Here is a 67,479-nt window from a genome sequence, read left to right as displayed (position 1 = left end):
ACACCCACACACCCCATCTGGACAGACTTCCTCCTTCCCTTCTTGTTCTAGCCAGGGCAGTGACCCACAGTCTTCTCTGGGTCAAAGGTATGAACCTCAATGTCCAGCAAAATCCTTAGATTAGGCCTGGGGCTGGCAGGGCGGATTGGGGGAAAGTTGGTTATGGGGAGATAATGCCATAGGCAGTCTAGGTTTCCCCTTCATTCTGCCTCAAGGCAGATCTGGTGGGCAGAAGGAATGAGGGCAGGGCCTCCAAGAGTGAGGGGCCAGGGGCTGCCTCTGTGTGGAACTGGGTCAGGCAGCTTCCTCAGCAGGAGGCTTGGGCCTGGAGGAGGGGTATGGCTTGCCTGGAGTTACACCTGGACAGTGGATTTGGAGGGTCATCCAAAGTTTCTGCACAGGGTTTGTGTGTGCTCATGGATCTCATGCAGTTTGCTGTCACCCAGAGTTACAGTGAGACCCGCCACCGACACCCCTGCAGCCCCACCACCGGCACCCCTGCAGCCTTGCCAAGGACAAAGGTATCCCTTCTGTGTTCTGCCCTCCCAGTGCTCGGGTGTCCTCACACATAAGCAGCTTGTGAGAGAACCCTTAAGTCATCATTACCCCCAGTGCAAGGGCACCTGTGGGATATCACAGGCATGTAGGCTCAGGAATCTAGTGTCTGGGTCAGTGTGTATGAAAGAATGTCTGACCAACAGAGCAGCCATCGGCAGGACCTAGCCAGACACCCGGATATGGCCAACCATGGAGAGCTCTAAGACCAGGATGTAGGCCTCCCTGGCTGCCCTCAGAAATACCTCCCCCTCCCTGCCTCTCACAGCCCATACCCTGACGCTCCCTGGCAGTTAGGTCTGGGCCTGTGGGCTGGCTCCGTGTGTCTAGTGTTTCCTATTGTTACCAAATTCCTTGGGGTTGGGAATATGCACTTTGTTCTTTTTATTTCCCCATGATGGCTGCAGCTCTGAAAAACAAAGCAACCAGCGAGCTTGTAGGAACACCCAGACAGTGACTTGGGAGAGCGGTGCCTTTCCACAGGGGCTCAAGTTCCACAGAGTACTATGGGCACGGTCTAGCTTCCGCTGGTCTTTGCTGGCAAATGCCCCTGTGAGAGGCTGTGGCAGTCTCCGCAGGGCCTCAGGGTCCCGGCCCGCCCTTTTCTGTACTAGTTACTGTCAGGTGACCCTGCAGAAAGGCCCTTGTGGACTCTTCTTTAGGGTTGACACCAGCGACTCCATCTTGGTTTTCACACCTTGGCCTTCCTGGCATAACCTCCCTCTCAGAGCTAGGCTCTGCTCACAGCACCCCCTAGAGGTGGGTCCCTAGGAGCCAGACTGCAGCATCCAGCTCTTGTCTTTGCAGCCCTAACAACCCATCCCCTGCAACAGCAAGGATCCACTTTGGGGGTTGAACTCTGCAAAGAGGATTCAGGTCTTGCTCAGAGCAGCACGGGAGACAGGTTAAGTGCTTTGCAGTTTCTGTCCCAGTACTTTAAGGATATGTTAGGGGCGGTCCATGCTCAGAATAACTCTGGTGTATCAAACCAGAAACTCCTTCCTATCCCGCTAAACACACACACACACACACACACACACACACACAGAGAGAGAGAGAGAGAGAGAGAGAGAGAGAGAGAGAGAGAGAGAGAGAGAGAGAGAGAGAATAACTCTGGTGTATCAAACCAGAAACTCCTTCCTATCCCGCTAAACACACACACACACACACACACACACACACACACACAGAGAGAGAGAGAGAGAGAGAGAGAGAGAGAGAGAGAGAGAGAGAGAGAGAGAGAGAGAATGAAGGGGAAACATCACGGTGTCTGGGTTAGAGATGCTTTAGCTGTACCAACTCCAGCCCACAGGGATGACGTGAAGTCTCAGGGTCGCTTGCCACCATGCTCCCTGGGAATATCTGTGCACGCAAGCTTCTCTGCCCAGCTTTAAGTTCTTGCCTGGATCTCCCATCACAGGGACGAGAAGGCTCAGACCCAGCTCCCACCTGGATAAGGACAAGGCCTGCCACCCAGCCTGCTTTTCTGGGTGTCCTCTGATACCTGTTCTGCTGAAGCTGGTGTGGACAAGGACTCTGGGCACAGCTGGTTAGTAACTAACTAGCTATAGATGCTGGTTCTGAACATGAGTGTGTGTGCTAGACTAGTCTCCCACTGGATGCTCTAGATAGGGATGTATCTTTCTCCCTCTTGACTGTACCGGCTTTTATGGCTGTTTCTGTTTCTCATTTTGCTAGATCCAGAGAGAAGACCTGGGTTCACCGGGTTCAGCAATCGTTCGGCTCAACCTTGACACCAAACTGAAATGCAGACACCCAAGCAGGGCTTGAGCAGCCTTGGAGGAGGAAGCCCGCACCACTCCACTCTTAGGACTCTTTCCCAGTCCATGCAGGTTAAAAGCCCAACCTGGAGCCAAGCCTGGGCACCAGTGGCTACAATTACTGCCATTCAGATCTTGTGTAATGGGGACCAGGGATTCCAGCCCCAAGGTTCTCAGTCTGATCCATTCACCACAGCTCCATCGCCCAAGTAGCACATGGACCTCTCTCTTGTCCACCCGAGGCCTTAGCCCAGTGTTGAGTTACCATGGTTACCAACGTGCTTGCTTTAGCTGTTCGGGTGGCAATTTCTTCTATTCTAAAAAGAATATTTATAAATGTTTCTAGAGAAGTACAATGCAGAATACGATCTCCTGTCACATGCCTCTGTCCCCTCTCATGGCCACTTACAGTTTCTGCACCACAGAGAGACCCTGAGCTAAGATTTCCTGACCCTTTGCTCAGCCATGCCTAGTCTGGGTTGGGACAATGCTCTCACCCAGCAGGGAAACCAGAGCCGGAGACAGAGCTATGCTGGACCCACAGCCAGGTCCCATCTCTCTGGGAAGCTGGCATACACAGCCACACCTCTGAGCCCTGGGATGGAGAGCCAGCTCCCTGTCCTTGATGTAGCAAAGCTGACAGAAGGGTGAGGGCCACACAGACCCTATATGAGGCTTAAGCTTCTAGAATGTCTCACTGTAGCTGTTCTGGCAGGGAGAGACACACTAACAAGAAGATACAGAGAGGAGACACACACTGTCAAACTGTTTGAGACACTGGATCTCAGAGAACTAGAATTTCCCCAAGAGTCTTGTCTCCCAGGAAGAGATTTTACCCAGTTCCTGTAACTTATAGGAGCCCAGACGATGATGGGTCCATGGTGGGCGGGACTACACCTTGAACAAGACTGCTTAGCTATGCATACTGCCTTCCCTTGTTTTAAACCTGAACCTCATGTGTGTACCCCAGAGACAGGCTTGGGGGATCACTGGATCCTTTATTTGTACTTCCCAGTGTGGCCACACTGAACACGCCTCAGTTTTCAGCTGCTCGTTACTGTCTGTCTTCGATCGACATAGTAAGGACAAATGGCCAAAACTAATTTATCATGGCTGCCAGGTCCCAGGCCTAGATACCAGTCACCACGGCCACATCACCGCATGGCAAGCATTTGTCCACCTGTGCCTGGGTGACGCCACTGGCAGTAGTATCACCGGTTCACCTGGTTCTACATGCATGCGGCTCTGCATCAGGCTGTGTGTTTTTGACCTTTGGGACCTGGGGTCTGAGAAGCCGAGGGTGGACGACATTTAGGTACCCTGTGCCCGCACGACTGATTCCCAGCAATAACCCCGGATGTCAAGGCTTGAGTGGGTTTTACTGAGGGATCCATCCCTCTCCCCAGTATTATCACATACAGAGGCCAGGCCCACTGCTACTCATGGACAGCCAGGCCAGCGTCTTCCTCTCTGCCCAGTGCCACAGACAGTTAGGGTCCCTTCAGAGTGTGGGTAGAGTAAATGTACATCATGTGTAAATGTGGTTCCTCCTGGCACATGGCAGAAGATCAAAAGATGTCAGCGTGGAAAGCCCTGCCTGTGGGGCTGAGAGATGGCTCAGTCAGTAAAGAGATTGTCATACAAACTTGAGGACCCAAGACATCCCCAGGACCCATGTAAAAAGCTGGGTCCAGAGGGGAGGGGACTGGCTGCAGACCACTGGTACTGGGAAGCTGGTTCCATGCAGGAGCTGCCAAGCGGGCAAGGCAAATGGAGATGTTCCTTGTAGGAGTCACGGCCCTCCTATGGGAGGATCTTGGGGAGGATTCGGAGAGGAGATGGGTAAGAAGAGAGCGGGCTGTACCCAGGAGATGCCGGGCAAGTGAGAAGGAAGGGTGGACTGATATGCAGGAGTCTGAACAGGTCCTGGGAGTCTGGCTCCTCTGTGGATGTGCAAGCCTGGGGCAGCGCAAGGTAGGCTTGTCAGGAGTACAGTGAGGTACCCTGAGAAGTCACCCACACTTTGAGAGGGAAGCCAGCCCTTGTGGTTATGGAGGCAGAGGTGCTCTCTGAACTTGAGAAACATCTGCCATGGAGCCAAGGGACACCACGCCACGCAGTGGATTCTGTGTTTAAAGTCTTTGTGATGTCTGCGAGCACCGGGGACAGCAGGGCTCCCCGCACAGTGCCTCTGGCTCCTGCCTGCCCCACATGGTTGATTCTAGCTTATGCTGAGCTCCTCCTTGAGCTCCTCCTTGTGGTTCAGTGATGCTGAGTCAAAAGGGACCAGGAAGAGCAAAGAGATCTCGTAAACAGAACTGGGATGTTTACTGTGGCCTGGGAGCCACCTGTGTGCAGAGAAATCATGGGCTCAGGCACTCGCCTAGGGGTCAGAGGGCCCTTAAGTTCCATCCCTGAACCCATATGCACACCAACAAAACCAGCAGAAAACAACAGACTCATTAACTCTCCGCAGCAGCCCTTCTGTGTCTGAGTGGGGCAGCAGAGGCGCTTCACAAAACAAATGGAATAAATTAAATTTGTAAACTCAGTTTAAAATGTCGGAGGGCAATTTAATTAGCAGGATTGATGATGAGGTTTCCATGGCTGGAGTTGGTCAAACATGAATCAAGGGCCCCTTCAAACATGATTTGAAAATTCCCAGATGTGTGCCAAATAAATAAATATGATTCTTAGGTTGAATATGCTTAAGAAATTACCTTTGAAAATTAATATTGACAGAGTCTATGTTATATATTCTTGTCAGAGGAAGTTAGTTATTTTTGTGGGTATGTTATGTGCGTGCGTGCGTGCGTGCGTGTGTGTGTGTGTGTGTGTGTGTGTGTGTGTGTGTGTGTTCTCAGCAGCTTCCTAGGAGAAATAAATGTGCTTGAATAGCTAAGTCAGCACCAGGGGACCAAACGCCAAGTAGAAGTGGGATGGTGACTTTGATCCTGCAATCCCTCCTTTCCAGGCTCCATCTCCTACCCTCTGCACCAGCGAGAGTTAATTCAGCTACAGGCGTGAGGTGAGAAGGCACCTGGCAGAGAGGACCTGCAGGCTTGGAGGGCGTGGTTCAGCTTTGTGGAAGGCCCACACCCGCCTGTGAACCTTCCAGAAAGGAACTGAAATCTCTGTGACAGCCCAAAGCATGCTGGTCATTGCTCCAAGGAGGACCCACGTGGTAAGCGCACATCTGTGACCCTGAGAAGGGATGGGGCGGGTCCAATGTACCTGCATGGCGGGGAGCCCATAGCTGCTCTTGAGAAACTAAGTTAGTAACGGTGCCCATTCTGGAGGGAGAGAATTACGAACCATTCCCTGGACCTGACTTTTGCAACAGTGGTTCAGCTCCTTAGGGAAGCTGGATGCCATTAGAAATAGGACTCAAAGCCAAGAAACGCCATGGGGATCGATGGCAAGCGGTTAGATGGCAGTCAATAGACAGCAGGGGAAAGGGTTCAGAAAAGAGCACCCCCAGCCAGGCCCTGTGAGGTTAACTTGTTTATGGGTACCCGGAGAAAGGCAAGTGGCCACTTCCTCCCCAGAAGCAGCTCCAGAACGCAGCATGGGTCATTGTGAGCCAGAGGTTACTCCAGCTGCCGTGGTGACATGCCCAGCTGACCACGTGCCCATCCAAGCTTGCCAGGACAGCACCTGGAGGTCCTGGAGGTGGAAACCCCAGCAAGGGTAGACTCTTATGGTTTGCTCAGAGACACCCCAGGGTGTGCTGGGTAGGACAGTCCACTTATCTGCCCCAGCCTGATTCATGACTGGTGGTATCCACCTTCTGTTCCCTCTAGGCTCCTAGAAGGGAGGGGGTCAGGGAGAATGGGGGGTCCCAGGGCAGCTACCCACTCTGCTCATCTCCTCGGTATGTGAGGTATTGCCAGTCCAGCCATTGCACTGGGATGCCGTGATGTCACGTTGCACATGGCAACCAAGAGCCATTGTGGGCAGGGCTGGACTGGAGGTCCCACGGTGCCCCTAACACACGGGGGAGTCCCAGTAATCACACCCAATCGTCTTTTCCTCCTAGAAATGGAAAAGGAGGAAAGGAGGGGACTTTTCCCCAGGAAGCCTACTGAGTAAAGTGGAAATCAGTGCTCCCTCCCCACAGGTCCCATTCCCCACTTCCTGTAACTCGGTGTGCAGAAGAGAACCACAGGGTCCTGAGCTCAGTGACTACTGTCATCTCTAAGGACCCGTGCCAACAGACACAGACCTGCAGAAAAACTCCAGATTCATCTTCGCTTAAAGGCAGGGAGTATAAATCCAGCAAACAAGAGAAGTCAGAGTTGTGCTTGCAGCAGAAACACAAGGGTTTGCAATGCCCTGGGTGCAGGCTTGGCTCAGGACTCCACCTAGTGGTGGTCATGGAGAGCTGCAGCTTGGGCAAAGCTCAGAGGTTCTCCATTAGTTCACCAGACCCTCCTCCATCAGACCCTACACCTCCATCAGACCCTCCTCCATCAGACACCCCTCCTCCATCAGAATCAGCCTGCCCCAGACCCCCCACTTCCATCAGATCTTTACTTCCATCAGACCCTCCTCCATACGTCCTTCACCTCCATAAAATCTTCCTCTGTCAGACCTTTCTTTCACCTGCAACCGACTCCCCACCTCCATCAGACCCTCCTCCATCAGACCTTCCACCTCCATCAGACTTTCTCCTCCCATAGCTCTTCCTCTACCACACCCTCCACCACAGACTTCCTTTCCTTAATCTTCGACCTCCACAGGGTCTCAGGAAGTGTATTCTATGTCTCAAGGTCAGGATGCCCAGGGACCCAGACAGAACTACAGCAAACAAAGGTTGAGCTCTTTGGGGAGCCCCACCCCATCTGAACAGCTCAGGTATATCCAGAAACCCACAAGGCCTTCCCTCCCTATTCTCAAGGAGGAACTCGACAAGATCAGTTAGTTCCAATGAATTTGATTCCAATTCTGTGTTCCCAACACACTCTATAAACTCGTCTAACTGATGCCCATGTCCTCATCTGTGAGTGAGAGCCTCAACCCTGGAGGCCCCGGTGAGTGCTGAGTGAGAAACACCTGCCATCTCCCGCCACCAACAGAGACCTCACTGCTCAACTGTGGACCAGAGTCTCCAGAGCCCCGAAGATCGGCCTCAAAAGCTGGAAGTGACATCTGTATCAGGAACATCCTATTTCAATATTATTTGTCTTGAGTTCCTTTAGTGGGGCAAACCAAAAGGAATGTGTTAGAAGGGTGCATTTATAAGGAACATGAGCACACATGAGCCTCCCTCCTCCTGAGGGTCCCCTGGCTTGATTGAATGCACTGTTCAGATGGGCTGTGAATATGCACAGCAGGGATTCTGTCCTTGTCTTCCTGACATCCACTAAGAACAGAGATGCAAACAAAACTCCTAGGTTATAGGGATGGATGGATGGATGGATGGATGGATGGATGGATGGATGGGGACGGATGGACGGGGGCGTGGATCATAGATGAGTAGGTAGGTGGAAAAGTGGGGAAGGAGTGGGTGGGCAGGTAGGTAGATAGATCTGTGAGCGTGTAGATAGATCAATAGGTAATGAATTGATAAGTGGGTGAGTAGATAAATCAATGGATTGATGGCTAGGTTAGCAGGTGAGTATGTGGGACAAAAAGATTGATAGATGGGTGGGTGGATGGATGGATGGATGGATGGATGGATGGATGGATGGATGGATAGATGGATGGGTGGGTGGAATGGCTTGGGATATGGTGGTTGAGGATATGGGTGGATTGTGAAAAGTGGATGAAACGATGGATTTGTGGATGGATCAGTAGATGGATGGATAGATGGACTGACTGGTAGTAGGGTTGGTGGATGGACAATATCAGGGATAACTTGATATATCAGTGTGTCTGTCTGATCACTTGCAATTGGCCCCATTTTCTATTGATCTAAGTATCTCCATCCCCAACACAAGTGTGCACTCCGCGAAGGCTGGGTACTTCTGCCCTCTTACCATCTTGTCTAAAGCACTGAGCTCAGGGTCTGGTACTCCATGACTGCTCAGACAGGAATAGACCAAGGAGTGACAATGAGAAGAGGGAGACTGAATTTCCCCCATTGCAGGAAGTACAGACAGCAGGACACAGCCTGCTGATTGTAGGAGAACTGAAGGTGGAATGTGAAAGCGAGAACTTTAAACTCCAAACTGGTTTTCTTCTGAGGTTCTTAGGTGCTCTCTCTTTTCTCAAGAGCAGCCAGTGGTAGGTGATGAGTTGAGGTCAAACTGATGGGTGAGACTTGGGGAGCCCCAGCATCTCCCTGGAGTGTCTGGTACGGAACTAACTGGCCCTTGGGGGTACCGAGGGAGGACTGTCACATGAACTGTGCCACATGGGAAGCAACACAACCAGCCACGCTTCAGTGCATGAGAAATTTATTGCTTGAAATCAGCTAGCCACGGGTTTCTGGCCATCATTCTTACTCCAAGACTATGGAATCAAATAAAAAGACCCATTCCTCTAAGTGTTCTGCACAGGTGACAATAACATAAAACAGAAGTGAGTGTTACTGACAACAGTGTATCAATGGAAAGCTAAGACCCCATTGCAATTCTAATCTCATTATTGCCTTAGGTGTTAATTATCTAACAAATTCTGGTCTTTCAAAACACCAAAGTAGAGAGCCTGTTAGCATGGCACACACACCCCATCACCCCTTCCCTGCTTTCTTTCTTGTGGTGTAGTGGGTAAATCACCCCTTCCCCTTCATGGGGTTACATGGAAAATGGCCATGGATGTGCTTGGAAAATGGAAGAGCGATGCATACACACCACGCGACTATCACTTAGTAGAAAGCTTCCCATATTGGTCTAGGATGTCTTGAGTCACGGCATAAGTGATAAGGACAGCTGAGTCAGGGTCTTAGTGTGTAGACAATGACACAGTGGAGAATTTATCAGACGGATCCTTCACAGACACTGTCAAATGTCTGTGCAGAGGTGATGTGCCATATAATTGTTGGGGAACAAGAGGCATCACGTGGGCAGCTTGAGTGTCAAAGCTGGGAAGGCTGTGCCAGCAGCTTGGGTGATGGAGAGACTGTGTTCATGCTGGGCTTGAGGGTGAAGGCCACTCCAGCATTCTGCACACATATCCAGCAGACCTGTCACTGCCCTGGTGGGTGTTGCTCTGCCTCTTCAGCCTTTTGGGGGCAGACTGAGGTTGCCATCATCTGAGGGGGAAGGGGCGTTCATCCCCAAGGTCTAACACAGCACTGCCCAGAGTAGAGTCCTGCCAATGACTGATGAATTAATTGCTGGACCTCATTTACAGCGTGCCCTGTGTGGGGAAGGGGGTCACAGGGTCAGCCGACCGGTGGGAAAGGAGAAGTTCAGAGAGGGGCCCTCCACCCTCAGGCTACACAGCCACAGATCCACCAACCATGGGTCAGCATCCTTAAAAAAATGTGTCCCTGAGTCCAGTGAGATGGTTCAATGGGGGAAAGGAACTTGGCACCAAAAGCCTGAAGACAGGAGTTCAATCTCTGGGGCCCACATGGAAGGAGAAAACCAACTCCTGTAGTTGTCCTAAGACCCCCTCTCCTACACACCACTCAAATAAATGAAAACTTTAAGTTGTCTGCTCCAAACATGAACAGACTCTTCTGGCCATCATTAAACAACACAGTGCGGTGACCGTGTGCATTTGCACTGTGTAAGCCATCATAGTTTATCAAGAGGTGGCTTGAAGCCATAGGAAGATGTGTGTGGACTACAGGCAGTCACTGCTCTCTGTGGGAGCAAACTGTACTCCCCCGCAAAGCCCAATTTGACTAACAGGCTGGACATCCTCACACTGGAAGGCCTTCGAGTTTAATGCTGGCCAGAGCCCTGTGGTGACACAGTGGATCCTAGCTGTACTCCCAGGACACGAAGGACAAGACCCGGTGAACACAAGGCCTCTGTGGATGAGGCTGGGAACCATCCCTGGCCAAGATTTCAGTTGGGTACCAGGATCACTGCCTCTGGTTTCCTGAGACCATGATGCAAATGGCAGAACTCTTTGCTGATCTACAAATGGTCCCTGCAGCCTCTCTGATTACTCTCAGCCACTTTTGGGAGGGAGAGGTATAAGTTAGGGATCACGCAGGCCTACCCCTTGCCAAGCCCACTCTGCCATCTCCACAGGTGACGGAAGCAGAGTGTAGCATCAGCCATGCTCGCTCTTACCCGCTCAGCTGGGTCTCCTACTGAGAGAACACCTGGTAGCTGAAGTCATCGGTCTGGATTCTGAGGTTGTATTTCCCCCTCATTCTCTGGAAATGCCAGACCAGAAGGGCTGTAGCCCCTGCCACCACAGTAAGCGCAGCGACTGCAATGATCACGATGTAACCAGTCCCCAGAACGGGCTTTGTACGTGCAGGTTCACCTGTGGGTGAAGACAGGCACAGGGTAAGAGGGTGCCTATGTCGGGGGAAGCATGTGTCTGTGACTGGCACCCGGTCCAGCCACTGTGGAGCTGGGGGGGTGTGGTCCAAAAGATGTGCTCAGACTGGAGGTGGGGACATAGATCTGAGGTGCTCAGTCACCACTTCTGAGCAGCACATTCCGAGTTTGGTCTGAGGCCCCTCAAGGCAAAGCCACACAATGGAGTTCTTTTTGTTTGTGTGATTTTCTTCTTTTGCCTGTTTAGTTGGCTTTTGAGATACAGTCTCACATTGTAGCATGAGCTGGCCTGGAAGTCGATGTGTAGCCTCATTCTCAGCAATCCTTCTGCCTCAGCCTTCTGTGTGGTAGGACTATGGGTATGAGCCCCCACTATGTCCAGTTTATACAATGGAATATTATCAAACCACAGAAGATTCCCATGATGTCACATGCCACCTAGGAGACAGTGTGTAAGGGATCACAAAGGACCGTGGTCAGTGAGACCCATTCATAAGAATCCTCTAGAACAGGCAAATCAGAGATGGAGAGAAGACAGATAGCTCTGAGGCCTAGGGAAGAGGTTGGTGTGGGGTAGCATGAGGGCCTGACTTCAAATTCCCAGAACCCACATAAGGCTACAGACCTGAGATCCTAGTGCTGTGGATATGAAAGCAGGGGAATGAATGGGTTTGGTATGCCCTCATAGCTCCAGGATAAGTGAGCCACTTTGCCTCAAGAAACTAAGGTGGAGAGTGAAGGAACAGGACACTAATGTCCTCCTCTGGGGTAACACACACGTCTCACATTGTAGGATAAAGATCCCAGTCACCAACCAGCCCCTGGCCTATGACCTCCAGTGGCCTGGGCCAATAAGTGTTTTGTGTATCAGTGTGACACACTGTCAAGGGCATCTGCAGCAGAAATCACGGGTGAACCACAACCAGGCTCATCCCCCATCTCCTCCACCTCCAGTATTCCTTAAAGGTCTGGCTAGGAAGTGCCTGGGTAGTCTGCTTAACTCAAATCCCATTTCCCTTCCTCATGTGACTTCTAGGCCCCACAGCGAACACCGTGTTCTCTGACAGGATGTAGCCCAAGGGGCGTTGCTCTCAGCACAGTGGCCCCACAGTGGTCCTGGGTTTCCCTCTTGGTCATCAAGGCAAAAAGCTTCAACCAGACAACCTTGTTAGGGTATGCTGGGGTGGGGCACCATCCCCTAACTAAAACTGTGAAACTTCCCCTGGAGTGTGGGTCCCCATGCCTGGTCAGGCATCTTCCCAGGAACACAGAAAAGCTGACACCAGAATCCAGCCTCCAGGGGCCTCCAGGAAGGGGCTCTTCCCAGCACAGTTGGGAAACCTGCATTGGGGATGCTGAAGCAGAGGCAGGAGACTGGCCCAATTGGCACCATGGACAGACTATGACAATACAGATTGTCAGCCCGTGAGAGCAAGGAGCTCCTGTATCCTGATGCTGCCTATCCAGTCTGGTCTTTATTGCCACTGGCCTTGTCACTAACTCGACATGGCTCAGAGAGGGGCCTGCAGGCCAGGCTGTTCCCTGACTGGGCCCACAGTAGGTATGCCTGACATGGAGAGGAAGCTCTCATAAATGCTTACACAACTGGACACACTGCAGCCTCTGTCTGGTCATGTGAGACTCTGAGCATCACAGTGTGACCTGTGTGGGTCTTGCAGTCAGAGCCTGTCTTCCATGAAGCAGGGAGGAATTTTATAAGTGTGGAGACACTGAGCGTGTATAGAAGACCTAACCATACACTAGAAAGGAAAGGCAACCCGCAAGGCCCCGGCACACACATGACCAACCATACTGGCCTTCCCACCTGACGCATGTGAAGTTCTCCAACAATAGCAGAAGCAAGCCCTCCCTGCACATACACGACCCATATAGATTGGAAGCAAGCCCTCCCTGCCTATCCCTGCACACGCATGACCCATATAGAGAGGAAGCAAGCCCTCCTGATACTTGGAATCCCAGCTGTGGTGGTGTGAAAGAGACTGGCCCCCAAAGGGAGTGGCACTATTGGGAGGTGTGGCCTTGTTGGAGAGGGTGGGCCTTGTTGGAGGAAGTGTGTGACTGTGGGGGTGGGCTATGAGGTCTCTTTTGCTCAAGCCTCACTCAGTGTGACAGACGGTCCTTCCTGTTGCCTGCAAGACGTAGGACTCTCAGCTGCTTCTCCAGCGCTACGTCTGCCTGCACAGCGCCCTGCTCCCTGCCATGACGATAACGGACTGAACCTCTGAAACTGTAAGCCACCCCAATTGAATGTTTTCCTTATAGGAGTTGCCGTGGTCATGGCATCTCTTCACAGCAATAGAAACCCTGTCTAAGACACCAGCCCAGGAACTCTAGAAGCACCCAGAGGCCTTGGTCTCTGTCCCGAACATTCGCTCATCCCCTAGTCATCTCATACCAACCACATCTTTGTCCAGGAATGCAAAATAAGCAGCTTGAATAGTTGACTAGTGAGGCAGTGGCCATGATAGATTCCCAAACTGGGTTAAAAGCAGGCAGCACATATCCAGGATGAAGGCTGCGTCCCCTATGATCATCAACACGTGAAAATACATGGTGTTTGACCTCTATGTAATGTAGTGTAATCTAAAGTAAAAGATACATTAAAGCCCAAATTCAGGAGCTGCAGGGCTCATCTGGAAACAGGGACACTGTAGGGACACTAGTGGTGAGGCCACAGAGGAGGGGCTGGGCCCTCACACAGAAGCCTCCATGAGCCATGGTCTGTCTGAAGTAGGAAATGATATCCCGTTTCACAGCGGAAAAATGAGGAATGAGAAGTAGTGTGCCCAACATCCTGAAAGTATTATCATCAGCCAGATTTTAAATCTAGGGACCCTCACAAATTAGGGTCTCTCAAAGGACCTGTATTTCTCACGAGATACAACTGTGGGAGGTAGATTATGACTACAATCTTACAAAGGAAAGCCAGAGTCCCTGGCACACAGTGGATGGAGGAAGAGAGGGATGTCTGCCTGTCTGTCTGTATACATGTATGGTGAACAGATGGTAGATAATTGATGGCTAGATAATTAGTGGGTAAATAGATACATGAATGAATGGGCGTATTAGTGAAGACTAAATGTGTGCATGGTGCATATAGATGAACACATTGATGAATGGTAAATAGACGGTGGCTGGATGGATCAATGGAAGATAGATGATGAACAGAGTGCATGGATGGATAGATGGTCACAGATAGAGTCAATAATATTACAAAGACCACACAGCTATGATCAAACTCAGGTCTGCTAACTCCAAGTTCAGTGCTTCTCACAGTCTATTGACATTTCCCCCTGACATCTATGAATGAATGGAGATGTTCCACTCCTACTAATGAGAGCACATGATACACATATATTTTCTTCTTGGGGCCTCTGGTTGACCAGTTATCTACAGCAATTTAAGAGGATAACGAGCGGAGAAAAGGCATACAGTTCTAGAACCCGAGGACCCCCCCCCACCTGGGTGTCAGAACACAAGTCATCAATCATTTGTGTAGACTCCGCCTGGGTCTCAGAACCTAGGTCAGCAATCATTTGTGAGCGCCCACCAGAGTCTAGAACTATCTGAGTTAGTGGGCTAGAGGATGTGCCCTGGCAAGTGTGCCTAAGGCTTTGTTTTCCCAAAGCTTGGATGAAAAGCGACAGTTGAGACACACCAGCCAGGAGCTGCCTGCTGATTCCCTTGCTCTTACCTGAAACCCAGATTCCACCCTGAGCCCGAATCCCAGGAGCTCTATGCAGGAAAGTACAGAGAAGCCCAAGACCATCAAGGTTAGGAGGGGAAACTAATAAGAGGAAAACCAGCCAGGATTAGGCTGGGCGATGAGAAAACCTTAAAGGCCTTTCTGGCATAATGGTGAGATGTCAAAAAGGACAAGGAGGAAGGAAGTAGCCAGGGGTGGCCCTGGATGGCCCTTGAGGAATGTCCCCTTGAGTTGTCAGTGCTTTCTTTCCCCTCTCACTGACCAGAGCTGACCTCCCCAGCCACACTCGGCTGCCAAGGAGGTTGGGAGCTGTGGTTTTTACTACAGGCGGCCATGTGTCTGCTAAAGCCCGAACATTCTCACACTGGAGAGAAGACACAGAATTAGAGGCATCTAGAAACTCCTGTCTTAGTCCCTAAAGCATGCAAATTCCCTAATTGTTTCCAAATAATTAGATCATGTGGAGGGCAAAACAAGTTTGGAAAATTGACCCTGAAAAATACATGAATATAATCATCTGGTAGGCATTTATGCTCAGGGGGCACTGAAGTGTCTTTCTTGCTCATCTAAATTAAACAGCTTTTCATGTGGTTGTGCAATTATACTTTTGTGCACACATGAATATACACATGTGTGTGAACACACGCACATGTGTGTACACACACACATGCATGCACATGCACGCACACACACTGCAGCTGACTATTCACAGCTTGGTCCTTCCTCTTTGTATCCACTTGACATCCATTCAGGGTCAAAGACCTTTTCAGCTTCCTAGGACTCATGTCACAGCATCCCACAAACTCGATGCTCCCCGCCACAGTACAGCCATAGAAGTAGATCCTACTGCTCAGGGTGGCCAAGAGGAATAAATCCTGTCCAATATATGAAGATCTTAACCCCATGAAAGCACACCAGAGTCTTGAGGAATATTTTAGCCACTGTTGTGGGTCCTTTAGAAAAATCTTTAAAGCCCCGTGTTTCAAACAGGCACTTTACACCCTGGACAGATGGGATCGTTTCTTTGCCTTTGAAACCCAGAGGACTCACCTTCGGACCGATGGAGGGGTCCCCAGGACATCTGGTGCTCAGCCTCACTGCTTCTCAGCAACCGGAAGTCGTTGCAGCTCTGTTTTTGATAAGAGAAACTTAACAGTTGTCCTATAGGGCTAACAGGGCATGAATTCACTGTCTAGAGCATTTCTCATCTGACCCTGAAAACTTGGTCTTCTAGAACAGGGTGTTGAGCCACTGGGTGGTTAAGTCTAGATGGGGATGTGGGAGCAGGGTAGCAGTAGCCTTAGTAGTGGACTCTGGTGGGATACCACCTGTCTTCATCCACGGGTAACTTTGGACGATTCATTCTCTTTACATGTCCTGGGTCACGGTCTAGTGAGGGAAGCCAAGAACGAAAGCAGAAGCAGAACAGGGACCATGGAGGACAGCTGCCTAGACTTGCTCCCCATGGCTTGCTCAGCCTGCTTTCTTATACAATCCAGACCGCATGCCCAGGGGTGGCACCGCCCCCAGTGGGCTGGGCCCTCCCACATCAACCATCAATCAAGCAAAAGACCTACAAGCCATCTGACGGAGGCATCTCCCTCTTCTAAATAACTCTAGCCTTTGTCAGGTTGACAGACACAAACCAGAGCACCACCCAAGGCACGAGAGGCGTGGAGCAGGGTACACATGGAGAAAAGACGGAGAACAAGAGCTCTAACCCTTCCCTAGGACCGTGCCTCAACCACACAGCCCAGAGTTACTTTTGTGTTCTCCAAGGGTTCAAGCAGGCCTTCACTCCTCCGGATACCTTTGCCCTTCAAAATCACTGCCTGGCTCAGTGGTATGATGCCATCTGCTCCCTGTATACCCGATATCCACCATGGTCTTCCAAGAAAATGCTGGCATCCTGACCCCAGTCTTCTAACTCGATGGCCTTTGTTAGCATCCAGGCATACCTGGCCGGCCCCTGGAGACCTGGCGGACTGTCTCCTCCATGTGCGTGCCTTGTCAATACTCAGACAGTACTCTGAACTGCTCAGAGTTCTGACAATGTCTGCGGCTACAAGGCTACAGCTACACCTCCTTTCAAAGGCAGAACCCTGCCCATCCTGTCCTACCTCCTCCTCCTCCTCCTCCCTCTCTCCCTCCCTCCCTCCCTCCCTCCTCCCTCCCTCCCTCTCTCTCTCTCTCTCTCTCTCTCTCTCTCCCTCTCCCCCTCATGAGGCTGCTCTGCGCTCTCTTCCCCCTCCCCCAAATGAACACTGCACATGAGCTGTGTCTGCATGGCGGTCTGTCTCTCAACCACTGTGGTTTGAACCCAACCCGCCAAGATCCCTCACACACTGAATCCTAACAGTCTATATTAGCAAGATTTTCTATTGCTGTGATGAAATCCTGTGACCAAAAGCAACTTGAGGAGGAAAGGGGTTGTTTGGCTCAGATGTCCAGAGTCACAGTCCACTGAGGGAGGTCAAAGCAGGAACTTAAACAGAATAGGACCTGGGGACAGGAGCTGATGCAGAGGCCATGGAGGAGTGCTGCTTTCTGGCTTGCTCAGCCTGCTTTCTTATGGAACCCAGGACCACCAGCCCAGGGACAGCACTACCCACAATAGGCTGGGTCCTCCCCCACCAATGCCCTATGGGCTTTCCTACAGCCCGATCCCTCAGAGGTATTTTCTCAACTGAGTTTCCTTCCTCTCAAATTATTCTACCCGGTGTCAAGTTTACACAAAACTAACCAGCTGACCTTGTTTGGAAAGATGATCAAGTAGAGATGAAAATGAAGAGGGTGTGGACACACAGACAGACTTGAGGGAAAGTACTTCTGTGAGTCAGGGAATGGCAGGTCCACAAGAACCTGGGAAAGGCCACGGCAGAGTCCCCTGCACAGGTCAGGACTCAGCCTGCCAACACTGTGGGTTCCCGACTCACTCAGCAGCGCGTTTCTAACATCTTAATGGCCCACTCATACCTTGTCTGGCATCCCCGGGAACTAATGGAAAGCCCACTACAAAGGAACTCAAGGTGGGTGTGGGGGTTAGGTTACAAAGACCTGAGAAGCAGCGGCCCCTGCAGAGGGGATGTTGCTGTAACAGCTAGCCTTATGCTTCTGAGGAGTCTATGGCTCCAGGCATCCACCTGGGAATGCCCCTCAGTGAGTGCTATGGGGAGTCACCTGTTATACAGGAAGACCTACTATGTGAGAAAATGACTGAGTTATCTGGCACTGTGTCTCTTATCCACACTCTGCTAATAGCCAAAGGCTTGTTACTTGGAATATTCCAGAGTCAGTGTCCCCCTCAGAGATGGGTACAATAGAAAGCATTGTCTCCCAAGGGAGGAACACACTTAGTTCTGGGTGAATGAGAATGCACATTATCCATAAGCTCCATGGAAATGCTGAGCACAAGGGAAGAGAAAGCTACGAGAGATGCTGAGAGCTGATGGCGTTCTATTCATTGCTGTTAATAATGATGCTAATATCATTGCTAATATGAGTTAAATTAAGGTGATCTTTTTTATATCTAGCTTCAATGTCATCTCAGGGGAATACTGCCACAGCTGATTGGGGTGGGATAACGTGACTGCTTAATTTTGTTGTCAACTTAGCACACCCGGGAAGAGAGAACTGCAACTGAAGATTTGCCTTGATTGGGGTGGCCTGTGGGAACATCTGTTGGACAGTGTCTTCATTACTATTTGACTTAGGAAGACCCAGCCCACTCTGGGCGGTGCCATGCCTAGGTCTGAAGCAAGCCTCTTCCATCATTGTTTCAAGCTCCTGAGCTGGCTTCTCATGACCATGGCTATATAACCCATAAGCTAAAATAAATCTTTTCCTCCCCAAGCTGCCATTGGTTATAGATTTTTATCACAGCAATAGAAAGCAAACTAGAACACCAAACTCAGGTGTAGCTGCAAGAGGTCTGAAGAGAAGGAGACAAGAGAGGGTAATGGTGTGTGTTGTGTGTACATATGTATGTGTGTGGTATGTGTGTATTTGTATATATGTATGTGTGTTTATATATGTGTGTGTATGTGTATGTGGTGTGTGTGTGTGTGTATGTGAAACAAGCAGAACATCGGGCTATGGGAGGAAGGAGGAAGGAGGAAGGAGGAAGGAGGAAGGAGGAAGGAGGAAGGAGAGATAGGGTAAATTAGAGTAACGTATAACTATGAATACATATGAAAATGTCACAGTGAAACTCAATTCTAACCAAAACATTAACAACAAAAACCCTGGAGAACATGTTCGGCCTGAGTCAACATCCCCAGATGTGCCACCCCTGTCCTGCATGAGCTCTTGCTCTATGCTGCACACGTCTGAGCCTTGTTCCCACATTCTCCTGCACAGAGCAGCCCCTCTACCACGCAGGAAAGTACCAGCCCCTCTACCACACAGGAGAGTACAGGCCCCTGGTCCCGACCCCAGGAGCAGAGGAAGGAGCCAGCGCTTACGATTCTGCACGTGTTCCTGGGGTTCTCCAGGCACACCCGCAGCTTGCAGTGCAGGTAGACGATGGAGTTGTTGACAAAGGAGAAGATTCGAAGCTTGAACTGGGCCTTGCTGGAGTTGCCGTTCTGGATCACACTGGTGTAGGTGTTGGGAACCGGGCAGCTGAGGGAGGTAATGTGGCGCCTTAGGCGGGCTGCTCCCCTGGCTGCTTCCCAGGCAGGATTCTTGTGACCCTCCACCCCTCACAGGTCCCCTGCAGTCCCCATGGAAGTCTCAGGAGCTGCTGCCTCACCTAGCCCCAAACCCAGGCCACAGCAGCATTTACCTGGAAACTCCAAGGGGGTTCAAAGTAGGCAACGGGGCTGGGCAAGTTGATATGGCCTCTACCTGTTGTTGATGAAGCCAAAGGTGACGGGGTCCCTGGCGTTGCTGGAGGGCGTGGCCCAGCACTCAGTGAGCACCACCTTAAGGCTGCTCTTCTGCCTGTGGAGGCCCACTTCAATTTTGATCTCATCACTGGCGGACACGCTGTAATTCTGAGGTATGGGAGAGTCTCCGATGAACAACTGCATTTCGGTGACAAAGTTCCCGGTGCCGTGGAGGTCTTCGATAATGGTGTAGACCCTGTGTGTGTGTGGGGGGGGGAGCAGATCTGAAGCTTGCTTTATGGAGTCCTTCCTTCCAGTTCCTCCCCACACAAAGTGATTCTGGGGAGGCACAGGAGCGAAGGAGGAGCCCGGATGAGGAGAGGCAACGCATGCGCAGCTGGCTGCAAGCAAGAAGCCGGACTCCTCTCTGTGTCGGCAGCAGCCCTGGCGAGCGGGTGGCCATAGTGGAGGCTGCGGTCTGAGGAGCTGTCCTGCCTAGCTGATGGACCACGGGGAAGGAATTTGGTCCTTTCTAGTTAACTCTTCGAAGGACGGGGGTGGGGGGAGCTGGCAGTTAGCACAAGTCCGGTCTGCTTGTGCAGGCAGACTCAAGAGAGCCCTGGGAGGACTGGGACACCCTGGAGAGCCTTCAGGTGAAGTTGCTAGAGGGAGCCCAAGCTGTGTAGAGGCAAGGCAGCCTCCCACTCACCCCCACTGTGGGGTGTAGCCTGAGGAGGTCAGGAGGTCATTGCGGAAGGCGCAGTGGATGGGACTGAGGATCTGCAGGTGGTGGATGACACCCTCTGGGGACAGGTCGTTCTTCAGCGTGGTCGTCACCACCGTGCTGGTCATGTTCTGAGCATAAACACACGGATGTAAGTGACCTCCAGGGCCTCAGTGTGTCCCAGCCCCAACTGCGGCTATATTCCAGGTACTGGAGGGTTATCCTCACAAGTGTGAAGATCCTGCCTCCAGCCAACCCCAGGCCCTTTGCACCAGGAGAATTCTGCAACGTGGGGCTTGCATCTACTTCACAATTCCAGTGTACCAACCGTGACAACGTGGGCCTGTCTGACTTCCTCTTCCGGGCCCTCTCATTTAGAAGTCAGAGGCCCAAGAGTGAAGACCCTGACTGGTTGCCTTTCCAGGTGCAAACCCTCCCCACACTGAGGTACCTCCAGGCGGCTCGCAGCCATGCGCACTCACGCTCTGCACGAGGGTCCCGCACTCGGCCCAGCCGGCCACCAGGAACACATGTGTGCCGTTGCTCCTGCTCACGTTACAGGAGGGCTCCCCCAGGTACAGGGAGGCCTCCGGTATGGCCTCCTGCTGCAGAAACTGCTTCTGGATGGTGATGACCACTGTCTCAATCTCACAGGACACCCCAACGGCGTCTGTCAGGGTCAGCCGCAGGGGCAGGTCCTGGGGCACGGAGCTGGCATCTGGCACGGGGGCACCTCTAGTTCCTACTGGGGTAGGAAGCCATTCTGGGCCTGGGGTCTGCACTATGTTGCTGGAAGGGCCGCCTGCAGATCCCAAGGAGACAAAGGCTCAGGGTGAGTTTGTTTGTGGCTAGAGGCACAGGGTGGACCTCCGAGGCCCACACTGTGTATAGAGCAGCCACACCCAGGAGCTGGCTGCTCCCGCCACGGTGTCCCCACACTGCACAGACCAGGCTGCTGGGCTTCCACGGGTCCTCAGGTACCATGGATGTGCTCAGCATGAACGGGCAAGTAACCTGTCCCCAAGGACCTGAGGTGGAGTCCTAAGTTGTCCTCTCAGGAGCCTGGGCCCCTTGCTCCTGCCTCGGCTAAGCTCACAGCTTTGCAATGTCCAGTGATCTCTGGGAAGATCGCCCATGTAAACGTCACCCATGTTCCTGGGCAGCGTGCTCCCCTCGGCCGCCCATTTCTGTAGGCTCCCCAGTTTCAGCCAGTCTGTATTGCGTGACTGGGCCCACACTGCGGGGTGCTGACTTAGTTGGCCCTGATGGCCAGCTCTAACATAACCTGACTTCTTCTGTGTTCTATTTCCCACAGGTGGAGGAGGTCCCCTGCCCCAGACACTATTCCCTCACATAGGTGGCTGTCTCCCTCCACTGGACATAATGAAAGAAGAGGGTGAGCCAGGCATACACGCCTACCCTACATGAACATGTGCACCCATGTGTGCACGCGCGCGCACACACACACACAGGTGCATATGCATGCGAGCACACGCATGCGCACATATAGAAAACCTGCCTTGTCATAAACAACGTGCTGACTTCATTTGGACAAAGGTCTCTTCCTTAGGAATGAGTGTCCTTAAGAAAGAAGATGATGAGGCAGCGTTCCAGAAAGGGCTGTAGAGCTTACCGTCACAGGATCTTCCAGAATATTCCACATGCGAGCCAGGTCCTCCCCCATCACAGATGCACGTGAAAGACCCGAAGGTGTTTCTGCACGTTCCAGGTTCACAGTCATCCTCCCGCATTTCACACTCATTGTAATCTGAAAAGCATGGAGAGCAGGACAGGGACCATGACAGGGCTACGAGCAGCTGGGGACGGCAGTGCCGCCTGCATGCACACACAGTCCTTCTGGGAGAGCACATCGCAGGAGGCAGGGTGGAAACACATCCAGAGAGCAGGCCGCACGAATGTGGCAAGCTCAGGACAGTCCAGGAGGCTCTTCGGTGTGCGTGGGAGTGGGGAGCCAGGGCCAATCTGGAAGAATACAGCCGAAACAGGAAAGGGGTTCCTGCAGAGCTGCACCCCTACAGCCAACTGCTATAGCCGGGGTATGCACAGACCAGGAGATCTGAGCCCAGTGGGCCCTGCCACGCCCCCTCCTCTGCACCTTCCATCTTTCTGCCTATTTGGTCTGTCGGCCCCACAGGACAGGGATAGGAACCAATACACAGAGCAAGGAGCACAGACCACGGGGCTGCACAGCCAGTCTTTACACAGCAGGTATCAGGGCCGAGGCTATGGCTCAGTGGTAGCACACCTACCTAGCATGCACACACACGTAAGCACACACATACACACGTGTGCCTGCTCAGCACATACACAAGCATGTATACATACTCACACATTGTAACTCGGCACATCGCTTTCTAGCATCTTCCGTCTCAGTAAGCCCCATTCATGGGTGACAACAGGCCACGGTGGGGACAGAACTTGGCATACTTTTTACTACAGACCATTGGCAATTTTCAATTACTTTGCTTTTGAAGGTGCTCTGATGACTGCTACCTTTGCATTAACTATTGTCTGACTGTGGTCCCTTCCCCCTGGGACAAAGTCCCAGAGTCAACTGCCAAGCCAAAGAGGAAGAGGTGCTGAGGACTGCTGACAACTCATCATTGCCTTGGCTCCCAAAAAGGGTGAGAAAATTCTACCCACCAGCTCGCTCCTCGGACTCCACAGTCCCTGCCCACCATGCTTTGCCAAGGTCCACAATAGTATCAGAGAGAATCTGGGCGTTGCTTTGCTTTTAACTTGTTTTTTATTTATAAAATTTTTTCCTTTTGCAAAAACAAAGGGAGTCACATCCCTGGGGATTGTCAGTGACTTATACTTCTTTTGGGTTTTGTCTGCTATCACCCTTTGCACGCTGACCTATCAGGCTTGGTATTTATCAGCTCTGTGTGAACTTGCTCTGTACACAGGCTGTTAATTCTTCACTAGTTCATTAGGAGTTTTCTTTTATCATTTCTAAAAGAGCGACTTTATTCTACTTGACAGGAGGGTTGATCTTTTTAGGTAATTCACATCTTACAGTCCTTACCTCAGAAACCCTGACTTGGCTTGGGGAATTCTTCTCACTCTTCAAATTAAAAAGGACACTCAACTTTAAAGTCTGCATTTTTTTTTAAAAAAAGGAAAAGCATAAAACTATCTAGGGCCAGACATGTCGGCTCACGTCTTTAATCCCAGAACTTTGGAGACAGAGGCAGGCAGATCTCTGTGAATGTGAGGCCAGCCTGGTCTACACAGTGAGCCAAGGTTATACATTGAGACACTGACTAAATAAAATAAAATAAAAAATCTGTTCACAAGCCATGTGTCATTATCTGTAACTCCAGGTAGGCAAGAGTCCAAGTTGCCGCCTTCTCCCTGCTTTCTTCACTGGTACTTTTGCTAGGGGTCTCCATGGAAACTTCCTGGACAGTCTGGCTGCCCAGAAGGACCCATCGGTTCTCAGCCCATCAAAGCACAGGTGACAGGGGAGGGAGGGACATCCCTGAGTCTTTTGAAGGTTCAGCCCTTCAATTTTTAACAGCAATCATGGTGGCAATAAGAAGACAAGGAAGCCCCCCCCCGTCCACTCCACACTTCAGACAGCTCCTGGAAAACCCCACGAGGAGCCCAGGGCACATCTTCCTGACCCAAAGCCACAGCTGACTTCGTGCTGTCTCTGCTTCCAGAACTGGGGCAGATTGGTCCAGCCCCCGCGTACCTTGTATAAAGGTTTTTCCCTTGACCACCTCCAGCAACGATGTGTTCTGTAGGGCCGTGAGGAAGGCGGCAGACACCTCCCTGACATCCAGGTCTGCCATTATTAGCAAATTAAACTCCACCACGACGCTGCCGTTTGTGACATTGATGACGTCCATCCGGATCCTGCCTGCGTCCATATGCTGACACATCGTGGCTGGCATGGAGTCCCGTACCTTTGAGAAACAGGCTGCGTGAGGAGAGCTGCCTGCTGAGGTCACAGGCCATTTGTCCTGGTACTCTGCCTGGCAGCGAGAGAAGCTTGTGGCAAGAAGGTCCAAGCCCCAGAGTAGTTCTTGACCCTTTAAGCCCAGGACAAATAAATGCCTGCAGGCATTAATGATGCTCAGAGGACCCCCCTCCCCATGCAGCAGACAGCTGCAGAGAGCTGTCTTTCGGTTGAACAGGGAAAGGGCTAGCAGAACCCCACCCTCATGGGTCTATAACACAAAAGCCCCCAATGGCAGTTAATAGTTGGCTGCTCTTACATCAGGGGTAGGGGCAGCAGGGGCTGAGTGAGTGATCACCCACAACTGTCTGTTTTTCTAGAATGTTCCTTTGCCTCTAATACTTCAGAACAGTCCCCCTCCCTACATCCTCTCCACCTATTCACAGGCCACTTCTAAATGAGCTTCTCCAGGAGCCCTAACAGGACACACATTTCCTGCCTCTGAAGGGCTTGCTCTTGTCCTCTGTCCTTTGGAGCAGAGTCACGCATCACAGACTACATCATTCTGAGCCAGACCAATGTAGTTAAAGACACAGTTTCATATAGTGAGTATCACCGGTCCATGTGATTCAAATTACCCCTGGGAAGGGCATCTCCAGGGACTGCCAGAGAAACCCATGAGGGGTGGGCATTACCCAAAGGCATGAGCTCCTGGCCCCACTTTCCCTCCTCTAGGCCACCCAAGGCAGAGAGATCCATCACCCTCCATCACAGGCTGAGTACCACCAACCCCACCCCCAGTGCCATTTGGGGGGCTCAGTCAGACGGCTGCTGTGCTTGTCTTACAGACTCCTGCTTCTCACCCCTCATCCCATCCCAATTTCCTTAGGCAGCTCTGCCGTTGTGTTGGGCTAATGTCACCATTTCAAAGTGTTCTCCAGGCAAAGCTCCTGCTAGGAAACAATGAGCCATTAGCCCGCCACCCCCAAAACTGGCCTGGCTATCCCACCTGTGCAAATGGCTACACAACTATTTTCTATCCGGAGACACTAGGCAAATAAAGCAACTATATCCAAATATGGGCCAAGGAGGAAATAGTTTTAAGAGGGCAGACTGATCTAGAAGCTTGGGGTGGAGCTTCTGTAATTGGACACCAGAGTGGGGAAGGGGCGCAACATCTGTTGCTTGATGTTACATAAAACCATCATTTACTAAGGACTCTGGGCCAGGCCCTGGAAGAGTTGGGAATTCCAGAATACAGAAGGCAGGGTTTCAGATCCGATGGAGCGAGAGTGGTCCGCCATTATGGAGAGTCCATGGACCTGTCCATGGTCCTGAGGCTGCATGGTCCGCTCTAATGGAGAGTAGCATCCATTGGCTTCAGGACATGCCGGTCTATTATCACAATTACCACTAGGTGGCACTGTCCAACCCTTAACTCTGACTTAAGTTTGAAATTTCTACAAGGTAAATAAGATCATTAGATTATGGTAAGAGCATTCTCTATCTTTAAAAAGTGATGTAACCTAGGGCTGGGGCTTTAGCTCAGTGGGTAGAGTGTTGCCTAGCATATGTGAAGCTCTGGGTTCCATCCCCAATACCACATAAACCAGGCCTGGAGGTGCACGCCTGGATCCCAGCCCTCAGGAGGTAGAAGCAGGAGGACCATTGTCCTCAGCTGCATAGAGAGTTCAAGGCCAACCTGGGACACATGAGACCGTCTGAGTAATAATAGTTAATATCATAGCACCAAAACATGCTGAGATTGCTACCTGTACTATGTGGTACCAATATACATTCCCAAAGACAGCAGGAGGGGCGGCAGGGAAGACACACACAGTTCCAGAGCAGCTTTGTTCTGAACAAAGAGCAGAAGGACCATGGCTACCCAGCAATGAGTGAATGGACGATGGCGCTATGGAGCAGTATTCACCCATCAAAGAAGTGGGGTGCAGACGCACATGGACCTGGGACACATTAACTAAGTGACAGAAACAACACGTCACTTAATCTCGTCCACGTTCATGAGCATCCAGCTGGCGGGCCCAAAAAAGCAACGTAGTGATCCGGGGGCTGGGGGAAGCAGCAGAGCGAGAATAACTTGGAACGGGTACAGAGTTTCCACACGGAGGGTAATTTAAACATTCTGGAACTAGATGGTGGTGGTACCTGCAGATTTTTTTTTGCAAGCAGTATAAATCACTGGGTTTTACACTTACATTTTTCATGGTATTTGAAATGGAGATCAATTTTTAAAATAGTCACGTGTGAGTGTGTGTGTGTGTGTGTGTATGTGTGTGTGTGTGTTTTCGGTGCACACATATTACAGGGGACTGAACCTAGGGCCTGGTGCATTCTAGGTAAACAATGCAACACCCTTAGCTTTCTACTTTTTAAATTTTGAAGCAAGGTCTCACTAAGTCATCTAGGCTGGTCTTGAGCTCCCCCTGTAGCCCGTACAAGCTTTGTACTTGCAATCCCCCTGCCTCAGCTTCCTGAGTTGCCAGGATCATAAGCCTACATCACCAAAGTCCTGCTTAAGCACTTTGATAAATATAGATAGAGCTTTCTGCTCCACAGGGAGTATGAAGGAAGAGGAAGCAAGGTGCATGGGGAAAGGTTTGGCTTCTGCCTCCAGGCAGGCAGGCCTCTGTCACACAGTTCAGGACGCTCAAACCTGCTGGAGTCTGGCTCAGTTTCCTTCGGAAACAGGAGTTCACAAGACCCAGGAGTCTTATTCCTAGTTGGAAGCATAGCATCCCCCTGCCCCGCATCCTCCCCCCCACCCCAGCCAGGAAGTGGGACTGACTGTCCCAACTCACCGCCCTGAAGAACAACTGTACAAAGTCTCGGTGCTCGCTGCTGCTGGCATTTTGGAGGGATTCTGAATACCGGATGTTTGCTATCCTGACTTCACCAGCAAGTTTCTGGGCCACTGCGGGACGTAGCATGCATTAGGTCACAGACTGTCATTTCAGTGTCCCTGTGGACCGCACGCGTAGCAAGGCTGACCTGGCTTCAAAGCAGGACTAGCGACTGCTGCCCACAGACATGAACCACCAGGCTCCAGAGGATGGGAGGCAGCTCGCAGCAGGCCTCCCCTCAAGGCTCCTCTGCAAGTCATGCAGCTGCCTAGCAAGCCAGGCCAGTTTGAGAGGGAACAGGCACCAAGAGACCATCAGGGCAACAATGTAAACCGGCTGTACCTGGACATCACAGCCTCTGCTCCGAACCCATACCTCATCAAGGACCTCCTTCCCTACCCCACGGAACTCTGTGGCCTAAGGGGAGGTCCTACTGTAGCCTGTCCTCTGTGAGTCTCTGCCCTCTGGGGCTTCTAGGAGCATGCAGAACATGAGCATGGTCTGGAATATTCCCCAGTCATGTCCTGGCTTCTGATATAGCTCTTCCTAGATGTATGCAACATGCCTGGGGCATCAGATGAGAACAGCGTTCTTACCCTGATGACTTCAGGCCCATCTCCCAAGAGAATCTCAGTCAGTCCTAAGACAAACCATAATGCCATCCCACTATACATTCCCAATGAGCCTCGAACTTCACGTCCTTGAGGGACATTGCTGTCATTGTACCCAAAGGCCAGAACCGTGGTCAGTGGCACATGTAACCTGATGTAAGGTGCATAGAGGCAGGACAGGAGCACAGCAGGAGCAAACACAGGGCTCGTCTTAAGGTGCAGAGCCACACATTCATGTACAACCCCTTCCTTCCAGAGTAGGGGAGACTTTCAGGGGTCTTCTGAACTGACTCAGACTCAGGGATTTACACACTGGACCATCCAAACACCACCAAACTCCTTCTCCAGCTGGCCATGAGCTGTTCTTGCTGCACCCAAATAGGTCATCCTAGGCATCGCCCAAGGAATGTACCACCAACCTGGGAGACACCGCCCCCAGTGTGTGGGAAGCTTCCTGAGACGTGAAGGCATCTTAGAGTATCACATACACAGGAAGTCCTGTGCTGGGAAAACAGATGTCAGAAGTAAAGAGGAGAAAAAGGGGGATCTTATCTGATGATGTAACTGGGGAGGGGACTGTGCCATTATTCAATGCTGCCACCATCCCCTCACAAAGTGAGCCTGGTGAGAAGGGTATGGACACCCAGCAGCCCCCAGGCAGGCCTTCCTGTGCTCAACCTTTCGTGCTTGTCTGTTTGCCCCCTTGTGTGTAATTGGTGACACATGTCCCCAGGGATCCTTACCCGTCCGCACTCTCAGCTGTGTTCTGGTACCTTCTTTCCCACACAACTTAGTCACAATCTCTACCAGGTGCAAGGCTCCGGGCTCCAGGCCTGACAATGTCACGTTATTGTCCCGGGTCTCCACAATTACGGCGGGTCCCCGAGGAGGGACCAGAGTGAGGTAGAAGGCAGGGGAGGAGCTGATGTCTGCCGCTGACCACTTCAGGGAGAAGCCGGTACTGGTCACGTTGGAGACGGTGACCTTTCCAATGGGTCCAGGAACTGGGAAGTGGGACATAAATGCCGACATGAAAATCGATCTGAATACTTTGAAGGACAGGCAAAGAGCTTCCCAAAGTCCAATACTCAACAACGGAGGGGAGGTGACGCCAGCCAATGATGCAGACTCTCATGACCCCTCACAGAGACAGTACCCCTGTGTGCAGGACCTTGCAGGGCCTCTAGCTTGGCTTCTTAGCAGAAGCCATGTATCTTAGACAAGAGAAATCGGTTCCTGGGATGTTGTCTTCCAGAGGGTTAGTTCAGACTCAACCCTGGGGGCCTACAAACCACTCCTCCTCTGCTGTTCTGGATGGTTCCTCCACCCTAGCCCTATGCTGGTGTCCCAGGGGCAGTCATCGGCATTGCTGGTTCGAGTCCCTCTGACAGAGAAGCCCCTGGCTCCTGTGTGGGACAATCCTGGCACATGCGGGTTGGCAGGGAGGAAACAGTGGAGGAATTCACCCTTGACAGTGACTCAGTCTGGGGGAAAAAATCCACAGTGGAACCAGATCTGCAGGCTGATTAAACAGGGCTGACAGCCAGACCTCTTTGAGCCCCAGCCCATTTGCTGGTTAGGAAGGCCACTGGTCCCTGTGTGTCCCCAAGAGTTGGTGACAAGCTAAACCCTTTCTGTATGGTATGGGTCAGCTGGGGGTTGCAGTACAGCTGTGAGGTATAGACAGCTGAAGCGCAGGCACACGGACATAGAAGGGTGGAAGGACAGACTTCCTGAGTGCATGACCACTGGAGGTCCAGTGAGGCTGGGGTGAGGGTCAGCAGGAAAGTGGGGGTCCAGGAAGCTGAGATGGGGTGACATCAGCATTGCAGTGCTGCTGGGGATTGTGGGACTATATCCAACCTGCAAGGGATTGCTCCAGATGGGACACAAATCCCTTACGTCTCCTCCCTCCCCGGCCATGTCCTACCCCAACTGCTGAAAGCCAAGAGTCCATAGGAAATAAGGGGAGGAGGGGGAGCTTCCCTCTCTCTAACCAGACACCTGCCATAGAGAACCACACCGTTCTATGCCTGCGTCCAGTCCACATATGTCCGGGATGAAAAAGGACACTACATTTCCAGCAAGCCTGACATCAGGGCTCACACAGCCTAAGGTTTCCACTGGTGTCCCAGTCTCCTGATGACTCACCACAGGCAGGGGGCCCTGGAGCCACAGGGGTTGAGGCCGGTGGCAAGCCTGGGAAGGAGGAAGGTCCAGGGTCTTCATTCTGCCGTCTTGTGGAGTTCGGAGGAGGGGTCTCCCAAAGGGGACTGGGGTGCCACACAACATAGCCCGTGGGTGAAGGAGCCACGAAGGGTGGGTCTGTGGTGAAGGTTTCCTGTGGCTCTCCGGTGGGGTGCAGTGAGACATCTGTGGACTTCTGGGGGGGACTGTGGGTTGGCTCTGGAGCCCTGGGAAAGGAGCTTGCCACCCCGCTGGAATTTCCGTGGCTCGTCCCCAGGCTTGGGTCCATGGTGGACACCTCCGCACCTTGTCCCGTGCCATCTCTATCCTGCCTGGCTGTGCTGCTACTGTCTCTCTTAGATGGAGGCCCTGGGGTCCAGGCTTCGCTTCTTGTTGGGGTGCTCCTCGGGTGCCTGGGACTTGGTGATAAGGTGAGGGTCTCTGGGCCAAAGGATGTTACTCCCAGACTGACAGCTGGGGCTGTGACCTTTGTTGTTACGGACAGTTCACCTCCTGTGGGGGTCACCATGTCACCTGCGGAATATACCCCCTGTCAGATGCCAGATGCAAGGCCATCAGAGTCTCCCCACATCAAGAGCTTTCTCCAGAGAAAGACAATGCATTGCAAAAGATGCCCCCTTGGCAAGCCTGCAGAGATGGCTTAGCAGTGAAGCATTTGCTCTTCCTCCAGGCGAGGACACAAGTTCAGCTCCCAGATCCAACAGGCACCTCACAATGCCCTAAAGCTCCACCTCCAGGGAATCTCACTCCCTCTTTTGGCCTCTGCAGGCAACCGTGCACTGGTGCACACCCACCCACATAGACAAGCATGCGGACTTGCATGTAAACTTAAAAAAAATGCTGGTCATAGTGTGCACTTGTAACCCCAGCCCTGGGGAAACAGAGGCGGAGGATAGCTGGTGCTCAGTATAACCCTATCTGTGAGTTTCAGACCCCAGTGAGAGACCCTGTGGTGGTGCACACACCTTTGATCCTAGCACAAGGCGTATGGTTCCTGAGGAATGACATTCAACATCAACATTCAGCCTCCGCAAGCACATGCACTTACATATGTAAATACCTCCCCCCCCATGAGAGATATAGAGAGACAGAGAGACAAAGAGACAGAGAGAGATAAAGAGAGAGAGAAAGGAAGAGGAAGAGGAAGAGGAAGAGACGGAGGAGAACATTTCCTCTGCCTCAGCATGCTCCCAATGCAGACATGACTAATCGGACAGAGTATCTGATACCTGTAAGGGTAGACATGACTAATCAGACACAGCATCATCGATCTGCAAGTAGCTCAGCCCCCACCCCTGAGGACATTTGAAGACTTCCTTGCATTTGGGGTACTCTGCTTACCAGGACTCTTTCACCCCTTCATATAAAATCTACTCCAGTTACATTTTACAGCTACCGTGGGATGAGGAGCCACAGAACCCACACTGCATTTGCTCTTAGGTACATTTACCATCCCATTAATTTCTACGGAAAAGAAAACAAAAACAAACAAGCAAACCACTACTGTGGCGCTTAGCGCTATGCCTGGCAAAGCTGGCCTCAGAGCACTTCCGGGGACACACACCCTCGCAGACCCGGCCAGCCCGGGAAGGGCTGGCATCCCTGGCCGTGAGGCACTGGCACGTGTAGGAGCCCTCCAGGTTGACGCAGCGGGCATCTGGGTGGCAGTCATGTTCCGAGCTGTGTGCACACTCGTCCCAGTCTGTGAGGAGAGGAGGCAGAGTCAGCGAGAGAAGGGATAGATGGTTAGGGAACCAACCGACGGCAGATGGAAGTCCTCCTGCCCGTCCTTTAGAGAACTGCGGGGGGCACTGACTGGCCTCCTGAGACCCAATTCTGTTAAACACTCTGTGGAAATTCGCTCTCTCTGGCTTGCCCTGCACCAGGGAAGGATAAATTAACACCAGGGCTGATGAAGCAGACCCGCAGATGAGCTGTTGACTGACGGACACTGTAGTGCTGTTCCTGGACCACCAGACACAGGGACCCTGCACTCCCTGTCCTCTGCACACCCGCACCGACCCCTAGTCTCCTTTTGCTCTGTGTGCTGGACCAGTGCCTGCAAAAGATATCATCCAGAGGGAATAGGCCCACTCCAGTGGGAGACTCTGGCCCTGGCCCTCGGTTCTCACTGAGGATTCAGGATATGCTTTATGCTTATTTAGTAGCCTTTCGGGTAAAGGGAAAATTGGCTAAACTGTGACTGCAGGGGTATCTGTGAGCTGGAAGTATGTCCTGCTGCCCGCTGGGAAGAGTCGTACCTTTCACTAACGTCCCCTGCTGGTCAACCTGGAACACGGCGCTTTCAGACAGTCGCTGGAGCATGGGCCTCAGCATGGAGACACCCACTGGAAACTCAGGATCTTGTAGGGTGAGTCTAAGAGTCACTACCAGGCTCCCCGCCTGCAGGGACACGATCTGCAGCCTCAGCTTCCCTCGTCTGTACATGTCAAAAATGACTTGGGGGAAGGAGTTTTCCACCTAACCGGGAGACACACAAGGAGCTCATGCGGTTAGCAGTCATGCTTTCCCAGCCATGGGGTCCACCCTGCTCTCCCTGGAACAGCTAAGGGAAACCCTCAGCATGCATCCACCGGGTGCATATGGACAGTCCACCCGACTGCCCTTGAAGTAAGTGTGTGTGTGTGTGTGTGTGTGTGTGTGTGTGTGTGTGTGTCTCGGGGGTGGTGAAATACTGACTGTCATCTTGACTGACAGACTAACTGACAAGGAGGGGCTAACAATAAACAATACCCATGATTACTCAGGACTGTGCCCTCCTTCATGGGGAGACACCAGCCTCTCCCCCACCTTTCTGCTAACCATTCCATGAGCACTGGGATTAGCTTTTTGGGGGAGTGGGGGAACCAAAAACAACAACAAAAATGCCAAAGTTAAAAAAAAACAGCTCTCTAAGAACCTTCACAAGAGCTCCTCCTGGGGACGAGACAGGAGCATGGAATTCAAGGTCAGCCTGAGATACACAGTGAGTTCTCAGCCAGCTTAGGATACAGGATGAGACCCTGCCTTCCAAAACTAAAATTAAAAAGGGCTGACATCCCCAGAGGCAGACGTCAAGAGCTCACGCCACCACCACCCTTGGTAGTCTGACCGCCCTACAAATAGGAGACCCATGGTCTTTTTGTTCTAGACTCTTTCCAGGGAGGCTGGTGTGCAGAGTAGCTTGGGACCTCAGAAGGATGGGTCTCTCCAGAACAAAAGACAGCCCCTTCTACCATCCCACATAGCAAATGAACGTAACCTCCCCTTTGGAACACAATTTAGGGTCTAAGAGATCTGGGCTCCCTAAGGCAGGGCTTGCTTGTCTCAGGGGTGTTCCCTTCATGAACACAGGGTTTGCGTGGGCATCATGCCGTGTACTTGGGGGGGAAGGGGCAAGATGGGGAACCAGCCTTATATGATTCTCGGGCCACCTTCTGTGCTGTGACAGGCTCTCTATTGCTAACCTCGTGTCTTCTGCCAGCATCTGCAACACTCTATCAAGCTAGTCTATGATTTTCCAAATGGGTAAAATCCAAGACCCTGGGCAGCTGGAGGAATTGGCTTTCTCCCCATCCCAGAACCTATGTTAGATGGCAAACACCGGCTCTGCACCAGGTTTCGTCAGTGCCTCCCACGGGGGGCAACAGATGCTAAGATCGGTGGCAGAGCCTGCGCTCAGGAAGCTACTATGAAGCCACACAGGGTAACAGCACCCCAAGGCAAAGTCTCACACAGCAAGTCCAGCCATGCGATCAAGGCACTTACTTGATGAAGGATTGCTATCCCATGAGGGTCTGTGGTTGGTGGTGTGACCCTCCTCAGACTGTTACAAGACTATGACTTTGCTCAACCACAGGGGGGAGCCAGGTTATTGATGTGTATGTGCATGTGTGTACATACATATGCATGGATATGCATGTATGTGCACATGCGAGCATGTGTATCACATGTGTCTACATGTGTACATGTGCGTGTGCATGCACATGTGTGTATGTACGTGCACATGCGCACGTGAATGCCTATGTACGTATTTGTGTACCCTAGTTCCAAGGTCTTGAGGGCAGGCCAATGGCTTGCTCTCCTGCTACCTCATGAAAGAGCTGTTGAGAAAAGTTCCAGAATTCCTTGCTGTTGCAGTTGAGAAGCTGTTCTGTCAGGTTCCGGTTCATGATCCGTACTGTGACTTGGAAAACCCGGGCATCTGAGACAGAAGTGACACAAATCAGTCAAAACCCTAAGAGGGGAAATCACATGCTGGGGCTAAGGTATACCTGGGTGGTGGAATGCTTCCCTGGCGTACACACAGCCCGTTCAATCACCAGCACCATACACACAAAAACATCAGTCCCGTGCTTTTCTGCCCATGCTTTCCTTAAAGCCTCTCATTTGATTGGTACACGAAATAAACCGAGACATCAGTTTTAAACAGGGACGGGATGCACTCTGTCAGCCATGACAGGGACACTGAGCCACCACACAGGGTCCATACTTGCAGGAGCTGGGTTTCAGGTTGTACATACAGGGTCCCAAGGCCCCTCCAGCTGTCCCTTCCTGGGGTGGGGCAATGTGCTGAGTAGCAGGCCTGGTCAAGTCCTCGCATTCAATCACTACCCAGGCCCCCTATATTACAGTGATTGCTGGTTCCTGTTTGCCAGAACCTTCTAGGTTTCAGAACGGAAAGTCCCACGTCTTTGTGCCTGACGGACTGATAGGGTTGGTCCCCTGCCATGAGGTCACCTCTCCTCTAGACGCCCGGGAAAGTCTCAACATAGAGGCTGGGAGCCTGTCTCTTTTATGAGAGTAAACTCTGTGCACAGGCATGGGGGGCTGCACTGCCACCCACCCATCATGTTCCCTGACTGTTGACAGCAGCCACAGACTAACTCCAAGGTGGTTCCATCAGGGATGGAGAGCCTGGGCCCACAGGCCAGGGTCAACCCAACAGATCACATGTGCGTGTCACACTGAAGTCACTGAAGTGTTGTCAAGGCTGTTATCCCAAGGGAGGCATCCCTCCCAGGAGACACCTGGAACCAACTACACACATGATGTTTGTTCCTCGCTCACTCCTGTGATAAGCCTAAGTCACTGTTAGAAGGAGCAGCTTCTGCAGTACCCCGGCCTGCAGCCACCATCTGTGCTAGGGGAGAGACACACCTGGGACCCGAGGTCTCAGAGCCCCCTCCTCTCCACACCACAGCCTCAGAACTGAGGGAGCCGTCATCGCCATGCCGCGTCTGGTGAGGTCTGTATATTACCATGACCAGGCAGAACCAGGTGAGCCACCTGTAAGGACTGGATGACCACATCAGTTGCCACCCAGTGCCAGAGGTCTAAGCATATGCATGTGTCCTGTAGGTTTGGAAGAATCTGTCCCTACTGGCACCGGTAGGGTGGATGCTATGAGCCACAGGAAGTAGGATGTGTTCCCATTTCATCTAGACACCACTGAGCTGCCCAGCCCTGATGGCAGGAGGCTATTTAGCCAGTCCTGTATGAGTCTGTGTGACTAAATGCCTGTGGTGTACCATCTGTGGGCACATCCTCTATCTGACAACATCCATGTACAGCAGACTACTAGCAGGCAGGTCTCCACGGAGCCTGAGTTGACAAGCTAGGAACCCATGTAAGCTCCACTCAGCATCCAGCCCAGTACGAGCCATTCAGAGAATCAGAGGCCACACACAGCAGGTACAGTCACACCCTACACCGTGCATACCGGGAGGCTCATGTGACATGCTGAGTCCCCAGAACTCTGGGACAGAAAGGTTCACCCAAGGACGTATGGCTTCCAGGCTGGTGCCTTACCTGTCTTGACAACCAGCGCAGCAGAGATGTTGGCCCCGCACCCCTGGTAGCTGACCCTCACTCCATACAGAACTCCAGCCTCCAGCCCAGGCACAGCCAGAGTCCGGCTCTCTGTCCAGGTGCTCCTGAGAAGCTCTCGGCCTTTGTACACCTGAACGTGGAAACTGTGGTTCTGAGAGGAATTCAAGCTCCAGGACACGTGAAAACTGCCGCTGGTAACGTCAAACGCCATGAAGTCTCGGATTGGAGGGCAATCTAGGGAGAAATACACCTAGGCCTCAGATAGGAAGCAGCCCAGCTTCTGTCCCACCCGCTTAGCCATCGAGGAGACCAGCGCGCAGAACGACACTGCCTCATCTTACAATAATTAACTTAGTTCAAAAGCTAAGGTGGAGGGCTAGGAAGATGGCTCGGCAGATAAACTGATTGCCCCCAAAGTGTGGGAACCGAGTTCTCAGAACTCATGTAAATAAATGCCTGGTAGTCACAGCAGCCGCCTGTACCTGTAGTCCCAGCACTTACACGAAGGGGTTGGGGATCACCACCTCTCCCCTGGAACAAGCTGGCCAGCGAGTCTAGACTAATCATGTTGACCCAAGTGAGAGACCCTGCCTCAAAGGATAAAGTGGAAAACAATTGAGGAAGACTCCTAAAGTCAAGCTTGGGCCTCCATGTGTGAATGCACACACATGTATGTGCACATGCGCGCACATATAAATACAAGCACACATATACACATACCATGCATGTACACACACCACACATGCATATAGACACTAAAGAGAATAAGAAGGGTGGGGAAGAGAGAGGGAGTCAGGTGACATCAATGAACCACTAGAACAGACTACAGGGACCATGACACATGGCAGAATGATGTCTATAGTGAAGGTCATTGTACTGTGCTGTGGCCAGGCTGTGCCTGTAAATACAGTCTTAACATGCATTCTCAGGCTACGGCCACGCCAACTGCATGGGCACAAGGATGTCATCCTACTGACCCTCGGCTATTGGTCTGGGAGTCGGGCTGGGTTTCCTTCACAGCTGGTACCCCTGTTCTACCAGACCACAAACCTAGCTGACAGCTAAGAAGATAGAACGGGAGGGACTCGGGTCTTCCTCAAAGTGGGACGCATTCCTGGAATAGAAAGGGCGAATCATGCACGATGTCAGTCAGCTGTTGTCTTGTGTGAGAATCCAGCTGCCCCATGGGCCATCTGTTGGGTGACTAATTTCACAAGAAATGAATCTGAATTTTGTGCTGTATTTTCCAGTAACTTGTGTGACTGAGCCAGTCCAACAGATTGCTCATTTGTATTAGCTTCTAAATTTAAAATACACGTGGTCCTCATAGCAATATGCAGCCAAATTTGGCTGTGACTCTCCGATTTAGAAACACACACACGTGCCCGTTCCACCCTTGGAGAAGTGTGACTACGGACGGGCAGCCTTCCCTGGTCACGTGCCTCATCCGTTCTCAGCCCTCGATGTGACAGGCTACTAGAGGCTTATTGTGCCTCAGAGCAGAGTTCAGTTCAGCTGGCAGCATAACTAACTGCAGAGAGAGCCTAGAATCCTATAAAACCTTTGACCAGAGTCAGTGTATCTGGGTCATAGTCTGCCTTCCCACTGCAGGGACAGATTCTTAGCCTGGAGTCCACAGATCAGAAAATCTCTGGCACATGGGGACACACACCAATGATGGTGTGTGAGGTAGTCATACAATTCTGCAGACCCTCAAGGTCATGTGCTCCCCAGGGAGAGCAGGACTTTGTAGGCAGAACAGGTGGGGAAGACATCTGCTTTCATTCTCAATACCAGGAGACCCTAGAAACAGAGCCTTCAAGGTCCTTATATTACAGAGATGTACAATGTGGCCTTGCTGTGTCTGGCATTTTCTCAAGAGATCCATAACTTATGAGCCCTGGGGCATACTCTACTACCTGCCTGTGACTAGAGTCGAGCGGCATGACCTGCCACCTTCAGGGGAAGAAGGGACATGAAGCTGTTTGGCAGAGCATGTGCACATAAAAATCCATGGGTTTCCTCCACTGAGCAAGGAGATGGTGTTGGGGTCTCGCTCTGGAGCTACAATCTTTCCCCACCTGACACCGGATGCACCTGAGATAAGAATGTCATGCCTGGACTTAAGAGACCTGGGGAGAAACACCAGGAGAGAAGGTGGCCACCAGAGGCCACAGGAAGCCAGGAGATAACACTACATACCCAACCTGGAAAGGGGCTGGGTATGCCCAGAATCCTGTCTGAATATCTCTGGGAAATGACACAGAGCCTCCATTGTGCAGGGGGCAGCAGGGGAACCTGTGTAAGGGGCAGAGTCAGAGCGGCCTTCACACTGGCCGTGAGGTCCACTCTGTTGTTTATGTGTATACACACTGGGGCCATTCTCTGACTCTTAACCCGACCAGGCACTTAGCGTGGTCTGGAGCCAATTGGGGGGTGGTTTCCCTTCTCCAAAGCTGAGTGCCCATCACAGGATTCCATGGGCTTTCCAGGAAAAGAGTCACAAAGTCCAGCCCACAGGATGGCATGAGGTCTCTGTCTAGGTCTCTAATCTGTCCCCACTCAGCGCCAGGATGCACCTGAGACAATGGACCTTCTGGGCAGAGAGGCCAGAACACCTTCGATGACAAGGGGCAGAAGCAGAGGCAGAGGGGAAACGAAACAAGTTAAAGTCAGCAGCTCCAGAGCTGTCAGGGATGGGAGGTGACCACAGCTGAAATGTAAGTGCGGACTTTAAGGATGATAATGAGGAGAGCATCACATTCCAGAGACTGGATAGCATGGAGAAGACACCTTGGCTACAAGGGGACAGTAACAGGGTTATTTTGTATATTAGCATCTCTTATCTCTTAGAGATACACTCTGGTGTGGCTATGATGGATTAAGACCACGAAGGGTCAGTGCTTATTGGAGGCAGGCTGGCCAAGCAGGGGTGGCAGAGTTGTTGATCACACACTGTGTGTGTGCGTGCATGTGTGTGTGTGTGTGTGCGTGCATGCGTGTGTGTGTGTGCGCGTGTGTGTATACGTGTGTGTGCGTGTGTGTGCGTGCATGTGTGTATACGTGTGTGTGTGAGCATGTGTGTGTGTGTTCAAAGCCCCCATAGCCTCGTGGCCCCCACCCCACCTTTGTCTTTATGTCACCCACACCACACAAAACCAGAGATTAACGCAGCTCATTCCTTTGGGCGTGGTATACGCATTCCTTGAGTCCCTCTCTCTCCTCAGCACCTCGCAGAATTAGTAACTGTCCTATTCGTGTGCCACCCACGGCTGCTCACTCTCCAGGGAGCGAGCATCTCAGAGCAGGGCTCTGACCCACTCACGGCATTCCCAATTAACCAGACAGCTGCCATCTCTAAGAGTGACTGCAAGAGTGACCTGCTAGGTGAATAGCCATGGCTTCAGGGACGCGGTAGCCATTCTACACCCGGGAGCAGAGGGAACAGGAGCCAGGTTATGTTTAGACAACACGGCCCTGATGGATCCCCCAGGCCCAGATGCCTAAGGCTGGACATCTGGGGTGGAGAGCATGAAACTTCCTAAAATGGCTGATGAAGATACACAGAAAGGTATGACTACTCCTGGGAGAATGCCACTGTTGCACGATTCTACACAAGTATGGTCCTGAGGTCAGAGCTTGGTGCCTTTACCAGCCTGCCTGTGTGTGTGTGCGCGCGCGCGTGTGTGTGTGTGTGTGTGTGTGTGTGTGTGTGTGTGTGTGTGTGTGTGTGTGTGTAGACCTGAGGACCGTGCACTGGCCTTGTGTGTGCTCGAGTGCCTGCTCCTGTCTTCCTGCCCAGTGGCCAGAGCGTGGATCAATAAAGTATGTCTTATCTGCCCAAATTCTTTTCAACCTCCAGACCTCTTGAGACCCTCCTCTGTTCCAGGCTTTGGAGCCTAGACCCCCTACCCTCAAAGGAGGCTAACAGGAGTAGCTGGGGTCTGTGGACCATCTACCCTAGACATGGCCTTTGTCACTCTCATGCCATCTGAAGACTCCATCATTACCTTCATCTGTGTGGTTCGGCGGCTGGGAAGGCAAGGTGGGCAGCTGCTGGGTGGGGACACACTGGTAGGAGCCCTCCGTGTTCAGACAGTGCTCTCCCCCAGGGCAGGCATGGAGCTCACTGTACAAGCACTCGTTGACATCTGCGGAAATGAGGGGCGGGTGAGGTAACATCCAGCTACTTCCTCATTCTCCACAATGCTCTGGGGCTGGCCCAATTCTCTGTGGTCATAGCATGATGGGCCCAAGAAAAAAAAAACCAAGAGATCTAGAAGTTTCTTGCGCTAAAAAGAATCTGAAACATCACTAACATGTCCAGCTGGCCAGGCCTTCACTCTTGGGTCTGTCACCTTCCCATCCAAGGTCCCAGGATACCTGCCTCTCTTAAAGCCACTTCCCACAATGAAGGGAACCAAGTCAGGTCACCTCATAGCTAGGTTTGTTTAAGCATAAGCAGGAAAGCTCATGGTCACTCACAAAGCACCTACCTCTTCCCCTGAGTGCGTGATTATTAGATATTTGTCTCCATGCATCTTCTGCTTTCTATGCATGTGATTTATGGAGATAACCAATTGCACCATGACCACATGTAGAGACAGCCTCCACTCTGGAACCAAGCCTCGTCAATAAAGACCTCCCTAAAAGCACTCAGAGAAAGCCCACATCTGTAACAGGATCTAACTAAGCATGCTCACTGGCCTCCAGGAGCGGGCCTGTGGCCAGTGGCTGAGGGACACTTTCAGAAGCACAAGATGAGTGCTTTGGTCATGGGCTCCACCCCCAACATGACTGACACCAGGGACAGGGCTGCCCAGGAGCCTAGCCGCACCTGTTCCCAGCGTCAGCAGGAGGAGGTTATCAGTCCCACCCCTTGCTCACACACCAGTGACTGCTACATGCCAGAGGCAGGCCTCCGGAGCAAAGACAGACCATCACGTGTTTTCAAAAACCTTTGCCAATCCCTGACATAGTTTTGTTTTTTTTGTTTGTTTGTTTTTGTTGTTGCTGTTGCTGTTCCTGGCATGGGTATCACAATTTCTTTCTGAAACAAGGTCACATCTAGATTTTGAGTTTTTCATGTGTGGTTTGCAGTATGGTGTACCATGGGCAGGTGATGGGCTTGCTAGGGAAGAGGGAAGAGAGTAGAAGAAACGTGTGTGTGTGTGTGTGTGTGTGTGTGTGTATGGGCGCGCGTGCGTGTGCATGCATGCATGCTGGGGGCAAGAGCTGATAGAGCAAAACAAATTCCCCAAATCCACACATGAGAACTTGAGTTTAAACTTGGTTTGGGCCACAATGAGCAGAAGATGACCAAACCACGTCCATGCTCTGCAGAGCAACACGCCAGAACCAGATCTCCCACATCTGAGCCTAGCCTGCTGTAACAGTGCCTTTAGAATCAGGTCACAGAGTCAACTTGACAGTGTCCCCATGGGGCAGGCCCACCTTGCACCTGGATGCTGATCACTTCGTAGACTCGATTCACCATGTCATCCAACATGGCAGAGACATTGGCCACTGTCAAGAGCTGTGGAAGGCCCAGCAGCAGCCATGACTCCGTGGTGAATGTGTCCCTGCCACCAGTTGAGTTCAGGTAGTGGACAGCTGGGTTCAGAGGCTGCAAGGCACTGGTGACCTGGGAAGTAGAAACAGAGGATCGATGGCAGAAAGGCACCCCGTGTAGGGGGAAGGATTCAGAAACACGAGAAACGCACACAAGTGCACGTGCACACACACACACACACACACACACACACACACATCTCTTTACTGGGGCTGGGGTTGTGACTCAGCTGGCCAAGTGTTTGCCTAGCATGCAGGAAGCCCAGGTTTGATACCCAGCAGCTCATAAACTGGATGCACTGAGATCCAATTATAATTCTAGCACTTGGAGGGTGGAGCCAGGAGAATCAAGTTCAAGGTCATCTTTGGCTACCTAGTGAGTTCAAGGCTAGCCTGGGCTACATGCGATTATCAAAAGAGATGAAGAGGAACAGGGCGGAGGAAGAACAGAGGGAGGAGGGCTGCTACAGTATCTTTCATGTCTGTGGCCTTCACAGAAAAAAAATATCTTTCCTGCCTGTGACCTGCACAGAAAACCAGAATGGCCTCGACTTCTGTAACCCCCACTGCTACTGATAGATCCAGCCCCACCCAAACTCAGGTGTGAAGCCCTGACCTCCAGGCCCAGATGTGGCCTCTGTTAGACACAGGTGTGACTGGCTAAGCTGAGGGTGGACCTTGATGTTGCCCTTGTCAAAAGGTGGAAATCTGAGCTGGGTGTCATGGCACATGCCTCTATGCTACCAGATGGAGGCAGCGATTTCACCAAAACCCTGGAGTCTGAGAGCAGCCAGGATGACATAGTGAGACCCCCCATCTCCATCCGTCAGAAGGAGAAACGTGGACACAGCTGAACACACTCAGATAAAGGACAATGTGAAGAGGTCCAGGGGGCAGATGGCCACACAAGCCAGGTTTGATACCCAGCAGCTCATAGACTGGATGTAGTGAGACACAGCTATAATTCTCGCACTTGGAAGGTGGCCTCCAGAAGGAACACACTGCTGACACCCTGACACAGACTTTCCAGCCCATGGGGCCATAGAGAACCCTTTCTGCTAAGCCATCTATTGTTAGTGACTCTTTGCTGGGGCAGACCCAGGTTGCCTGCAAAGCTGTGGCGTCAGGACCTGAGTCCCCTCCCCTGTAGGAATTACACTTAATGACAGGAGCAGGGGAATCTAGAGTTAAAGAAGCAGACACCAGAAGGGAAGGCCTCCTGTTGTCCTGCCTGATCATTCTTTTTAGACTGACCGCTCTTTTGCTTATCTGTAGGATTCTTGCAGTTTAGCCTGTATCTCAGCATCTCGACCTCGGGGAGAGCAGGCAAGTTGGCACCGCATAACTCTGCCCGGTGTCTCCAAAGCAAGTTTGTAAACAGACCCGCCTCTGTGGGAGCAGAGACCCGGAGCCCTCCCCAGGAGACCAAGTGCAACTAACTCAGGAGGCAAGCCAAGACCCAGCTACCCCCACTGGAACCCTTTAGTTGGGAGCCATGGAGCCAGCACCTGCTGCAGCCAGGAGCCTGCCTGGGCAAGCTGGCTCCCTCAGGAGGAAGGCATGCAGGGCTAGAGAAATAATGGATGCGAGCGACACTGTCTCAGACCTAGCGTGTCAGGGAGTGCGGCAAACAAACACCTTACAGGCTGTGATTGCTAATTCTATCAACCTGATAGGGTCTAGTCACCCAAGAGTCAAGTCTCGCAGTGTGCCTGTGAGCGAGTTTCTCAGCTAGGCTAGCTGAGGTGGGAAGGCCCATCCTGCCACGTACGTGGCATCCTCCCACGGACTGCACCTTCAGACTGTGAGCCCAAAGAAACCCTGAGTTGCTCGGCCAGGCATTCGGTCACAGATAATCATTTAAACCCCAGAAACCACCTCACATGGAATTACGACTATTTGTATTGAATGGATGAGTATCTGCGGCACAGAGAGGTGAAATGGTTTATCCAAGCTCACACAGCAGGTGCCAGGCTGGCGTTTGTACCCCGGTGTCCTGGCTGCAGAGCTGTGTTCCTAGAGGCCAGATGGGCAGCTCCTTAACAAATCAAGAGCAAACAGGGATCCCTCCAGCAGTGGGTATCAGGGAGCTCTGGGCAGAGGTGAGGTTGCAGAAGACGCCTAGGGCAGCATCACTTCCTAGTGTCTAAGGCAAGGCATGCATGCCCGTCTGTTCCGTCTGCCTGGCTGGTAGGTGTAGTAACTAAGGAGGGATCTCATTCTCATTTTTGCACCCATGGGACATTATCTGTGGAGCCCAGGTGAGCAGAGTGGAAATCTCCACCCCTTGCTGGGCTCGTTACACTGTGGTGAGCCAGCAGCGGGGCGGCAACCCCTCTGGGCCCTCCTGTGCACAGGCTCCCGTCACAGCTGTAAGAGCAGGCTGCAACAGCAGGGGGGTAGAATGCTCTGCTATCCTAGTATCCCCAAGTCTAGGACAGTGTTGGCATAGAAAGACATTCTAACAGGAAGCAACTAAGACATGTCTGTAGGTATGACTTCAATGCAGGGGTCTCTCTAAAGAGGGTGGCTTTGACCCCAGGGGACACTGACTGGAGATGCATTTGGTTGTCACACTGGGGGATGCTCCTGGCCCAAATGGAACAGCCCAGAATTCCACAAAGTGAGAATGAGGACTTCAGGGTTTGGGGACTGAAGGGTCAAGGTCACACTGACAAGGACACCCTTTTCATCTTCTCAATCGACTATCTCAAGAAGAAGGCCTCCCCATCCTGTATACCAGGTGTGGCTTCAGATACATATGCCAGAACGCACGGAATCACACCCGTTCCTCTGTGTGTGTCTTTGGCTTTGTTTTTCTGAGACAGAGTCTCAAGCAGCCTAGGCTGACTTTGAACTTGCTACGTGGCTGTGGATGACCTTGAACTCCTGATTTTCCTGTCTGCTTGCCCCATGGGTTGGGGTTACAGGTGAGGTTGATTTACCCTAGTTAAGAATTCAAGTTTGGCTCAGGACACTGTGGGATGTCACCCCATCCTATCTGCCCAGGGAGAAACATGGCTTTCGTGACCAATGCACTCACCAAAGAGTAGAGCAGGCGAGTGTGGTTCCGGAAGCCAGGGTCCTCTCGTTGGAGATCCTCAAAGCCCATCTTCACCAGCACCGTCACATTGTACCAGCTCACCAGGGTTCTCTGTGTACCTGGAGGGCAGAGGCCAGTGAGTTACAATCCCGGGGACAGGGCAGGGTCACAAGAGGCCACAGTGGTCAGCAGGCCTGGAAGGCAGGAGATGAACTTTCCCCATGAAATGCCTGCAGGGAATTTCCTGTTGCTTGCCCTCCTCTTTGCCCTGTTGCTGCAAAGACCACTGGCTCCCACCAGTGGAGAGTCAAAGGCCCTCCCTTGAAGACAGACCCTTGGAACACAGTTGAGCCTACAGCCTTGGTTACAATGTAATATACAATCTGTCCAGTCTGCCACAGTTTCCTTATACTGATAGCAGACAGAATGGTATGTAATATTCTATGTCACACTGTTTATCTTAGATATCCCCTACTGTCTAGGTGAATAGTGTCAGATATGACGACATACTAGACATCTGCTGTCACATGTAGTGCGTGTAGCATTCATATATAGTCTATTCAGCTACCCTCAGTAATGGTGAATGTGGGTTCTGAGACTTCTGGGGGTTATCAAAGTCTACAGATGTTCAAATCCCCTACATAACCGGACAAGCCTGGCTAGGGAGATGTCACAGTGGTTAAGAACCCTGGCTGCTCTTCTAGAGGACCTGGGTTTTGTTTCCAGCACCCACATGGCAGCTTACAACCATCTGTAACTCCAGTACCAGGGGATCCAATGCCCTCTTCTGTCCTTTGCAGGTGCCACACATGCAGGCAAACCACTCATACACATAAAAATGAAATGAATAAAATTTAAAAATACTTAAAGTGGAGCATGTGTTTGCATGTAAGCAAACTTCCTCCCATAATCGTTAACCATCTCTAGATGACTTATATTGCTATATGAACTGTAAATGCCTGTCAGTCTTTGTATATGGATCGTTTAGGGAATGTGATATTTATCAATGTTCTTATAGGTCCAGTACCAACGTGCCCACTTCAGGTCTACTTGTATAGGACACTTTGGTAACAAAACATTTTTCAAACATTTTAAATAATTTGGATACAGAACCCTAGGATATGGAGGGCCAACTACAATTCAGGAGTATAATTGATACATAGAAGAATTATGATATATTAATCCTTGCTATTATATATGCTAATTTTATGACTATATGCTAATAGGACAATATAGCATATGTGGTGTATGTGCGTGTATATGTTTGTTTTCTGTATTTCTTTAGCTATGAACTTTGATCCAACTTTGCCCATAGTTACAGCCTCTGGGCAGATAGAACTTTCCTGAAGAGTGGACACCTGTGCCAGACCACCAGCAGCTGCTCTGGGCCGTGAGACCATGCAGAACAGCCTGGCCTGTGTTTCTTCAGGGGACACAGCTCCAACAAACCCACTAGCCTTGCCCAGCCAGACAAAGGTCCATGGCTCTGCCCACCATGGCTGCCTACCCACTCATTTAACTCTCTGGAGGCTCTAGGGACCAGCCATGGGGACAGCGGAGCCCTGATCTACTCCCAGCTACAGACTCCCCAGGGAACTGTGGCTGCTAAGACCCCAGAACCTCCCCTTGGTCAGTGTCTTCCTGAGACCCTCCTCAGTGCAGCCCTACCTGTGAGTGCAGGGGATACACAGTGGCGGCCCCCTGACCAGGAGCAGCACTTCTGAAGTCCAGAGCAGTCGGTGTCCAGGCTGCACGGTGGTCTAGATGACTCTGGCTCTGCTGTGGGGCAGACCCCAGGTCTTGATGCAAACTCCTGGGACCGGTTCAGGGCTGGTAACGGATACAAGTTAACCATATTAGCATAAAAAAGTAGGCGTAGCTGGCAGAGCGCTCTGCCAACAGGAGACCTGGGCTCAGTCCCCAGCACCTGTTAGAACAGGGTGTGGTGGCACATGGCTGGAATCCCTGTGCTCAAGGGAATCAGAAGTTCAAGGTCACCCTCAGCTATATGGCAAGCTAGACGTCACCCTGGGATACACAAGACCCTGTCTCAGATGCAGCAACTGGGGTTGGAGAGGTGGTTCAACTGCTCAGAGTCCTTGCTGTTTTTGCAGAAGACCAAGGTTCAGTTCCCAGCACCCACACGGTGACTCACAGTCACCTGTAACTCCAGCTCTAGGGGATCTCACACTCTCTTCTGGCTTCCATAGGCATTCCACACGTGTGGCACACTCACACAGACACAAAAGTGACAACAGAAACACATGAAGGCAGCAGCCTGGGCGAACTGAAAGTCCTGGGCACATCTGTAGTTGATTCCATGTTCACTTTCAGAGGTTGCGCATGTCCTGGGCAGGAGTGTCTTTGGTGGGGCAGAGGGCCCTGGTTGGCCTTATGGGAGACCTGCTCACACTGGCCCTGATGCCGCTGTCCTTTTCCTATCAAGGTGGGTTACGGGAGGGCTCAAGAGTCACTGGCACTTCAAGCCCAAGGAGTCCATTTGCTGAGCCCTGCACCCTCGTCTAGGACCAGCACTGCTTCTGTTCCTAACAGCTGCACGTACACACACACACTCACACACACTCACTCATTCTCTCTAACACTGACCACACACACACTGTCTTCCTTACACACACTCTAACACACTCTCACACACACTCTCTTACACACACGCTCACACCCCCTCACTCATACTCTCTCACACCTACCACACATACACATGTCTTCCTTACACACACACTCTAACACACTCTCTCACACACACTCTAACACACTTTCTCTTACACACACTCTAACACACTCTCTCTTACACACACAGAAACACACTAACACACATGGTCTTCCTTACACACACATACACACAGTCTCTAACACACTCTCTTACGCATACACAGACACACACTCACACACTAACACACACTGTCTTCCTTACACAATACTCTAACACACTCTCTCTTACACACACACTCACACACACAGAGACACACACTCTAACACACTCTTACACACACACACACACTCATGTTTACTAAGCACTTACTAGAAGCCAGACAAGCTGCTCTGTGCCTGGGCCCCATGCATGGCTACGCCACACCTCCAGGAAATGGATTCCAGAAGAAACACACTAGCAAACCCTTAGAAGGGGGGGCCAGGTGAGCTCAGAGAAAGTCACCCTTTGAAGAGGATTGCACCAGGGTCAAGGAACACTCTTAACAGCCCTGTATGTATCAGCTCTGAGGTAAGGCCTGATGGTCAAGGGCCACGGGGATCTGGTACTCCGTCATGGGTGGAGTGGAGACAGAAGGGGTACCACCCAGGTCCTTCCTGTGAGACCGGCCTGGAGGCTTGGGTTCGGGGTGACAGAGACACTCTTGGTGTCCCCAAGCTTTAAGACACATTGACGGCTCCATCCCCCCTCTCTTGTGCTCCTTGGGCTACTGTGGGCACTGGAGTTGCTGGAGTCCCCCCAAACTGGCTTCCCAGCTGGAGTCAATGCCAGGACCTTAGCATTAGCTCATTTCCCTTTGCTGTCTTGCTCTCTGGGGACAAGTGGCAGAGCGGCTCTCCTTGTAGTGGCTTCTGACATCCGGGGAGTAGTCTGGGGGCAGGACACCATGGGGACAGCAGCCTTGGGAAGGTCCAGGACAGCCTTGCGACCACACTGGTGTGGAGATGTTGTGATGTTGTGGTACTCACTACATTGCATCAGCACCAGGGGCCGAGTGAAGTCAGCTGGCCAGGCTGTAGCTATCCAGCTGCAGGAACATTCACACTCAGTCTGTGTGGATGAGGCATTAGTGCAGCTTCGGGCAGCAACGGGGTCAACCAGGAATGCAGTGAGGACAATGGGTCGAAAAGCCAGACAGCTGGAACTACTACATGCAGGACGTCAAGTCTTAGTGAACAAGACCCTGTGGAACATCACCGCAGGGTTTCAGGGGAAATTGCGTTTAGGTCTCTTAGAAAGGTTGACACTACTTGAGAGCCCATAGGACCCACAGGGAACTGGCCAGGGTTCCAGGGAGTGTGCCCTCTTCCAAACATAGGGAGCACAAGAGGCAAACCTGGAACCCAAGGGACATGCCCTGGGGACACACTCTGCTGGGGGGACAGTGGAGTATTCTGGCCAGAGGGTAGAACCCAGAGAAGCTCACATACAGCACAGCGGACTGCCCAGGGTAGCCAAGGAGGGGCAGCTGGCTTGGACGAGCAAAAGTCTCACTCTTTTGTTGAGATGTGAGCATGAGGGCAAAGGCCAGGGTGGGGGTGGGGTGGGGAAAACTCTCGTGCCAGGAAGGCTGAGGACTTGGCAGTCTTTGTGCCCAGCACCTGGTGATAGACACATGCCCCCATGGGTTTCATTCAAACCTGTGACGTGCCTACTCAGACACATTCAAAGGTTCGCGTATCTGCCAGTGCACCACAGAGACCACAGAGTATCCAGAGGTGCTGTTCCAGGCCCCTCCAGTATCAGGAACCCTAGACAATGCTAACCAACCTGAAGACACCTGTGGTGCTCTGAGTGAGGATGGTCCCCACAGGTTCAGATATTTGAAAACTTAGGCTCCAGCTAGTCAAGCTGTTTGGGAAGGATTAGGAAGTGTGGCATTGAAGAAGGTATATGGCTGGATGTATCACTTTTGAGATTTCAAAAGCCCACGCCACCGCCAGTTAGGCTGTCTCTGACATGTGTTTGTGGATCAAGGTGTGAGCTCTCAGCTACTGCCCCGGCGCTGTCTGTCTGCCTGCCCAGCGCCATGCCCCTCATCATGATGGTCACGATGGTCACAACTTTTGAGACAGTAAGCCCCAAATAAATGCTTTCTTTTCTAAGTGTCCTTGGTCATGGTGTCTGATCCCAGCAACAGAAAAGTAACTAAGACAGCACCCCATGAGGGTAGAGGAAGTTTAGCAGGGCCCTGGAGGGGTAGAAAGGCAGCCTGGAGATGCTGCAGTCTCAGAGATAATCCTCCTGGGTCTCCCAGATCTACAGAACTTTCTGTAGCTAATGAAGAGAATTGTGGCCTCACTTCTGTTGGGAGCAAGTCCCAAGGACAGATGCTCAGCCAAAGCAACCTTAGCACACATGGTAGCATGGGCCCTGCTCAGGAATCCAGAGCCTTGCATCCTGCTGCTGAATACACATGGCTGAAGGTCATGATTGGTGACTCTGCTATCTCCAAGCTATGGGTTTGTCCTTCATTTCCTCATCATCTAGGTGGCTATACAATGTGTGTAGGTCCCAGAGAAAGATTGAGCTGCGTCAAGTTATGGGGAGCTGGAGGTCAAGTGAGGGCTGAGGAATCTCTGTGCAGCCTGCAGGTGAAGAGCCAGACATCTGCCCATCTGACATTGTGAACACCAAGGGCCTCGGGCCAAGCAGACCAGAGGATAGGGGGATAAGGTGTCCCGAGACAACAGAAAGGCGATAGAGGGAGGGCAAAGTCACATTCCGAGCTTCTGGGCTGTAAAGCATGTCCTAGTGAGGACAGAGGCTGGGCATATCCTAGTGAGGACAGAGGCTGGCATGGAGGAAACCGATCTGCAGGATCTAGGCACATTTTCTGTAGATCTAAGACAATTCTAAACCAAAAGAGACTTACGCAAATAAAGGAGAAAATATGGGTGACCCCATAAAAACTGGCTCCAGGCTGGAGAGATGGGTAACAAGCTTACCACACAAGTGCCAGGACCTGAGATCAAGTCTCAGGAGCCAGGTAAAAACAACCTTGTGTAGTGAGGCACACTGTGACTCCCAAGTGCTGGGTTGTTCTTTGGCTACACACACACACACACACACACACACACACACACACACACACACACACCACAGAGAGAGGTGGGGGGGATCTAACAATGGTTGCCCACAAGCAATGTTCTGGAACTCAGTCTCAATCTGACTGCCACAGGGAATTCCCCTTCCTGCTTAGGGCTGGTGACTAACCCTATATCCTAAAAGGATAGTTGACTTGGTAAGAACGTCAAAGACCTCTCCTTTCTCAACTCAAGGCAAACAATGAAACATGTCTTTTCCTACAGATGTCTCAAAGATGGCCAGTAAAGCATGCTTTCTTAGGGACAAGGTGGTCCATAACCTATTTCTGACTCTGTGATACTGGAGCATCCTGGAATCCTTCCCTGCAAGGAAACCGCAGAACCTAGTTTCTCCTGAATGGAAGTCTCTAAGAGGGGAGAGAAGCCATGAAGCTTCTGAGGGTGACAGAGGAGCCTCTGTTCCCATGATCACGGATGTCCTTTGTGTCCTGAAATGCCTTCTATGCTACCCTCACTGGGACTACTGGCCTCAAATTTCAGACTCTCTTATAGCAGGCTGTACTGGGTGAATAGGAAAATGTCCTTGATGGGGGACAGGAGGGAAGACTGCACACTCTTTTTTTTAATTGGATATTGCAGCAAGAGTTTGCATGCTATTAATAACCTAGCACTATACACTGTTCTGAGTTAGCCCCTACCCCCATCCCTAATCTATATGTCCTTGGACAAATATGTACAAGGTTGATCAAGCTCAGCACTCAGGGACATCCCCTTGGTGACTTGACACTGTCTATGGGACAGCACTATACCACAGGTGTGGGCAGACAGTTTTTTCCATGCCTCTGAAGTCACTTAACAAAAAGAAAACAGTGTCTACGCACAAATGCCCACAGAATGAAGGAGGCACGCCAAAGCCATTAAGGAGGGAGGCACGGACACCTGCATCTCAGGGACAAGGCTGACTGCCTGGCAGAGGCATGGCCACTCAGGACAATTAGCTTGCCTTTCACCCATCACTGCAAAGCTTACTGGCTAGACATGAGAGGGAGGCAGCTCTCAGGGCTGTAACCACCCTCCACCCCAGTCTGTTGACTCTCTGAATACAACACAATGTAAAACTTCTATTCCCATCTTCCTGCCTTTGTGGTGACAGACACAACTGTCCCAGTTACAATGTAACTGCGGTCACAGGACCGAGGCCCAGTGTGACCCCAGTTGCATTGCCTGCCAGGCCATGGTCTCTCCCACACTGTGTTCCCACTGGTGGACCTGTTGGGTCCTGTCCATAGTGACCCAGGAAGACCTCCGTTAGGAGAGCATGGTCAATGCTGATGTCCTCCCCTCTTCCATTCTCTCTGGAATTCTCTCTAGCCACTTATCATGTTATTTGACTGGGCCTTCTAAGACCTAAGGGGCCATGCACTGTTCTACCCTACAAGGACCACTCTCCCTCACCACCAGCCATCCCTCCTGCTCTGCCCCTGTCACAGCATCCCCTGGTTCTGCTGTCTCCCAGAGCAAGGGCTTCACCATAGTGAGCCTCTCTTCCTAGCCCGGGGGCCATAACTAGAGTTCTAACTGGGGTCAACCTGCCCATGATCTCCCCAACTAAAGATAGTAACAGTTTAAAGGTGGGGTTCAAGTTCAACAACAGACATTTCCCCAGGAACAGTTCAGTGAGGGAAGAGGATGAGAGACAGATAGGGAGGGACCCCAGAGTCACTTTGTCTTTAAGACAGTGGTGAGGTGGTTGGGGGCTGCCGTGGCTGGCACTGGGTGGGGAAAGCTGAGGTTCAGCCTCCCCTGATTGCCTCCTCCCTGACCTTTGGCTATGTGACCCTTCTTAACCCCAGCTAGGAGACAGTGTGGCTAGCACTGGCAAATGAGGGCGGACCAGGTCACACGCACCCTTCCATTGCCAGATTCCACCGGAGCCTCCACCCTCTGAACCACAGGGTCAGGACTCCAAGGCCTTTTCAGGTCCATGATGACACCCAATGGAAGCCACTGCCCAAGCTAGGAGCTGGAGTAGCATCAAGAGTTGGTGCCAGGGGGCCCTGGAGTGAGAACAGGGAATGTGGGAAGGGAGCAGGTATCGGGACAGGAACTTAGACAAACACCAGATAGGAAGGCCTCTCAGTGTCCCTGCAGGGTGACAGAATGGCTGCTGGCCCTGACAGGTTCCTCCTGGAGATGGCATTATCCTTTAACCCCTTGATCAGCAAGTCTACACACCCAGAACCTTGCCTGGCTCTTGAAATAGGGCAGTGGAAGTGTCAGCCATTCCATCCCCATGACATCACACAGAAGGGGGGTTGAAGAGTGAGCACAGTCAGGAGGGCTTGGCAAATTGAGCCAAGATGGTCTTCCACAAGTTTGCACTCTGCAGATTGAGTGCAAACCCTGATTCCGGGAGGAGTCGGGCCCCCTTGGTTGGGAGGGTCCTCACATAGCCTTAACATGTTAGTGACCCAGCCCTGGGACATAGGAATGGGCCATGTGAGATCCCCTTTGGAGTAGCCAAACCAGTGCTTCTTGTACTCTGGGGCAGCAGCTCTCACATCTCAGGGTGGCCTCAGTTGACACTCCATGACTCTGAACCCTCCCACACGCATCTTGATGAGTGATCAAGGACCTTCTTACTACACAGAAGCCTGTTCCGATCTGATATTGACTCAGAACAAGCAAGTACCACCTAGACACACACACACACACACACACACACACATGCACGCACGCACGCATACACACACACACCTTTGCTAGAAGAGATACTCAAGTTAGGAGCTGGGTCCTGTACTCCCTGCTATTCCCAGCTCCAGCTGTGACAAGGGCAGCCATATGGATCACCTGGTAACCAGCCTGCACATCCTACAAGCCTGCACTAGGGAATGGAGGATATGGGGGCCTCTAGGCATTGAGGCGGGAGGCCCAGGCCCTCCATCTCATTCTAGTAGAGTCTAGACTAGGATTTCAGCTGGGACAAGAGTTTCACAGCAGCCTTGGAAAGGGGCGGTCTCCACTTGGGACACTGGGTCTCAAATGCCACTGTGTTAGAACCATTCAACATTATAAAAGCCACAGATGTTCATGCTAGGCTCAGATCACTTCCAGCCCAGCTCTGAGACTGCAGCATGGTGCAAAACATCCAGAAGCCCTTGCTGTACAGTGAGGTCCAAGGGCCACTGAGGCACTCCAGCCAGGGTGTCGCTCCAGCCCGTGTTAAATGATAACTTTACTTGATCTATGGAATCAGAACTGGGGGGGGGGCGGTCTGTGAAAGTATTCTAGAAGCTCCTGGGGTACCATCAAGACTGAACGACAATGTTCGAGAACGATCTAGTAGTTTAGGAGACCCCTCAGACCTGCACACAGTCCCAGCAACTCCTCCCTCCAGGGGAAAGCGGCTCAGCTCCCCCAAACCCTGCCCCATCACCCTGGACTCACTTAGAACACAGTAGAAGCCAAGCTGCTCAAAGCCCTGGCAGCAGTCAGTCACATTCCTGGACTCAGGGACCTCCACCGCCAGGTACTGGGTCCGGTACACGGTCTTGGGACACTTCTTCCATGGGATCCACCCTCCACAGTGCACGTAGGCTGTGTGGGAGGTCTGCACCTCCTGCAGCTTCTGGACCTTTCGGGTCACCGGGTAGCTGCACAGCTGGTAGCTCAGCAGTGAGAGGCCATTTTCTATAAAGGAGACCGTTGAGCATGCGTTAGCAAGCCAAGGGGGAGAAGAGCTGGGTCAGATACCCGTGACGTGTGTGAGAGGCCGCCCTCAGCCGCAGCAAGTGGACAGAGATTGCTGCTGTTGGACAGGCCTCAGAAGCAGCCCACCAGTCCCAACCCTGGCCTTTGCCATTTCAAATACCAAAAACATCCCTCTGTTTGCATAAACGCAAAGCCATTGGAATCAACCCGTGTGCTGAGAACCCTCCAGTTTAAAGCCAGGAGCCACCCAGGATGGATTTGAGTGTGATATTAGACTCAAGTGACAGCTCGGTCAAGACCATAGACCGTGTCCCCATTGCCACTCTGGTTTTGGTCCCACTTGCTGCAGACTCCCCTACTTATTGGTCTCCATAACCCTGAGTGTGGCCACATGGGCCACAGAGAGATAAAAGTCACCCAGCAAATACTTACTGTGGGCCAGTGGATGGCAACGGCAGCCTTTAAAGATAGAATGTGAATAATCAAACATTTAACGTATGTAAGACTTGCACACCCATGGTATTTTCTTGCCTCTTCATGATGGGCTGTAACCCATGAAATCTTTATCATTTTATGTCACAGAAACACTAGGGGTCAAGGTATGCCCTTCCAAAGAACACTAGAATCCCAGAGCCCAGGGTCCAGGGGGTGGCCTTGTTTTGTGGGCTATGGTAAGACTGCTACTTTTGGAAAAAAGGAAGGTGGAACACACACACACACATGCACACACACACGCACACACACACGGGGAGGGAGAGAGAGAGAGACCGAGATAGACAGGGAGAGACAGAGAAGGAAAAGTTCAGGACAATTCTTCTACAAGCTAAGCAGTGCCAAAGATTTCTAAACACATCAAAACCACAGACTTGGAACACATGGGGCCCCCATGGCCTCAGAGGGAGCCAGGCCAACACTCGGCGACAGACCCTGATCCTTGGAAATGTAGAGGAGCCACCGGCCACTTTGCCTCGGAGTCCTGAAACTCACGTGCAACTTCATATCTGCAATTTTGCTACTGTTATAAATGGTAATGTAAACATCTGTGTTTTCAATGGTCTTAGGCGAGCCCTGGGGAAGGTCATTTGCCCAGAATGGGTCGCAGCCCACATTTTGAGTACTGCTCTAGAATGAGCGAGGTTCCCAGTTTAGACCCCTTAAGCCTCACATTACTCTACAAGTGCTCACATTTGTCACCAGGGCCAGATGGACCTTGGCCATCCCTTTGGTAAAGGCATGGGATACTTAAGTCCCTTCCTCAGAGGGCTCCTTCATGCCAGGGATGGAGCAGACCCCACGAATATGTTATACTTCACAGGGTTCTAGCCCTGTCGTTCATAAAATAATCTCTATGTCCTGTAGTTGTGGGGTTAAGTAGTCCAGGAAATGGTACCTTACACACAGGGATGAGCCAGTAGGGACTCCATGGCTCTCCTGGTGAAGAGCGAGCAAGCAGGCAGCCCCAAGGAAGGCTGTGCCCTGTCCTGTGGCCTCACATGAAGACCTCACAGTGAGAAGACCATGACTCTCATAGATCTCCATGAACTTCCCAACGGTCCACTCTTTCTGTGACTAAACTTTGTGGTTCATACACACAGCATGAAACAAAATCCCAAGTCAAGTCCTCCTCTGGGCAGAAAGCAACCTGGGCCTGACACGAAAATGGAGGCGACTTCAGAAATGGAATGAGTCTCTGAATTCTCAACCAAGTCAGACAGATTTAAAGAGGGGGAAAAAAGACTCATAAGTTTAAGTCTAGGCTTTCAGGAACACAGGGATTGGCTGTGTACGTTTGGTTTGGGGGTTCTGGGGATAGAAGCCAGGACTCACACATGCTGGCTACCCTGAGCTGCACCTCAACTCCACAACGTGTTTTTAACAACTCTGTGAACCACGTTCTTCCTAACACTTGGGCTAGCACCCTTGCTACACCCCTCACTCTAATTCTGTACCTGAGAACATACGCCGCCCTGCCGACCTTCCCTGATCGGTAATTACGCAAGACCTTCTTGCTGGGTACCTGGATCTCACTGTCCACATCCATTTCTTCAGAAATGTACGGCTTCAGGTCCAAACCCAGCCTCAAAATCTGTGTCTCAACCCCACGGACCCTGGGCATCAGAAGCACGCTCCCCCTGGGAAGCCCTCTTTCTGAGAACACTCCCCTGCTCCGCGGTAGCCTGTTGCAATCGGTATAGACAATGTGGCAAGCCAGGACAGGAAGACTCCCTCAGAGATGATGATTGTGGCCTGTCAGGGTCCCAGCGGGCACTGTCCTCTTGAGACCCACTCCTAGAAGCCCCTTCTCCAGACTCACCCCGAGATGTCTCACCTGTGAATCCACTGGCCTGGCCCAGGTCCACAGTGCAGGCCAAAGCCAGCAGGGCCAGCCTCAGGGTCCTGGACATCCTCCTTGGTGACAGTGGCAGTGCAGGCAGGGATTGGGACCTCTGCTGCAGTGACCTGAGTCCTAAGCCAGGCTCAGATGATCCTGAACTGCCCCAGCCCAAAGAAAGAGCCCTTGTGTGCCCTGTGCTGCTGGTGGCGGCAGTGACTTCAGAGGAGCGCTTACTGGGTGCAGTCCCTTATGCCCGCTCATTAACGCCAGCCGCTGCCATGGCTGTTTCCCTGGGGGCACCTGCATGTCAGAGCCTATTCTTGTTCTGAGCAGATGGCATCTTTTCGGAAAGGTGAGTGGCTAACAGCCTCGGCCACATCACTGGGTCTCATCTTGTTTGTACGTAGAAAATGCATTTCAGATCCAAATCTGACTCCCCACATCGGACACCAAGTATTCCGTTACCTTGCTGCTCCCGGCTGGCAGGAGAAGACAGGGCCACATCAAAGTGTCACATCAGCTGCAGGGAAGAGCCTTCATACCACTCAACAATAGGGCTCAGAGGCCACAGCCACCTTCGTCAGCTCCATGCCGTCCCTCCCTAACCGGTGACTGGAGATGCTGTGCTCAAAGAGACACTCTGTGCCCAGCAGGATTAAAAAATGGGCAATTATGAAATGAACAGCAGGAGATGAATAGCCAAGTCAGTGACTGGGGCATATCCACACACACGTGTGTGTTGGTTTTTCAAGACAGGGTTTCTCTGTGTAGCTTTGTAGACAGGCTGTCCCTGAACTCACAGAGATCCGCCTGCCCCTGCATCCCGAGTGCTGGGATTAAAGGTGTAAAGGTGTGCACCACCATCGCCCAGCACACCCAAGGACATTTTAGTACCATCAAGCAAAACTCAGCTGGGAGAGTCCAGAACACAACTTCCCACAATTCCCCACACAAAGATGCCCCTGTGAGGGTATATGGACACAAACACATCTGGGAATGGAAGCAGGGAGAACTGTCCTGAGAGTTGGTAGAAATACCGGTGGTGGTGTTTGCATTCATTAGTTGTCATGTTATGCAGGAGATGGACTTTTAAAGTTTCTGTCTGACCTGGGGGCGTGGCTCGGTTGGCAGAGTGCTCGCCTAGGATGCACAAGCACCTGGGTTCAAACCCCAGCACTGCTTAAGCCAGGTTGGTAGTGTATGTCTGTTACCCCAGGATTTAGGAGGCCGATGAGCAAGGGTCAGAGGATTTAGTCATTCTGTGCTACATAGGGTGTTTGAGGCTAGCCCGGGCTACCTGAAAACTATCAGAGGGACACATACACACAAGTACACACATGTACACACACATAAATATAGACATTCACACACATATCCACATGAATATACCTAAATATACAAATGTACACACACATAAACAGACAAATGTACACATAAAGAAACATGCACATATACATACATAAATATATGTGTACACACTTGTACACTCACATAAATATACGCATGTTCACACGCATAAATATATCCAGGGTTCTCTGAGACCACAATGGCTAGCAGAGTGAAAATCCATAGGAGGCAAGGAGGTAGTGAGGTTCAACTTGACTAAGTAGCCGGTGTTGGTTCAGACTTTGAAAGTCTGACTGTGAGTGGTTTATTTTAGGCACAGCACAATTTGGTGAAAACTCTCCTACTGATAACTCAATCCTGTGTCTACGACAAAACTTAGATAAATCTCCTTAAAGAATAAAGTAGGCTAAATAAGGATTGGGCATGACTACATTGGAACTCTTTGTATAGTACATTTGATACATTCCATAAAGGTGGGTTATATAGATAGACGGAGAAAAACAAGATTATGATAGGGGTGGGGGGAAGATCTGTTGTAGTCTTCGCCACACACAGGGTGCAAAGGTCACCAGGTTATTAATCCCATCCGCTTCTAGACTTCTGGGTGGGTAACAGGTTATTCATCCCTTCCTTGGAAGGAACAACCTTGTGTGTTTAACACCCCAGGTTCCCTTAGGGCTTATCTGTGAGGACAAGAATCTCCATGCCTCCTACATCACCCCCATTTTTATTTTTTAAGGAGAAAATTGTGGCTGTAATAGAGACCAATGTTGAAGGCTTTACAGGCCAGCATAACATAATTATAAGAGTAGCAAACAAAGGACCAAGGGAAGGAGAAAGCCATGTTAACCATGATGGGCATTCGAAGGTCACTTGAGAGATTTTGTTTATCTCTTTACACAAGTCATTAATTTGATCATAGATCATGTGAGTAAGACCTGATATTGTAAAAAACGATACATGGCAGGAAATTGTTGACGAGCAAGATCATGCTTGAGAAACAGACAATTCATAGTAGCTCTGTTTTGTAAAACTGTAGTTATTAATTCACCCACCTCATGGTTGACTTCTGTTAATACTTTTTATGTAATATTAGTAGTTTTACTAACAATGCAGGCCATCTTTGAGACCTCTCTTTGTAGTTCAGTAATCATTCTTGGGACTGGCAATTTAAAAAATAAAAACAATCTTTAGCATGCTGAAAGTTCATACAGTCTCCTATTAAAGGTGTGCCTTTTAACCTCTCAGACAAAAGGAATTTGGATTCAGCATTGGGAAGCTAAGAATTAACGTGCAGTATAGTCAGTAAACATAACAGCATCATTCTGGGGTGGGTAGCATTTTTTCCTTGTTTCCCCATCACCAGCTTATTCTTTCTCTTGGGATGTCTCCTTTGGACGGGCTTATTGTCTACCTCCAGGTGCTGCATTTGCCCAGTGGTCTCTGGAATGCTGTCCTGGTTGGATTCATTAGATCGGGAACCATCTGGGACTTCTTAATTCATTTTCTGCAAAGACATGAGTGTATCGTCACTGCGGTATTACACGAACATCTTGCCCTTCCCATTTAGTTTCTAGATCTTTCCATGTAACGTATACTTCAGGCTGCATCTCCTTTAGGGTAGAATGTTTTGGGGAGGCAGAAGAAGCATTATACTTTACAGTGAAAGAAAGTTAGCACAGCTAAATGTTTATACTCCTAATATATATATTATATCTACATATATACTTTTAAATACTGTATGTGTTAATACTGTGTATGCATCACATATACAGTATATACAAATAATAACAAATACTGTACATATTAAGTACTGTATGTATACTTTTTAAAGTTGCCATTTAAATATTTTATAGAGTCATCCCACAATAGTTTGATCCTATGTGTTATAGGAGATTCCAGTAATATGATTAGTATTCCATAAATTGCACAATTCCTTGAAGTGTTTGCTACTATAAGCAGGACTACTACTGGTTTTTAGTAGTAGGGATTCCTAGACAGGATATTAATGATTAATGGGATCTGAGGTTTTCCCACCCTTGAGAGCAGAAGCAACAATCACATTAGAAAAAGTATCAGCAATTACATGAACCTATTTTAAATGTCCAAGTTCTGAGGTACAATTAAAATCTAACACCAAATGGCTTAGATTTTAACCTGAGAGAATTAATTCTGCCAGTAGAGGGCAGTGGTGTAAAAGAAGAATTGTTTTGTTGTGTTTTGTTTTAAGCAGCCTGAAAAGGAAGTATTAGGAACAAGGAGGAGGCCGGAGCATTGGCTAGAGCATTAGCAGATGTTAGGGGACCTGGAAAATGAGAATCAGCAAGAATGTGGGTTATGAAGAAAGATTGTCATTGTCGTATGATGTGTGAAGGGAGAGAAATAATTGTGACTAACAGTAATGGGCTCAGGTTTAAGTGCCGCGGTTTCTAAAAGAGAAACAGATGGATCACAAAACACAGTGTCTGTTAGAATGTTCAGTGGCTGAGAAACATCCAGTAAAAGCCGATTGATGACAGCAAGTTCCAACTGTTGAGCTGTGCACTCAAGAGCGGGCGTGATCCTTTTTGGTGAAGGATGCACTATTTGTATAGAAGATATAAGCTACTTGTCCTTTTGAAGAGCCATCTGCGAAAGCATTAAAAGCCACCTCTATCTAGGATTTTTAGAAGTAATGTTGGTAATACCCATGGGGTATCTTCAAAAATTCTCAAAAGGAGATCTTTAGGGTAACGATTATCTATACACGGAGAGTAGCATGCTAATGCTACCCGCCAATGATTGTCAGTGCAGAACAAATGACCACCCCGAATTTTATTCAGTAGCACCCTGACTTCTGTAGGCTCATTAAACTAAGTTGTTTAACAAGTGTCCCTCCCATCATTATCAACTCTATAACTTCTTATATATAGGAGTTAGAGGTCGCTGCAGATAATTATGACATCAATTAATTTCTATAATACCCGTTACCTTGTTGGTATGCAGTTCCAGATGGTGATGAGAAAGAAGGGAGGATAAATAATTGATAAGAGAGTAAGGGATTAATTCCATGAGCTACTGCTCTAGTAGCAGCAGGTGTTGTGATTCTTATGGAGTTTATCCTAGGGTCTCCAAAAGCAACTTAAAGAGGGGAGGCAACTCTTTAATACCAATAGGTGGATGAGGACAGTCCCAAGTGACAGCCCCCAAATTTTTGTAAGTGGTTGGTGGTACATTGTTTGGAAAGTTGTAATTGGAGAGGATGATGGTGAATTTGAAATTTGGTGAAAACTTCCTTGGTGATAATTAACTCAGTCCCACACATAATCTTGAGCTACAAAGTTATCTAAATAAAGATTAGACATGACTGCATCGAAATTCTTTGTAAAGTGCATGTGACATGTTCCATAAAGATGGGTTCTACAGATTGACTAAGAGGGAGGGTCCACCCAGTGTTCTGTTTGGGAGCCAGAATCTCATTGTGTAGCCCAGGCTGGCCCAGAACTAGCCCAGATTTGCTTTAAACTCATAATTATTCTGCTTTAGTCTCCTAAGGACAGGGAATACTATCACATATATCTAGTTCAATTTTACCTTTTAACTGATCTTTTCATGAACCATTGGCATTTAGACATGCTTACATCTTCCGATTACAAATAGGAAGGAAGGGATGGAGGGAATGAGGGAAGGGAGAAACATTCTTGTCACTTCCAGCCAGCCAGTCCTTCCTTTTCAGAGGCTACATACTTACTCTTAGCCTTTCCTCAGGCCCCCTCTCCTTTACCTCCTTCTAAGAAAAACTCACATAGATACAACGTACATTTGAAGCACACTGATTTCGTATGCATAGTTCAGTGTGGGTTTACACATTTATACACCCCAAGCAGCCACAACCCTGGTCAAGACACGCAGCATTTTCGGGAATGTGATGGACTCAGTACTTATTCCATAACTTTGTATTGCCACTTGATAATGTCCCTGGCAGACAATGCCATAGCAATTTTTTAAAGATTTATTTTATTTTCAGTCTTGCATGTCTGTGTGTGGGTATGTGCCAGTGCGAGCGCAGGAGCCTGTGGAGTCTAGAAGAATGTGTGGGATCCCCTTGGGCAGATGTGGGTGCTCGATACTGAACTTGGGTCCTCTGCAAGAGCACTGAATCCTCTTAACTGCTGAGCCATCCCTCTGGGCCTCTCCACAGCAGTATGTCTGAGAACGTCCTCATTTCTTTTCAACGGCATAGTGCTTCGCCGAGCAGTTGTACTGTCATTTATGGAGATTCAATTAACTCATCCTTTGGCTCTTACGAATGGTGCACTGATGAATAGTTTGGTACAGGTGTCATTTGTGTTCCTATCTGCGTGCATTTGCACTGGGAACTGAACCTAGGGCCTCATGTATGCTAGACACACAGACAAGTATCTATCACTGGGTTACAGCCTCGGCCCTCAGTTCTGATTCTTAAAAGTGGCCCAAGGCTAAACGTACTTGTCAATCGAATGCAGATACTGATTTCTCCTGGGTGGGACCGTGCCATTTTGTTTTCCACCAGCACTGGTTTAGAGTAACTGTTCCCCAATGAACTTGCTAAGAGCATAGGTTGATACGCTCTTATTGTATTTTTGGAGCCCCAATGGAATGTAATTGACATGCCACAATTTAATGAATTTTGCCAAGTGCACAAAACCCTGAAATTATTGTTTGCAATCAAATAAATATATCCATCTAGTCCCATGCTGCTTTATAATCTATCCCCACACCCACTCCATCCTCAAGCATGGGAGTTCTCGAAACTTTTACTTTTACTGCTATCATCATAGAGTAAACTATGAGGAAAGGAAAGGGAAGGGAAGGGAAGGGAATGAAAAGGAAAAGGAAAAGAACTGTGAAACCAAGAATAAAGGGAAGGATAGTCTTGGCGTGATAGTGAAGAGATATCCCTGTTGCAACCTAGGCTGGTGGCCTCAGACTCAAGTTAGGTTGGTGACCTCAGAGTCAAGCTAGGCTTGTGGCCCTAGTGTAGAGAGCAGGGCTGAAATCAGCACAAAGGTTAATTCTTAAAAGCTCTAACTGGAGGGCTGGAAATATGGCTCAGCAATTGAGAGTATATGCAGAGGACCTGGGTTCAGTTCCCAGCACCTGCGTCAGGTGGCTCAAACTGTAACTCCAGCTCCAAGAAGTCCAATGCTCATTTCTGGTCCCTGTCATGGACAGTCACAATGCATACACCCACATACAGATACACAGCTACCCACGTAGTTAAAAATAAAACAAATCTTTAAACAACAGCAATAAGGTTTTGACCCGAAATTTAGAAACTTCAGCAGGAATCTGGCGACTGAAAACCAGTAACTAACCAACACGAAGGGTTAACTAGTAAAGAAAGGAGGAGGGATGACAACAGGACAGATGTTTCAGCCGCAATTCATGTTGATATTGTCACTGTAAATATTTAAAATGGTGCCTGTCACGTCTGCTGCGCGGCCTGTGTCCGAGAACGTGCGGAGGGTGTCGGGTATTGAAAACACAGAGACTCGTTCAATGATATAAAGAGAACTTTAAACAGGCTCCAAAAAGGTTCAAGAAAACCTCCTAAGAAAAGCTCCCACCAGAGAAGCTTCTGCTCTCTCCTCTACCCTCGCTGGTTCTGCTCTGACACCAGAGGTGGATGTGTGTGGGTTTTTGAAGGTGCGGTTAGTCTCTGGACAAGGTCGAGGTCAGGGCGGTTTCCGTGGGAAGGCCTTTCCCAGGAACTTATTGTATCATTTTTAGTAAACATGTTTTTACTAAACATTGTCTTACAGCTGCCTACTCCCAGGCAGAAGGGGAAGTGGCCAGGAACTTATTGTATCGTTTTTAGTAAACATGTTTTTACTAAACATTGTCTTACAGCTGCCTACTCCCAGGCAGAAGGGGAAGTGGGTCTCTGCTCAAGGTCTGGTGTTCCCACAATTCACCCCTTTTTATTTTCAAATGAGGCACTCCTGGCTTAGGTCAAGTAGGGTCACCCTCCCTTTCCCGTCTTTGGGGGACCTTGAACCCCTGTTTTAGGTGGGAGGGGTCTTCCCCACAGGTTGCCCGTCATCGGAGATACCCCAACCTTAAATCATCTGTAACCAACCTTCATGGCTATCGGGATTGCCATGGGCTAAGCTAAGCAATACTTGGTTACGGATCTCTTGTCTCTGGAACAAGGCACGTTTGAGCTCGGCATAAAGCCAGAATGCCTACCGCCACTGCCACCATTTCCAGGACCCCCATTGACATAGCGCCTCTCCATTACCATACCCATCACCAGATCTGGGCCATAACATTCTACCAGCCTTCGTCTGTTACAAGGGTAACCCGCATGTGATTTACATTTACAATTTGATAAAGTTTCCAATCGTTTCAAGATCTGCTCAGGAAAGCATTTAGAAAGTGCACTTGCACAGATACATTGGGCACAATCATTGATGTTACACATGTAGCATTATGAAAAATATGAACAATAGTTGTCACATTAGGACAAGTTGCATTTCTCCAGAAAAATACACTGGCCTAGTCATGATTCCAGAAATAGGAACCATCAAGTCTGATATTTCAAGTGACCATGTCCTGTTCAAATACTGAAAAGAGGCTTTTGCCACTCATCATAGTCCATACCAATGTCCAAATGCTTTAAATGGGTCCTTTTTTCTCTGTTGGCTTCATGATGAAAACTCATGGGTCCGGAAGGTTGATGCAGCAGGTCTGTTGAGAAACTGGAAATCTCGAACCGACTGTTTTCTTTCTTTCTTGGGCTGTAGATTCGATGACATCAAGGATCAGGAACACTGATTTAGGAGATCTCACTCAAACTGGCTTAGGTAGGCTCCCATGGTCTCAGGTCCAGTTTTTTTCTGCTCCATGCATCTCACTAAATGGTCTGACAGTTGCCGAAGCTTTATTCTTTTCCTGCAAGAAAACACAAACATGCCCTCGACCCCAAATTAGGGTCTTCTCTACTGTCTAGTGTATGGATGTCTCCATTTGACCTGAGCAATGGTTGCTCAAGTTCCATCATGCCAGAATCTGTTTGAAGCTCACTGGCATTCACATTATAAAATTTTTAAATGAGGAGTGTATTATTTGATGAGTCATGTGGGGACTGGGGACATTATTCCCCCTTTTTTATTTTCTAAAAAAAAAGGTTTTTTTTTGAACTGTTGAAGCTGGACCATAACAGTAGAAGGATTTGTCTACCCTCCTTGGTTGACTATCTCGGTAAATTGGGATTAAACATGTTTTTACTAAACATTGTCTTACAGCTGCCTACTCCCAGGCAGAAGGGGAAGTGGGTCTCTGCTCAAGGTCTGGTGTTCCCACAGTGCCGGCGGTGGTGGCACACACCTTTAATCCCAGCACTCGGGAGGCAGAGGCAGGCAGATCTCTGTGAATTCGAGGCCAGCCTGGTCTACAGAGCAAGTTCCAGGACAACCTCCATAACAATACAGAGAAACCCTATCTTGAAAAACAAAACAAAAAAAATTTTAAATGGTGTAGACAAAATTATGAGATGACTTCCTTGGAAGAGTGGCAGGGTGGGAGGACAGTGCGTGGGGCAGTGGTGAAGGTGTTTGTTTGTTTATTTATTTGTCCTGATAGCAGGGGTTGAATCAAAGGGCCTCCTACATGATAGGCGAGCATGTCAAGCACCTAACCAGATATAGTGTACCACCAGCCCTCTTTTACCTTTTCATGAGAAGTCTTACCCAGTTGCCTACGCTGGCCTTGAACTTCACTCTCTGACCCAAGCATGCCTGGACCACACTGTTGTCCACATGTCTTGGCCTCCCGAGTAGCTGGGATCACAGATTCTTATCTTCCATAGGGCAATCTGAAGGATCACATAGCCAGATCAACGCGCAGCTGGAGAAGCAGGTACTCTCTTGATTCCTACGTAGACTTGAACAGCAGACCTCATGCCGTCTTTCTGGACTGCCCATGACTGAGCATGGCTACGGTTCCACCCGGCCCAGCTTTGTAACTGTGGGTCATATCCCATGCGATCCATAGAAATGCGGAAGCATTTCTGGATGTAGTTAATGCTATGTGTCCCATAAGTTTGGATATGCTGTATTTTCATGTTTCAATTCTAGAAAGTTGTTAATTTCTTCCTTAATTTCTGTCTTGACCCATTTTTCTTTCCAAAGTGAATTGTTCAGTTTGCATGAGTCTGTAAGCTCTCTGTTGTTTCCGTTGTTGATATCCACCTTTAACCTGTGGCGGCCAGATAGGATACAGGGTTGTAGCCGACTTTCTTGGACTGCCACCCCCACCCACCCCACCCCCCACCCAATCACGACACAAGACCTATTTTTAGTTACAAATGCTCAGCGGTATCTTATGGGTGTCCCACTAGCTCTTATAAACTGATTTAACCGGTTTCTCCTCATCTACATTTTGTCTCGGGTCTTTTTAACTTTCTTTCATTCTATATGTCCTGTTCTGTATCTGCCCCAGCCATCTCCTTCGTTCTCTCTCCTCTCAAGGCTAGATTCCCCCTCCTACTTATTTTCTCTGCCCACCAGCCCTGCCTATCCCTCTATGCCTAGCTATTGGTCGGTCAGGCTTTTATTAGACCAATCAGGTGCCTTAGGCAGGCAAAGTGACCAACACATCTTTATATCGTTAAACATAATACAGCATAAACAAATGTGACACACCTTTTCATAGTTAAAGTAATATTCTGCAACACAGGGTGTTACTTCGGTTTTCTTGTGTTTATTGAGACTTGCTTTATGTCCAAGTAAGTGGCCAATTTTGGAGACAGCTCCATGAGGTACAGAGAAGAAGGTACATTCTCTTGAGGTTGAGTGAAATGTTCTGTAAATATCTGTTTTATGACATCAGTTAACTCCAGCATTTCTGTATTTAGTTTTTGCCTGGATCACCTGTCCATTGATGAGAGTGGAGTATTGAAGCCATCCACTATCACTGTGTGAGGGTCAATGTGTGACTTATGCTGCAGCAATGTTGCTTTTATGATCTTGGGTGTCTTGTGTCTGATGTATGCTAAGAATTGCACTATTCCCTTGATAGATTTTTTCCTTTGATGAGTATGAAGTGTCCTTCTCTACCCATTTGAATTAGGTTTGAAGTCTTTTTTGTCAGATATTAAAAGGGCTACGCCGGCTTGTTTTTTAAGTCCATTTTCTTGGAATATCTCTTTCCATCCTTTTACTCTGAGATGATGTCTATCTTGATGTTAAGATGTATTTCTTAGATGCAGCTGAAGGATGCATCTGCTTTCATTTCCATTCTGTGAGTTTGTGTCTTTTTACTAGGGAATTAAGACCATTGCTGTTGAGAGTTGTCAATGAGCAATGTTTGTTGATTCCTGTTATTTTGTTGTAGTATGGGATTCCCCTTTTTTGGTTTACTGGTCTGATATTTATTCTTTGTGTTTTTGTGGGTGTGGTTGAAACCTTCAGGCTGAAGTTTGTAGTGCTGTATTTGTAGAAAGATACTGCCTGAATTTAGCTTTGTCATGCAATGTCTTTCTTTTCCATTTATTGTGATTGTGAGTTTTGCTGAGTACAGTAATCTGAAATGGCATCTGGGTTCTCTTTCAAGTTTATATAAGATCTATCCAGGACATCCTGGCTTTTAGAGTCTCCATTGAAAAATCAGCTGTTATTCTAATAGGTCTGCCTTAATATTTTATTTGTTATTTTTCCTACATAGTATTTGTTCTTTGTTCTGTACGTTTAGTGTTTTGATCATTATGTGCTGTGGGGAATTTCTTTTTGTGGTCCAGTCTATTTGGTGTTCTGTATACTACTTGTACCTTGATAGGAATCTCCTTCTTAGGATTAGTGACATTTTCTCCCATGATTTTGTTGAAAATATTTTCTGTGCCTTTGACCTGGGTTCCTTCTTCCTTCCTTCCTTTCTTTCTATTATTCATAGATTTGGTCTTTTCATAGTGTCCCAGATTTCCTGGATGCTTTGGGCCAGGATTTTTTTGTTTTTAGATGTAGTATTTCCTTTGGCGTAGGTATCTATTTCTCCTGCTGTGTTGGCAATGCCGAGATTCTCTCCATCTCTTGGTTCACGTTGCTGAGGTTTGCCTCTGAGGCCCCGGCTCATAAAGACTTTTGAGGTCTTTCTCTTGTGCTTCAGCACTATCGCATTTCTCAGAGCCTGCTGTAGAAGGGTTGCTGTGCTCTAGTGGAGACATATTGTCCTGGATGTTATTGGTTCTGTTTTTATGCTGGCATCTAG

General features: G+C 50.2%; 1 protein-coding gene across 1 annotated transcript; it reads right to left on the bottom strand.

Annotated features, from left to right (window-relative positions):
- Positions 1–8,720: 8,720 nt before the first annotated feature.
- Umodl1 (uromodulin like 1) lies at positions 8,721–55,975 on the bottom strand. The gene is made up of 22 exons (XM_040732555.1): positions 55,900–55,975; positions 53,307–53,549; positions 45,753–45,914; positions 44,085–44,203; positions 40,925–41,114; positions 39,481–39,621; positions 35,450–35,704; positions 33,730–33,842; positions 31,900–32,119; positions 31,203–31,340; positions 29,582–30,151; positions 28,174–28,434; positions 26,778–26,890; positions 23,749–23,962; positions 21,661–21,795; positions 20,510–20,829; positions 20,013–20,158; positions 19,323–19,559; positions 18,938–19,097; positions 15,525–15,603; positions 10,532–10,730; positions 8,721–9,641 (listed from the first exon to the last, which is right to left on the bottom strand). Exons 1-21 carry the CDS (start codon positions 55,973–55,975, stop codon positions 10,549–10,551), a joined length of 4,074 nt encoding a protein of 1,357 aa, XP_040588489.1. The 3' UTR covers positions 8,721–9,641; positions 10,532–10,548.
- Positions 55,976–67,479: the final 11,504 nt, after the last annotated feature.

This window comes from Mesocricetus auratus, unplaced genomic scaffold (genome assembly GCF_017639785.1).
Source record: "Mesocricetus auratus isolate SY011 unplaced genomic scaffold, BCM_Maur_2.0 Super-Scaffold_100027, whole genome shotgun sequence".
Lineage (NCBI taxonomy): Eukaryota > Metazoa > Chordata > Mammalia > Rodentia > Cricetidae > Mesocricetus > Mesocricetus auratus.
This window is presented reverse-complemented; position numbering and strand designations above follow the sequence as displayed.

Coding starts and splice junctions, on each gene's coding strand:
- Umodl1 (XM_040732555.1), bottom strand. CDS start 55,975: ATGTCCAGGACCCTGAGGCTGGCCCTGCTGGCTTTGGCCTGCACTGTG. Junction 33,843..35,449: donor TGCGCTGGTTGTCAAGACAG/GTAAGGCACCAG, acceptor CTTCTGTCTCAG/ATGCCCGGGTTTTCCAAGTC. Junction 20,830..21,660: donor TTCTGGAAGATCCTGTGACG/GTAAGCTCTACA, acceptor TGGGATCTGCAG/GCGGCCCTTCCAGCAACATA.